General features: G+C 30.4%; 7 protein-coding genes across 7 annotated transcripts; 5 read left to right on the forward strand and 2 right to left on the reverse strand.

The window, feature by feature from the left end:
* The first annotated feature begins 11,345 nt into the window (after nucleotides 1-11,345).
* LOC114167522 (patatin-like protein 3) lies at nucleotides 11,346-14,307 on the forward strand. Its single transcript, XM_028052623.1, has 7 exons — nucleotides 11,346-11,562; nucleotides 11,704-11,882; nucleotides 12,275-12,434; nucleotides 12,536-12,682; nucleotides 12,889-13,143; nucleotides 13,224-13,393; nucleotides 13,951-14,307. The coding sequence occupies exons 1-7, from the start codon at nucleotides 11,386-11,388 to the stop codon at nucleotides 14,069-14,071; spliced, it is 1,209 nt and encodes a 402-aa protein (XP_027908424.1). The 5' UTR covers nucleotides 11,346-11,385; the 3' UTR covers nucleotides 14,072-14,307.
* A 2,668-nt stretch (nucleotides 14,308-16,975) lies between these two features.
* On the reverse strand, nucleotides 16,976-19,065 carry LOC114167290 (patatin-2-Kuras 1-like). The gene is made up of 7 exons (XM_028052337.1): nucleotides 18,839-19,065; nucleotides 18,561-18,745; nucleotides 18,289-18,442; nucleotides 18,056-18,202; nucleotides 17,684-17,932; nucleotides 17,436-17,605; nucleotides 16,976-17,347 (listed from the first exon to the last, which is right to left on the reverse strand). Exons 1-7 carry the CDS (start codon nucleotides 19,016-19,018, stop codon nucleotides 17,200-17,202), a joined length of 1,233 nt encoding a protein of 410 aa, XP_027908138.1. The 5' UTR covers nucleotides 19,019-19,065; the 3' UTR covers nucleotides 16,976-17,199.
* Nucleotides 19,066-26,369: 7,304 nt separating this feature from the next.
* On the forward strand, nucleotides 26,370-28,648 carry LOC114166291 (patatin-17-like). Its single transcript, XM_028051004.1, has 7 exons — nucleotides 26,370-26,589; nucleotides 26,687-26,871; nucleotides 26,984-27,137; nucleotides 27,220-27,390; nucleotides 27,487-27,729; nucleotides 27,857-28,026; nucleotides 28,153-28,648. The coding sequence occupies exons 1-7, from the start codon at nucleotides 26,410-26,412 to the stop codon at nucleotides 28,289-28,291; spliced, it is 1,242 nt and encodes a 413-aa protein (XP_027906805.1). The 5' UTR covers nucleotides 26,370-26,409; the 3' UTR covers nucleotides 28,292-28,648.
* A 6,575-nt stretch (nucleotides 28,649-35,223) lies between these two features.
* Nucleotides 35,224-36,391, forward strand: LOC114166296 (patatin-05-like). Its single transcript, XM_028051011.1, has 4 exons — nucleotides 35,224-35,449; nucleotides 35,545-35,729; nucleotides 35,839-35,992; nucleotides 36,070-36,391. The coding sequence occupies exons 1-4, from the start codon at nucleotides 35,270-35,272 to the stop codon at nucleotides 36,220-36,222; spliced, it is 672 nt and encodes a 223-aa protein (XP_027906812.1). The 5' UTR covers nucleotides 35,224-35,269; the 3' UTR covers nucleotides 36,223-36,391.
* A 2,162-nt stretch (nucleotides 36,392-38,553) lies between these two features.
* On the forward strand, nucleotides 38,554-39,616 carry LOC114166297 (patatin-like protein 3). Its single transcript, XM_028051012.1, has 3 exons — nucleotides 38,554-38,821; nucleotides 38,949-39,118; nucleotides 39,241-39,616. Exons 1-3 carry the CDS (start codon nucleotides 38,687-38,689, stop codon nucleotides 39,377-39,379), a joined length of 444 nt encoding a protein of 147 aa, XP_027906813.1. The 5' UTR covers nucleotides 38,554-38,686; the 3' UTR covers nucleotides 39,380-39,616.
* Nucleotides 39,617-43,477: 3,861 nt separating this feature from the next.
* On the forward strand, nucleotides 43,478-45,887 carry LOC114166912 (patatin-1-Kuras 2-like). Its single transcript, XM_028051786.1, has 7 exons — nucleotides 43,478-43,786; nucleotides 43,882-44,066; nucleotides 44,176-44,329; nucleotides 44,423-44,569; nucleotides 44,698-44,964; nucleotides 45,224-45,393; nucleotides 45,481-45,887. Exons 1-7 carry the CDS (start codon nucleotides 43,478-43,480, stop codon nucleotides 45,626-45,628), a joined length of 1,380 nt encoding a protein of 459 aa, XP_027907587.1. The 3' UTR covers nucleotides 45,629-45,887.
* Nucleotides 45,888-50,007: 4,120 nt separating this feature from the next.
* On the reverse strand, nucleotides 50,008-52,031 carry LOC114166294 (patatin-like protein 2). Its single transcript, XM_028051008.1, has 7 exons — nucleotides 51,812-52,031; nucleotides 51,532-51,716; nucleotides 51,276-51,429; nucleotides 51,043-51,189; nucleotides 50,751-50,951; nucleotides 50,487-50,656; nucleotides 50,008-50,390 (listed from the first exon to the last, which is right to left on the reverse strand). The coding sequence occupies exons 1-7, from the start codon at nucleotides 51,989-51,991 to the stop codon at nucleotides 50,243-50,245; spliced, it is 1,185 nt and encodes a 394-aa protein (XP_027906809.1). The 5' UTR covers nucleotides 51,992-52,031; the 3' UTR covers nucleotides 50,008-50,242.
* Nucleotides 52,032-61,142: the final 9,111 nt, after the last annotated feature.

The following is a 61,142-nucleotide window of genomic DNA, read 5'->3' on the forward strand; positions in this document are numbered from 1 at the left end:
AAAAAAAAGAGTGTTGTCTTTTCCACCCAAAACTCCATACAATAAGTTAAAGTTACATTTTTGAAAGTGGTCTCCCTGGTCTCTATTTTTGGAATGGTATTTGAGTAATCAAATTCTGGTCCAATTTTCTTTCCCATGCATACATCGAGGGCACTGTCGTGTTCCTGTTTTTTTCTTTTTCTTAAATCAAAAAAAAAAAAAAAAAAGGTTTTCTTGAATGTGGGGATGAACCTATCTAACCCTAATAAAAAACACTGAATCGCTTACGAAACTTTGGCTGTGACCTACACAAAGATTTAAGATTCTAATGCTGTCTCTTTCTTCAAATAAAACCATTCACTTAGGTACAAGAACCCTCTAAGCACTTTCACAATCACTCTTTTCACAAAAACACAGTAATAACGACTCAACACAGCTCACTCATGCACGTTACACAGAGCAGAAAAAAATAAATCAATAACAAAATTTATAAATATCAACTTATTCTCTTCCGTTTTCAGTATACAAAACAGACAAAAAAAATATTGTGTCGGCGATAAACACATTTTAACATTTTTTTTTTCTCGTTTAATATACTCATATCATAAATTATTATTCACTTAATGTAAGTGTTAGAAATTTATACATAAAGGAAAACACATAAAATTTTGTTAGAAGTGATGTCATGTTGTTTGTAAGAATTTGTTCGTCATTCATTAATGAATCTTTCGAGGAATATTTATGGAAAACATACAACGATGAGAATGAGTTAAATTCACATTCTTTAATCCAAAATCTTAATGTAATTATCTTTTATGGATGAATTTCTTTTATATTGGTACATTTTCTATCAAGAAGAAACATTTTCAATCAAGAGTATTTCAATGTTTTTTTTTTTTTATCAACAAAATATATATGTACATGTATATTAAAAAACTTGGAATGCTCAAACCTGTAAATAAAAATTAGAACTTTTTTATACTATTATTTTAGAGTTTAGAATATCGATATTTTGACACACATCATATTTATTTGACACACATTGTAGAGGTAAAATACTCATATAAAATACTCATATAAAAAGTGAATTTTTTGTATTTGTAAAGGAAGAGAAAGAGTGAAGGGTAGGGTCAAATAAATGTAAAAAAAAAAAAAAATTGTATGTTAAAAAGTATTATTACTCATTATATTATCACAAGACGAACCAAGTTATGATACCATTTTTTTTTTTGGCAAAAATATGTATAAATATATAATAGAATAATAATAATAATAATGAATTCACTGGAAAAATACAAATATAATAACACATGAGTCCATTTTATATATGAGATTAACATCACTTTTGATCTAAAATTTTAAGACAATAAATTTATGAAGTTTTTTATAAATTATTTAACTTTCTCATTTCTATTAAATATAAAACTCAAAATCACACTTGAATTTCCAAAATACAAATATTTTGTAAATTATTTTACACAATTTTTCTTTTTTAATTTTACTGAGATTTTTTACTGCCTAAGCAGATTCAACGTTGGCGTGTAATGATGAATATCGTATTAAATATTAAATATGGATGAATTGCTAATGACACGGGCATAGAAGTTGCACACTCTACCCAACAATTGACGAAAGTAGTCTATTTACTAGAATTTATCCAAACAACGTTAAGGTGTTATTTATTGTAAAGATTAATGAATCCATTGATGTGTTACAAGTTAAGATATGTCATGTATATAAAATTTTAAGCTCTGAAATTTTTGGATATACTAAAATGAGTTCATTAGTTTATGGTATCTACGATAATTAATTCTAACCATATTTATCTTAATATATTTGAAGCAAAAACAACTTTATTTGTAATTTTAAAAAATGGTTTTATGAGATTTTTTTTTCTTAAATGTGAGAAAAAAGGTATTTCTCAACTAACTTCACCATATTCCGTCACGTGTCTCACATTTTTTCAAAAAGATTCCGTTTTTTTTTTCGTTCACATTATTTATATTTTCCTTTATACATCATTTTAATTGAGACCAATACTAAATGTTCTTACCTTCATCAATCTGGATGTTGACGTTGTCATTTGAATGAAAAAAATCACCGGTAAAAGCATTAGAGCTAAAATATTCATTATCTTACTAAGTAAGGAAAGGGAAGATACTTAACTATGGAAGTGCGAAGATTAGGACGATTATACTGTTAGGAATGTATATAAGAAGTTGTATGAAAGAAGTGGTGGGGAAGAAACGAGTCTATACATATAATTATGGACAGGAAAGGTACTAACATCCTATGATGCTCCGACACACCTCATAAATGTCGTGTTCCGTGTTCGACACGTATCGGACATCGACACTCATACGATACTTCTAGGACACATTATGTCGAATCTGAAAGATATTTTTTTTATCTTTGACATGATTTTGATGATTAAAATAAAGAACAAATCTTATTATATAACTACTTTTCGCATATTGGATATTTGATAGACAGATTGGATTCATTTTTTGTGTTAGTTGACAGTTTCAAACTTAACATGTATATACATGTTGTGTCCTGTGTCCTATGTTTTTTCAATTTAGTCATATCTCCATATCTATGTCCGTGTCGTATCTGTACCCGTATCCGTATCTGGACAACATACCATCAGCTGAATACTTCACATGGAGGATCATGCTAAATAGAATAGCTACTAAAGACGAACTACGACGAAGGGGTGGTAGGCTAGAGAATGATTTGTGTGTTATGTGTGGGGAGAGAGAGGAAACAATCAATTATCTATTTTTAGGATGTAAGATACCAGCTAAAATATGGCACCTATGTGATACTTGGGTAGGTGTTAATAATGCACACCATAACCAAGTAAAAACACACTTTAAAAGTTTTCACCTAATGGAATACAAAAAGGGAAATACCATAGGGAGGGGTTGTGGATAGCTATTATACGAAACATACGAAGGAAGAATCAACCTTAAAAACTGTAATTGAGAGTTGCTGCAAGGAGTATAACAACTGAATTTTTGTATAAGTAAAAAAATATTGCAGACCAATCTTTGTCTGTGTTTTGTATGTTATATGTGCTAAAACCAGCATTGGATGAATGAAGATGGTAGGATCATTGTTATCAATGTATTGATCTTTAAACATGACATAGGAAGACTATACAGAGAACTTTATAAATATTTTTGCATACAGGTCGAGAGGTTAAGACATCCCAAGTACTTAATATATATAAAATTCTTACTTTTGCTAATTAAAAAAAGAAAAAAGAAAAGAAAATGTTAATTTTTTTATCCTATTTTTTTCCCTCTAAACTCACTTATAGAGTTCCAATTTCCACACTAAGTGCCATTACATTTTTATTTCATCTCCTCAAAATTTTTAAAGTATTATTTTGGCCTTTAAAATGTAATAAAGTTTCATTTTAGTGCATTTTTTTTTATGATGTGCATATATTTATTATGATATTAAATATATAATAAAATATTTGTTTAAAATACATAGATATATTTTATTAGATTCTAAATTAGTTGATAATATAATAATAAAGACTAATCCCAAAGTGTTCCTTTAATTTATATATTCCTTTAATTTATATATTTTTTTAATTTATATATTTAAATATTTTTTGATTGATAGTTATTATTAAAGATCAATTTAAATTTTGATTCAAAAATCAATTATAAATTTATATATTTTAATTTATAAAATAATGTTTAATTATTTTTATCTTTTATTAATTTTTATTTAACAATTATTTAATAGTAATTCATACTAAACATTCACATTCAACAAAAACAAAGATAAATTCATCATAACTCATTTTAGTATTCTCACTTGAACTAATAATACTATGAACATGTGAATATAATGCTATCTTTTTCTTTAATATTGTTTTAATATACTATATTAACGTATATATGTAATAAAAGCTTTTGCTTTTGAATTATGAAAATTAAAATAAATTCTTCATTTATTAATTATATATATGTCTTTTGTACTTTGGTACTTTTAATTTATATTTGATAAAAAAATTAGAGATTGATAATGTAAGCCCATTTTTCTGCTCTAAAAAGGTTTGGGCTTGGCTTTTTCGAAGGCCCAAGGTCAGGCCATTAGGGACTCTTAGAAATACTTCACCCAATCCTACTCACTCTCATTCTACTTATTTTCCAAAAATTGTTCTCCTCCTAAAGCAGAGAGCTCTACTAGGGCATAAGCTCTTTTCCCCTTTGAGCTAGTTGGGCTCATTTTGTCCAAGTAAGTTGAGCTCAAACCCCTGTTTGTCTTCTTTTCTCGTCCAGATGTTTTAGCTTCAGTCTTGAGTTCTCTCTAGAACCTCAACCTTATGTTTTGTATACAACTTCTTTAAGTTACATTGTGTTGTGGAGAGCTTCTGTTAGGGCTCTCTTCCACTGCAGTTCTGTTTTTCCAAGTAAAGGAAGATAGGATTTTTGTGTTTTCTTTATATCTGTCTATTTTTAGCTCTGTTTCATGTTTATGATGCTTGTGTGTTGTTGTGGTTGCTTGGAAAAATGTTAAATGTTGTTTGGTTTCGAATGTCTGGCTATTGCAGTGTGAACAATGGAGAAACCTGGTGTTTTCACCCAAGAGAGCGAGTCTTGTCCAAGCGAGAGTATCAGAAACTCTCTCAGGTTTTTGCTCGAGCTGTCGCTTAAGTGACGAACTCCAGTTTTGAGCGAGAAGCGATCTCGCTCAGGCGAGGAGGTCTCGCCTAAGCGAGAATTTGCAAAAACCTCACTATTCCACTACTCAAGCTCTCACCTATGTGAAAAGGGCTCACTTAAGCGAGAGAACCTCTCTCGCATGAGCGAGGACTTCCAGCCTGAGCGAGACTGGTGCAGGGTCATGCTCTAGTTCTGTTTTCTTCTCTGATGTGGTTGTTTGTCTGCATGATAGAGTGTTTTACCGTAAAAGCATGAAGTATGATACCATGTATATTGTATGAGATTAAATGAATGAGATTTAGCTATTTTGAGTATGAAATGGAACATGAATTGGTTGGTTGGTGGTGCTTTGGCATGAGATGATAATGATTGAGATGGCATGTGAAATGTTGTTGATAAAAAAAGTTTCATGGGAAACTCTTGGTGATGGTGTGGTTAGTATATACCTTGATATAGAAGATGTCTAGATAAAGGAAGGTATCCTGAACTCTAATAATCGTTCAAGCTCACATAGAGTAGAATGATTTATGTGGTAAGAGTGGTAGGAGGTCCTAGTCTTAGGACATATTGGGCCTAAGATATTAGAGGATTAACCTTGTGTGTGGTTGGATGATAACCCCTTGCGTCTAGACTCTGCAGAGTTTAGAAACCAACACATGTGCATACTTCCTTTAGAATTCTATATCAAGAGTATAATCCGGATAATTGAGTCAGAGGGTCTTACATTTGGTTGTTATTGTGTGGTTTGGGTGCCTACTATTTTGTATGCTTATAACCTGGTTTAATATTTCTACTCTAGCTTATCCTTTCTGTTTGATTTATGTTTCTCAGTTTGGCTTTTCCTTTTTACAATGATCACCAATTTATTGGTGTGAGCATACGCGGGAACCCCTGATGGTCCTTAGGATGGTGAAGATGGTGCTGCATAGTGTGGTCCCTATGGTCTGGGTTGTGGCTCACTGTTGAGCCCCTTCTAAAGAACTTTTAGTTTACTTTAAATTCCTTGCTCTATGAGCAGTCCATTGTAAAATGATTGTACTTTTATATTCTGTGTATGGCATCGTGGTATGCCTTAACTTTCTTCCTAGTATACTTATGGATGACTGTATCAGTGTATCCTTTATATTATATTTATGTGATGTTTTATTTTAGTAGATTTATTCTATTTAAATGGGATGTCACAGATAATAATAAATGTCTAAAATTTTGATAGCTAATGTTAAAAAATAATTGATTTTTGATTCACAAATTAATTATAATTTTTTACTAATAAACTATTTTAGATATAAATATTTTTTAGTTTATAAAATAGTATTTGACTTTTCAATGACTAATTATTTTGTATTTATAAATTTATTATTGATATTCTTTTTAATTTCCTTGATATTTACACTTATCTATAAAATATTAAGTATGTAACCAAAGACTTACTTTTTTCAATTTTATTAAATAAAACCTAAAATATCTAAAAAGATAATAATAAAAATAAACAAAAGATAAAACATGATAATGTCAACTATCACATATTAGATCGAATATGCGTTGATGTAATATGTCAAAGACATTATGGAACAACAGATCTAATACCTTTTTGAGAATGGATTCTACATAACCTTAACTTGGTTCTGTTAGGCGTTGACACAATGAACATATTGGTGACAAACGCAACACCACCAATGGTAAGGAGATCGACACCAATGGCAAGCAGATCGATCATGGTAACAACCAGAACAACAAAAGCAATGACTGTAGTAACACTGTCGACGTGCAACCTAGAAGCGGCAACGGCCAAAGTAGTAATGACAATTTTGAAAACAACAAAACAGATCAATACAACATAGTTGCAATAGCTATGACCACGACACCGATGATCGTAACAGTTGGGACAAGTAAATCACTATTGGTGGTTAGAGGAACAAAGCGATGACTGCTTGGAGAAAAATAAAAATGTGAAGCTTGTAGCGGGAAAGAAGATGGAGTTGAAGGAAGAAGAGAAAGGGTTGTATTATAAGGGAGAGTTTTTGGGCTTCGAAAATGAGAGAGAAAATAGTTGTTTTGAGGATGGAAAGAAGAGAAGGAATTTTGCGAAAATGAAAAAAAAAAAGGAGAAGAAGGCCTATTAGATTGAATTTTGTAACTGATCTAATATGCACATATTATATCGTTTCCTTTTATAATCGATCTAATATGAACATATTAGATCGATTCCCTCTACAACCAATCTAATGTAGTTTTCAGTATTTACAAAATTACTACCACGCTTTGCATTACATCAATTCATCTACAACCAATTTAATAGTCTGTTCTAGTATGTTTATTTTGTATTAGTGAGTGACGAGTTTTGTAAGATAATGTTAATTTGTTGTTTTTAATGTTGTGATTATAAAAGAAAACTTTTAATGTTTTATGAGTTGTTGCATCAATATTTTGGGTGCATGGTTAAAAATATGGGTTTTGTGAAAAAAATGTGGGTTTTTTAAAAAAGTGTGTGTTTCTATGTAAATATATATTAATTTTAAATAACAAATTTGAGTGTCTCGCTCAAAAGATGGTTAGATAGATCAAGCCAAGACCCATGTAATAGCAAAACAAACAATCAAATTAATTAAATCTAAATCTTAGCATACCAACTCTAATTCAAAAAATAAAATCAATAAACAAGTTAGGAATAGAGTGGAAAGCCAAAAGAACTCAACCCCCGAGTCAACACACAATTTGGTCAATTTGTCTACATACTTATATACAATAAAAATTATTGAAACAAGATTGTAAAATAAAATAAAAGATAAATTTTTTGTACACAATATAACTACTTATATTGAAAAGAAATAGTTAAAATTTTGTTTTTATTCAATTCATCAATACTTATACACAATAAAAATTATTGAAACAAGATTGTAAAATAAAATAAAAGATAAATTTTTTGTACACAATATAACTACTTATATCGAAAAGAAATAGTTAAAATTTTATTTTTATTCAATTCATCAAGAATTTAAAGAAACGAAAGACAATTATTTATACACGTATAATTTATTTAGAGTTATAGATTATATTAAATTATATGCTTATTTATTTTTAATATGAGAGTGATAAATAATTAAATATATTATTTTGGTTTTGTCAAAATTATTGATTATGATTTTACTCGGATAAATTAATTTTAATGTTTATTAAAGGTATAAATTATGATTTTGTACATGTGTGAGTTATTTTTGTTATATTTTTCAAAGGGAATGAATATTAGTAAATGTGTGAGTCATTGAATAAAATTAGTAGCCTCTATTATGCGTAAAATTAACAAATGCGTGACTCACACGGTTCCGAAATAAAAATGTAATAATATTGATTAGGGTCTTAGGCATTTTCATTGCAAAACTCATTTTTTTATAAGTTTTGTTTTCTCTCAATACTTTAATATTTTATTTATAATTTTATTTTTGTTCTATCGTAAAATGTCCATTCTAAAAATATAGTTCTCTAAATTTGTGGGAGAAAAATTATATTTAAAAAAAATATTATTTCTCTATTCTGATAATTTAGAATCTTATTTAAAATTCTAGATTTTGAATTTTAGGTCATAGAAATTTTTTTGTATAATCTTCTTAAAATATTAGTTATCACATTAACTAATAATTTTTCAAGAAAAAATTTAATTTTAGCATAATCATTTTAAAAATTACATGTAATTTTAAGTGAAGAAGTTACGTAATTTATTTTGAGTAAAATAGTTATACAATTAGATCTTTTATTAAATAAAAAGATTATGTTTTATTTGTTTAACGATATAATTGTTTGATTAAATAATAAAATTAAAAATAAGTATAAACGATGTATCCTTATAATATATAGTAAAAATATTAATATGACATAAAATTTAAAATATTGTATAGAGGTTATAGCTTTTTTGATATTTCTAGATAAATATATAATACTATCTTTATTGATAGTTTTTTTTGGAAGTGTTTATCTTAAATAAGAATACACGAGAGATACAAACTAAGAAAATAGTTCTATAATAACATAAACTTTTATTTTTGGTTTAATTAATAATTAATACTTAACTTTTATTCGTTTTTTGTTTTATATTTATTTATAATTAAATTGAGTCATTACACTTGTAAAAAGATTCCATGTAACCTATTTCATAAATTTAAGCTTAACACAAATTTAAAGTCAAAATTTGAGTCCTAATTAATGAAACAATGTAAAAGTGGTTATACTCATAACTACATTAATGAAATAACGTAGAGATAAAAAAGTTGGTAAAGTAAATCCATAACCTAAAAAAATTATTTACTATGAGTGGACACGTGGTTCTTCAGCCACATCCTATGTAGTTAATGAGTTTGGGTCTCTGAAGACACGTGTAGCCATGCCCACACAACATGAGCTGGATCCTTCTATTCTCATTAACTTATTTTGAGAGTTTCAAAAAATTGTATAATTATTTTTTTGTTGCAAGAGATTTTGAAAAACAAAAATTAATTAGAATTATTATAGGAAATTTATAATCATAATTTATATATAGCTATATCTGAAAATAATTTTAGAAAATACAATATTTGTTAAATTGAAATATTTGTATTATATATCATTTTGGTTCGATATGCTATAGAATGGTAATAAATTGGTTGGTCCCTCAATGGTAGGGTGACTTAAAATTTTGATCACTTGTTGAAAAAAATAAACTCACAACTCTTTAGTTTTCTGGAAAAGAATAAAGTAATTTAACATATAATGTTTTTAAATTATCAAATTAGAGATATTAATTAATTAATTACCAATTTTACCATCTAATTAGGGTAGATGAGTTGAATATATCAACTTGATCTACCAAACTTCCTATGTCATTCTTAATACTCATACCTATATATTCAAGGTAAGAATTTATATTTGTTTTTACTTCATATCAAAATTATGTATATGTGTGTACTTTCTAAATATATATTAAATAATTATTTTTATCACATGTAAGTGAAATACGATGATGTTATTAAAAACTTAATAACAAAATAATATATTTTTCCATTTGAATACTAGAAATTCATAAAAAAATATAATTACATAAAGGTTAAATAAAATATCAAATAAATTCAAAAATCTTAATAATTTAAAATAAAGATAAATACAAATATAGGAAAAAAATTGTATATAATCAACGAGACTTCTATATTTATTTTAAAAAGTCAAATGTTATTCATACAGTATAATCAATATGCATATTTTCCTAGGATTAACTCAAAAAATAACTATGAATACTAGTTTATGTATTATTTCGAATAAAAATGTGCTAATAGGGTTAATATGGTTAATATCGGGAAGAAAAATGAACTTGGATTTAATTGGTTATTTCTTTTAAGATTAAATTACACGTTTGGTCTCTATTTTTGTCTAGTTTTAAGAATTTACTTCCAATATTATTTTTTAATCAGGTTGTAATTTTTGTCAATTTTTGTTTAATTTAGGCCTTTTTTGTTAATCTCGTTTAGATGATTAACGGTAATGAACAGTGACCGCAACATGTGACCTCATGTGTTTTTTGGGTTTTTTTTTTAATTTTTTTTTAAAAATGTTCACGTGTCAATCCTGCAACATGCCACGTGTCAGATTAAATGTGTTTTATTCAGTTCGGTTTTTATATTTGTTATTTTTGTTTAATTTATTCACTTTTTTTTTAAATGGAACAATTTTGTTTCTTTCCACATATCAAATTTAATTTCTATATAAATGTTATAATGCTTTTATTAAAATTCACATTTTTATTAAATATTTTTTGTTTAGGGTTACTATTAGTTTAAAATTCGAACCGAAATTTTGATCATGAGGATTAATATCATTGATCTAAAATTTTAAATTAATTGTAACCCTAAACCAAAAATATTAAATTTTAATTTTAATTTTAATAAAAAAATCATTCTAATATTTATATAAAAAATAAATTTGGTTTTAATTTGGAAGGGACAAAATTGTTCCGTTTAAGAAAATTGGGACTTCATCGAACAAAAAGAACAAGTATAGAATCAAATTGAATATAAAACATGGATAGTGATACATGGCATGTTGTTGGATTGACACTTAAACATTGTTTTCAAAAATTAAAAAAATAAAAAATAAAATAAAAAATCACTAAGTAACACGTGTCAGTTACTATTTATTATTATTAATCATCTAAACAAAATTAGTAAAAAATGACTAAATTGAACAGAAATGATAAAAATTAGGACTTTATTAAATAAAATAAAAATTATAACTAAATTGTGAAAACAAAACAAAAATAGGAACTAATAATTTAACCTTCTTTTGATTCATGAATGTAATTCATCAATGTTTTAAAATCTTATTTCAGATTAATTTAATTCGATTAAAAGTTATATATATATATATATATATATATATATATATATATATATATATATATAAAGTTATTTTAAAAGTCATACCTAATGTGATTTTTTACTAGTTCACAATGTAATAACTTTAAAATTATATAATTATACTTTTTAAGTGGTCCTAGTTAATTAGGCATGAACTTCACGTTGAACAAGCAATAAACACCATTATTAATAAATAAAAATGAGACTATTTTACTAATTATTTTAATTGCATGGTGGCAAAAAGAAGTCTATAAATAGCCTCCACATTAGAGATTTGCATTCTCAAGTTCTTCATTCTCCATTTCACACCCTTCTTCAATTCTCTCTTGAACACTTTGATAATGTCTTCATTACTCTTGTTTACTCTGGTGTTTTGCAGCCAAGTCATGGCTGCATTGAACACACCATTGCCACCTCCAAGCTATGGAGATAAAGTTTCCATTCTGAGCATAGATGGTGGTGGCATCAGAGGAATTATTCCTGCCACTGTTCTTATTCACTTGGACAACGCTCTTAAGGTCCAATTTCTATTATATTAATTAATTCCAATTTTTTAAGGTTTAAAAATTGTATATGTATTCTTCCCATCAAATATTTGATTAACTAATAAACCAGTGTTTTAGAAGGTTGTAACATTTGAGGTTGTGTTTTTGTTGCAGGCAAAGGATCCAACAACATCGTTGGCACATTATTTTGATGTGATATCAGGAACAAGCACCGGTGGACTCATGGCTCTTATGTTGGCAGCTCCAAACTCATCTCACTCCCATCGTCCTCTCTTCACTCCATCACAAGTCGTACAATTCTACAAGAAAAATGGCCCTGATATATTTCGTAGGTATAAGTATAAACCTCAAATGGCCCTGCACATTAATATTAATTACTAAAGTTTTAGTTATTAATGAATTAGAGTCTAAAGTTTTAGAAAAAATATTTTTTTTTATAAAATTGATGTAAGTTAATATAATAATTAAATATTTTGGTCTTTAAAATTAGTTGGTGTATTTAATGATTTTCTTATAGTGGGATGTGTTTGATAAAATATCTGTCAAAAGGAGAATTCATGTCTTTGTTGATGTCTAGTGGGATTCTTATGGTATGGTGTTAATATCAGAGTTAACACACTCTTCAAATAAAAGTATTGTTGGATAAAAATTGATTTAAAAGATGAATCTGTTTTAGCATTTTGGTTAAACGTTTTTTTGAGTCTTGCGATACAACAACATGCAGTCATCATCTTTTTCGTTGTCCCAAGTACGATGGAGAGGCCTTAAGACAAAAAACTACTGAGTTATTGAGGGAAACACGACTGAGTGAGACATTGACGAACGTGGTAATACCAACCTTTGACGAGAAGAAAATCCAACCAGTTATATTCTCAAACTACAAGGTTAGCATGATATAATAAATTTGTTATATGTATATATATATATATATGCATGGAAAAGTGTTATAAAATTGAACATTTTTCGTGATTCTTGGATGATGCAGCTGAAGAAAGAAAGTCACTTGAATGCGAAACTCTCAGATATAGGTCTTGGCACTTCGGCTGCACCAACTTTTCTACCATCCCACGAATTTGAGAATGATGGTGTTCAATTTGATTTGATTGATGGTGCTATGGCTGCTAACAACCCAGTAAATATTCATCACTAACTCAAAAAAACAAATATATATATATATATATATATATATAATTTTATATCTTCTTTACGCATAAATATATATATTTTTTACATAGAATTGACAGATGGTAGTGATGAGATTTTGACCTAGTTAAGACTTAGTGATTTTTTTGCAAGAAATATGGAGAAATATGTGAAGAGTTTGATTGAATAATATAGGCCATGGCTGCTGTGAGTGAAGTGATACAAGAACACCATGGGGAAAAGGAAATATTGTTGCTGTCATTAGGAACTGGAATACAAAAATCTAAGGACAAATTAGGTGGGTACTTTGATCTTGGATGCCAAGCTTCATGGCTACCTTGGCACATTAATACTATCGGTGAAGCTATATACAGTACAGACATGACTCATTACTACCTTGCCACAATCTTCCCTGCTCTCTTATCTGCAGATAACTATCTTCGAATTGAGGTACACATAGTTATGTTTTTGTGCATCAATTATAATAGAAAAGAAAAATGAATTGATTGCTGATATATATGTAATTGCAGGAGTATAACCTGGATCCATCCATGGCAGAAATGGATAATGCTAATAAGAAAAACATGGATAACCTTGAAAAGGTGGGAAAGGGCCTTTTGACTCAAAAAGTCAAGAGGATAAATGTGAATACATTTCTCCCATATGAACTCGACCAAACAAATATTCAAGCTCTTGACAGGTACCTGGCAGAAAGTTTTACGAGATTTCTTTATTAGATTAATTATGTAGAATTTCTTTTCAAAAATAATTAATATATAAATAAAAAGAATGAGTCATTAGGAATGTCTATATGCAGACAGTATCAATATATACATGGATGTGTAAATATAGCCTTTGGATTTATACGTAGAATTGTTGGGAATAGTCCAAGTGTAAATTAAAGTTTCACATTGAATATAATAGACAAAGTCAAACACTATATAAGAATAAAGACTCATAATACCATTGTCTTAAAGTTTTGGGTTGAAAGTGATGTTAATGCCTTATGAGGTTAGACTCAAGTCTCATTGGTGTTTATAAACCTAACAAATGATATCAGAGTCGACATAACCGCAACAAGAATATTATTAAAATATGTTTATAATAGTTATGTTAAAAGCTATATATATATATATATATATATATATATATATATATATATATATATATATATATATATATATATACATCTTGTACAGAATTTTATTAGGTGATTATATATGAATGCTAACTTTTGAGAGGATTTCTGTTGTTAAGGTTGGCTGAGAAATTATATGCAGAGAGGCAGTTGCGTCTGAAAAGGAAATCTATGGAAAAAGGAGGAAGAGGTTTCGTAGAAAGTGTTGAAGATCTTTTCGATGGAATAAGAGCAACTTGAGTATTATGCTCTGTTTATCCATGTTTGTTGTAACATATGTGTGTTGTGTTGGAATAAGGTTGAATGGTTTGGAGTAACCATGGATCATGTAATAATGTTCGATGCTTTTCTGTTGATGTAACTTAATTGCTAGAACTGTGTATTATAAAAAGTGATCCCTTGTTTGGTGCTTTTCTTTTTGTGGTTTGTAAGATTTCCTTGTCCAATATTATAAAAGATGTGTTTAGTGGGTATTAGACTAAATTAATTGTTATGAAATTGAACTTTTTTTTATTGATATTTGATATTTATGTGAGGTATTATAAACCCTAATGGAGTAGTTAACAAGAGGTAGGTAGATGAGACACTCATAAATAAGGAAAGATAATGATAGTACGACTATGTATGATTCATGCATTTTTTTTTATATTAATATTTTTAATTTTCTTTGTAGTAGATGACAAACCGAGTGGTGGGATTTTTAGGGCTTTTGATAATATGAGAGATATAAAAGATATATGAGAGATATATGTGATATGTTAGACGGAGGAACATGTTTTTGTATTTTATTAATATATTCTATATATAGAGCAAAATATAACAAATATCAAGTATAAAATATTTAGAATATCTCACTCCTAATCTAAAATAATAACTAATTTCCTAAAACTGAAACATATATTTAAAACTGAAATATTTGCTAAAAACTAATTTAAATAAAAAAGATATTAAGTAATATTCTCAACACCGAGTTATGTCATTCTTATAAATATATTCCTATTAAAATCATGTCTTCATGAAATACACGTATAAATGCATGGAATATAGAATATAGAATAAGTGCGTAAGGTGTACAAATAATTGCTTTTGGCATCACCATCAAAGAATAAAAAAATATAACAATACCAATCATACGTTAAAATCTAGATAAATCCAATAGGGTTCTACAAATAGTAGCATTAGTTTTTTGGGTTTATCTTCAATAGTCTAATCATCTATGTTCGTTTGTTTCTTTGACGAGAAACATTGCATAATTACTTTGTTGCCTCTTCCAAAAATTTAATACAAAACGGATGAAAATGAGCAGCGGACCATGGCCAAGTTAATTAAAATTGATATTATATTAGGAACGACAAAAAAAGTTTATATTTGCTACTATTTGTGGCTCAAATTTGTTATGAATATTTTTAATAAATACTCGTAGATAATTATTGGAGGTTTCAATTATTAATATATAAATCAGTGTAAACCTTATTTTATAAATCAGTTTATAATATTAAGTTAAACAGTGAAGCAATAAACCTAAGAAACAACAATTTATAAGGATAAATTCTAATGAGACTATGATGCCTTATGTTAAAAAGTTAACTTTAAATATAACTCAACTTTATAAAATTAGTTTGTTATGTAAAATATGTACCAATTTATCAGGTATAGATATTAAACTATCCATGTTGATGGATAGTTAATTTAATAAAATTAATTAATAATTCTTAGTTAATTTTATTTAAATATATTTTTTCAAAATTAAGTTATCAAAACAAAATTATTAATGAAAAAATAATAATTATTCAGTAATTATTTAAAATTTAAATTTGTATATTTTTATTTTCTTGAAGTTATTTTTAAAAATATTAAATTTTTTAAAATTTGAATTAATGTGCAATTCAATTAAATTTACTTGTTATAAAGGCCAAATTATTTAGTAATAATGTATTATTGAGTAATTTGATTTAAATTGTATTTCAAATTAATTTTTCATCTAAGTTTATATTTTAAATATTTTTTTTTAAATCATTTTATACAAATTATAAAAATAACATAAAAATATTCATAAATATTTACGAGTACATAAAGTTACAAAAGAAATTTGTGGATATGTTTTCACAAACATCTAACAAGTAACAAGGTGGGTAACATAACAATCTTTTAGACAGGACAGATAGGAAGGGTAGGCATTACCCATATTCAATCCGACCAACTAGTACATTCTTAGTCAAAAGCACGAAGGAGTCACAAGGGTTTGCTGATTTGTTTATCAAAAATTACACTAGAAGGTTTGACAAAAAATTTACATGAGAAGGATTTCCAATTTTCTCCAAAAAAAAAAAAAGTTACAAAATAATTTTGTCAAGAAAATTATTTACAAAGATATACAATTTTTGTTAGAAAAATTACATGATGAATAATAGTATTGATTATTTAGTAGATATGTCATGAGTAAAAAAAATTATTTTCGGTATGATATCCACATGAACATTATATACGACAACGCAACTTGTTATGTTAAAGCAGCAGAGGCTTGTAGTCTAATGGCGGCGAAAATGAAGCACAGAGGGTAATTTGATGAAATTTTAAAGAAAAATAATTTTTTCCTACTAAATTTTAACAACTTTTTCTTGTAATTTTAAGGTGTCATCTTTTCAATGATTTTAGAATATTAAAAATAAGAAAAAGAAAAAATTAAAAATCACTTAAAAATGAAGCGAAAATGAAGGCTAATGTAAAAACAATTATATCTATTGATCTACATATATATATATAATCGAGGTAATACGTATCCCTGGCATATTACGTAAGGCAACGATATTTTAACAAAATTTTATTTGATAAACTTTTGACAAATAATTATTTTTAATAAAAAAAATTTAAAATTTTGTTATTTTATTTTTGTAATTTTCATAAAAATTAAAAAATTATTTTATTTAATAATTTTGTTAATTCTTCGAAAATGTGTTTGTCAAAAGTCATTTTTGATTACATAGCTAACATAAATGTAATATCTTTTTGGAAACTCTATAATTTTGTCTCATTTTTAATTTTACAATGGTTTCCATTCAAATGATGGAATATGTTGATGTCAAAAACAAATTTCACACGATGGTAGTTGTGTTAACCTAGTGTGTTCATCTAAAATCACAAAGGAAAGAGAAACAAAGAGCATAAATATTATACATCGATGCTTATTACATTCACGGTTCTTTCAATAAGAGCTGCATAAAACTCTCATGGAGTGAACCTTTTCTTATACGAAGATGCTTGGTAGCTACAAGAGTTACATAGAACTCACATGCCTTGCTTATTCTAGATACTACAACAAGCGTGAATAAAGAACACAAGAGAGTTAATACAAGTTCATACAATTGACATTAAATTAAAAGGTTTCTTAGGATTGCCCCACTTGCTTGAGTTTTGTCAGAAAGAACCCTAAGAGTTTCAACAAAAGGTCTTCCTCTCTTCTCCATAGATTTCCGTTTCAGACGACGTTGTCTTTCTCCAACCAAAATATCAGCAATCCTTCATAAAAATACACAAAACCCTTCAAAACTAGCAGAAATTAATAGTTGAGTAAATTCAAAGCTAATATTAATTCATTTTTTCTCACCTGTCAAGAGCCTCAGCATTTGTTATCCCAAGTTTTTCTTGATCAAAAGTATCCAAATTCAACTTTACGACATTTTCTTGCAACAGTTGTTTTCCGGTCTCTTCAAGCCCGTTCATGCTTTCTTGTGTAACATTAACTGGGCCGGAGAAATCATGATTCAAGTCGTATTCCTGCCATTGATCACATGATTAATTCATCAATAAATAATCCAATGCTGAGAAAAACAGTAAATAAAAAGAAATATATACCTGAATTCGAAGGTATATATGGCCAGGTTGGAACCCTACGAAGAGTGAAGCAAGGTTGTATTCAGTCATGGCTGCAGATTCACTACCAATGAAACCAAAACCAGGACCTGACCAATTCGCGCTTGACCAACTCGCAGCTTTCTCAGCATCAAAGGTCTCGTTATTTTTTTCTGTTCCAGTTCCCACAGACAACACTAAGATTTCGGAATACTCAACATGTTGTAGCACTTCACTCACTGTTGCCTCTGTCTGAAGAAAACAAACTTCACACTGTTAAACTCGAACATTGTGGTATACATGTATATCCATCCATGCATCGTAATTTCATATGAGTTTTTATCATATTTGTAATCAACTATCAAATTAATTTACCGGATTCCCAGCTTCTATACCACCATCAATCATATTGAACTCAACACCATCGTTCACAAAATAGTAAGGTGGTAGCTGAGTGGGAGCAGCTGAAGTCGATATGCATATATCCGACAACAACGCATTTAAGTACGGAGCATCCCCAAGCTGCATCACCCAAACATTATATTAATTCCTGTTTCCATTTTAACCTACGAAGAAATTAATATATGCATATGCTATATGCTGCTAACCTTGTAGTTTGAGAATATAACCGGTTTTTGTGTCTTCATGTCGAAACTTGGGATGACAACATTGGTCAATGTCTGACTAAGTCGTGTATCCTTCAACAGTTCACGAGTTATGTTATGTAAAAACTCCCCGTCGAACTCGGGACCGTTTCCAGGTCTGCATGTTGGTTGTTTTCATCATCACAAACACAAAGGAAATCATGTTACTATTTGTTGCTGTCAATGGTTAATATTGATGATGTTCTGAGAATATTATATTAATGCTATTATTATACCTAGACTCATTGAATATATGAGGGCCATTTGTTTTGTAGAAATCTACAATTTGTGCAGGAGTAAAGGCACCACGTGTAGGATCATCAGGGCTTGGGGTGGCTAACATAGCTGTTATGAGTCCACCTGTGCTGGTTCCTCCTATCACATCAAAATAATGTGCTAAATCTGCATTTGGTTTCCTAGCCTGCAACTCAACAAAATTCAAGTTAAACTCATGAACATTCATTCATTCATGCAATTTCAATACATATGCATAGTATTAAGCATAAGAATGAACCTTAAGAGCCTTATCTAAGTAATCAAGAACTGTTGCTGGAAGAATACCCTTGATACCACCGCCATCAACACTCAGAACAGTTAATATGTCTCTATTGTTGGGTGGAGGGAGCTTTTGGGTACTGAATCCACCAATCAGTTGCCCAGCAAACACCAGAGCAAAGAACACCAAATGAGCCATGAATTGCTTCACAAGGTACTATAGAATTATTTGAGAGAGAGTTGTGTGTTTTTGTCCCAAAACGTTAAGGGTTTTTATAGAAAAATTTTGCAGGATACGTGCATGAACCATGATTAAAAAAATATTGGGCACAGCTTATTTTATGCATGATAATGGTGCTGCTCATTGCTGACATAAGGTGCAGAGTTTTAAATGGTTCCGGAAGGAAAGGATAATACAATAAAATCCACGTCATATTACATATATTTTAATGAAGAATGCGTAAAACGTTTCCTCTTCATTATATAATAAAAACATGGTTTAAGCATTTATGTTTTAGAATAATATTTTGAAGGAGAGACAAAAGTTCAATTATTTTTTTTTTAATCTAATGACTTCAATAAATAATTAAAATGTAATGTTGGCCAAGAACCATTTATGGTGTGATTTGTTTTTTGAGTAATTGTGGTGTAATTAATTACGTCTTTCAAGCAATTCCTTTCATGTTAATTTCACGGTGAAAACCACCATATTCGGATGCTATTATAATGAAATGTCTTATAGATCAGTTGGAACAATACGCAGAGAATATGAAGATCGAAGACTATTTTTTTGAGTCATTACATGTATGAGTTCTTTAAATATAGATGTAAGGTGGTTTACTAAAATGTATTCAAATGGTTAGGAATTCAAGTGTGAGTTTAACTCCCACATCGGTTAGAAATGAGAAAGTAGAACACTATATAAGAATAAAGACCTATAATTGTTTTAAGGTTTTGGGTTGAGAGTGGTGTCAATGTTCTATTATATTTATTTAACTTTTGTTACTGATAAAAAAAAATAATGAAATATGTTTTAAACCCTAAAGGATTATAGAACATTGTGATCTTTAAAGTTAACTCATAACTATCGACAAAAATTGGTTGCGATAATATTATTTGTGAGTTATGAGATTCATTATGTAAAATTTTTAAGATTATTGAATAATATAATGATGTAAGCTAGATGTTTGAGTCTGATGACACAAAATCTTAAAAAATTTCTAAACAAATTGTTATATCACAATCGAAACAATATATATTATTGTTTTAATACCGTTATTGTTGAGACATTACTCCTGAAAAAAAATTTATATGATTTAACTTTATTAAATAAATATATACCTTTTATTAAATAAAATTTTTGGCAAAAGTATATTAATGAAAAAAGAAGACATATAAAAGTGAGGCAAAAAAAACTTAATTACTAATGGTGGGACTATAAAAATTATTAGACTATAAAGAATTAAATATATATGGAAATTAAAATAAATAAAAAAATTGCAACTTCAGAAAAGAATAAAATTATGAGAAATACTTGTAAATACTCTCGAATTGTCTAACTTATTAATATTATGGGAAGTGGTTACAAGGTTTTTTTTTTTTTAGTCCGTCACAAGATAAGTAAAGGTAGGTAGGGTGGTAATTTAAAAGGAGGGTCAGGTGTCCTATTTAGTTCCCAATATATATTTGTAAGGAAAGATAATGACAATATATATCTTACATGCACTAAATGTTCAATTTTAATACTTCTTTTTAATTCATTATAACTTAATTAGGTCAATCTTACCAATTTGATAATAATTATTTTCCCATTAAATAAACACATCTATCTCCATAGTTATTGAACGAGTTGTTAATAAATAACATTATTAGCACATGCATGCAGGGCGAGCTACAGCCCGTGACTTCACAACAAATATTATATATATGGGTGAAAAAACAGGTATCAGCTTTGTGTTTGTGTACGTTAATTCGTATTTTTTAATTTTCACCGATTATAATATATGTGGGTTAAATAATATTTATTTTTAGAATATATAATTAAAATAATTATTAAATAAAATAACTATTAAAAAGTTAAAGGTAAACTATTTATAAAATAAATAATTTTTTTAAATAATAAGTAAAATCGAAAAATAAAATATATATACAAAAAGAAATTTTTAAAATAATTGTTAAGAAGAGAATTTTAGAATAACGATTAAAGATAAATTATGATGCACCGATATTTCAACTTAGGTTACGTATCTATATCCGATATATATCGTGTTCAATATTTTATGATACTTTAACGATACTTATCAATGAATTATTTAATTTATAAAGTAGTAGTACACTATAATAAAATCTTTGAATAGTGATCAATTTTAGTGACAAAAAATAATTAGTCACTATATAGTGACTAAAGTGACAACTAAAATAGTTCCAAAAAATTATAATCGGTCTCTAAATTGATAATTAAAATAGTTTCAACGGTGAATTGATTTTTAAATTGATCACTAATATTAGCTACAAGGTTTTGACTACCAAAATAATTGGTCTCTAATTAGAAAATTTGGATTCACACATTAACAACCGTATATTTATTATGTTTGTAAGAATTATTGCACATTTTTCATTATTCATATATTTCGTATCTATCACATATCATATCCTATTATTTTAAAAATAAATGTGTCGATGTATCGAATTGGATACACGTATCGTATTTGTACATCATAGAAGATAAATAGTTTTTAAAATAATAAATAAAGGTAAAATTGGAAAAACAAAATATGAACATAAAAAAGGGGAATCCTCTTTATATAACACTTTACCTATTTTCAACAAGTTATCTGGCAATTATTAAGATTAAGATGAATAATTTCAATACAGGAAATTTTTTTGTAAGACATATTGATCTTTTGATCTTTTATATTCTATATATTGTAAAACTATTTATATTTTATATTCTCATCATTTCCTTAAAGATCTGTCACAGACAATAGTATATGAATGATTTATTATGTAATTAACGTAATGTTTTGTTGATATTTAATATTCCGTATGTGATGTATGATTTCTTAGTAAGTATTGTACTTATAAACCTTAATGGATTAGTTAAGTAGAGGTAGGTAGAATGGTATTTTAAAAAGAGTGTTTTCAGGTAAATAGAGACAATTTTTGGCATAAATATATAGATAGTGATGGTATGAGTACATGTAAGATTCATGAACAATATTTTATATTTTTATAGATCTTTTTAGTGCATGACAAAATCACTTATGTCATTCTTATATCAATTTTATATTTCCATCAATATATCTAAATTTATCCCTTTTCAATTATGTCTTCATGAAACACATGTTTAAGGACATGGAAAATAGTGTAAGGTGTAAATATAATTGTTTTTGCATTACATCACCACTGAAGGAAGAAAATATAATAATAACAAACACTTTTTATTAGCATAGAAAGCTCTAGAGATTATTTTTTTCTTGTATTATCTTTTCTTTTATTTGGAACTATAGAAAGCTGTACAGATTATTATATAAACAACATGAAAACAATTATGATGCATTCAATTATTTGAGTCTCACATTTGTTAAATCCTGCTATACTTGCATATATCCTCGAAAAAATGTCCACCAGTGTACTGACAAAATTAGGTGCCACATTTTAGATTTTTTCTTCTTCTCTTATTATTATTATTATTATTATTATTATTATTATTATTATTATTATTATTTTGGGAATACATATTTTTTAACCTAAATATAATTTCATATTTATAACATCTATGCTACAAAATAAATGAAAAATATCACCAAAAATATGTTAGAAGTTTTATATTATCTAAACATAAGACTGGTTTAAGTTTATAATATATAAATGGATACAAATTTTACTATATAAAATTGATCTTTTAGATTTAAGTTAGACTTAAAAAGTTCAATAATCAATATATATTTATTGGGTATATTGTTTCCATCATAATCGAATCGCTATCACATCACCCACTAAGATTTAGTCTCACGAAATATATATATTTTAGCGTGAGAAGATATGTTGAAAGTCTCACATCAACTAAAGAGAGTTTATATAAATGATTACTTATAAATCAGTTTTGTAAGATTAAGTTAGATTTAAAAATTTTCTTCGAATTTTTTAAATAAATAAAAATAAAATTGTCACTATTTATCAAGATAATCATTCTTTTATATATATATATATATATATATTATTGTTAATAATGGATCTATTGCTTTCAATAATGTATGTTGATTGGATTGTTCCAGAAAACTTGTAATAAAATTCCATACAAAATCATGATTATTATGCAAAGTATGCTTAAATTTAGATATAGCTTGTTGTCATATAATACTCTAAAAAAACTTGGTTTGTCCATAAATGAAAGAACATCTTCAATTTATATATATTATTTTATGTACATATCAATCTTATAAATTTGATATCAATTATTTATACGTTAAACTAAATGGTTCCTATTCAATTATATGGTTTGAGTTGTTAATAAATAGCATTATTAGTACATGCACCTAATGTTGTGGCGGCCATGGCTTCATTAAATACATGTAATTTCTGAATTTAAAACTAAGTAACTCATATATATATATATATATATATATATATATATATATATATATATATATATATATATAATCGCTTTGAATTTTTATTTTGTAATTAGGTCGTAGACTCCACCTACATCCTACCAAAACTAGAAATTCAATAAAATGTAATCAACCACACTAACACAATTGACAAAGGCACAAAGACAAGAAAACAAATTAAAGCAAGATAAAACAATTAAGTTTCTAACAAACCTATTTTCTATTATGGATTGGTTGTAGCATAAGTTTTTTCACTATATCAGAATAAATTCTTTAGAATAGGTAGTTATGAAAACAAGAACAACTGCAATGTTTTTTGAGTTTTGTTTTAGCATGAATATATGTTGGATGTGTGCAATCGAAAATCATTTATTGGTTATTAGAGGATAACATAAATATAGTGTAAGTTTGAATTGGAAAAGTTCTTCTTAGTATAGTCTCCAATGATAGCATATGTGAATAACATGCCACATTATTCATTGTCCTTTCTTTGTCATTAGTTCAAATTCTTTATTTTTGAGAAAGCCTCACAAGATTGATTCTATTACGATCTTAAATTCATCTTGGATCTTATACCACACTTATTAATTGTACTAATTCACAGAAAATATCATATTAGCAACCAAACATAGTAACCAAAGTTGTTAGTTATTATAATGACATATTTAGATATCGGTTTACAAAATAAAAAAAAATATTAGTTATTAAAATAGTTATTATTATCAATAAAAAAATATTATTGCTCTCTAAATTGGTTTCTAAAATTTAAATGTCAAGATTTTAGCTATAAAAAATAAGTGGTCACTCAATTTTAGCTACCAAAGTTTTTATTATCAAAAGAATTAATTTCTAAATTAGTTTTTAATTAATTAGTGAACAATTTAGTAATCAATTATAAAATTACAGTGACTATTTTAGTCATTAATAATAGTGACTATTTTAGTAATCAATAATTTTTTAATTTGTAAATTAGTATCTAAATTGGTTACTATAGTGACTAACAACTTTTGGTCATGATGTCATGCCTTTCTATTTTTTCTTTGTCATTGGTTACTAAAATTGATTGTTAATAAAATATTTTTGTATAATGATTGATAATTTCAGAATGTTCTTTTTATTAAATTAGGTCATTTTAATTGAGTTCCGATTATTACTTTTTTATTTTTAAATGCTCAAAATTTTTATATTTTTTAATTGATTATTTTTCATTTAATTTTTATTTGAACGTGAATGTTGTGTTGTCTTATTATTTTATTTATTTTTCTTCACGTATAAAAAAGTAATTGTGAGATTTTGTGATTAATATAATATTATCATTAAAAAAAATGAAAAAGTGACTTTTACTACTTTTATTAAAAACGTATATGATATCTTTCATGAACTTAATTAAGAATATCCAAATTTATGAGGACTTAAAATTTAATTAAATTCTTTGTAAAATAATCATTCGTAACTCTTAAATGCAAGAAAGTGATATCTTTCATCTTCTCTTACACACAAGATTTCAGTTGAAAAATAGTATGATTTTCTCTAAAATTATAATAAAATTCAAATAAATTTCATCTAGACACAGAAAGAAAGCACATATTTAGCGTCGATTTAGCATCGGTACCACTCACATGCAACTCTAAGATTATTGACATTAATTTATCACTATTTTTTAACTTGATACGTTAAAGTAGTTTAGCTTCATCGACACCAATGTGATTTTATTTTTAAAGTAATTTAATTTGTGTTAATTTGACTAATGCTAATGACAATAAATTCAAGAATAATCTCTAACAATATATACATGAACAAGTATAAAGAAAAGAAAAATAAAGTTATAATGTACAAAGGAGATGAGTATCGATGAAAGAGATAAATATAAACTAAAGATACGAGGAAAAGAATGTAGATAAAAAAAAAATGTTGATGAAGGAAATGTGTGTGGATGAGAAAAAAAAAATGTTTAAATGAAAGATATGAATGTAAGTTAAGGATATTAGTGTAGATGAAAGAAAGGAATGTAAAAATATGTAAATAAAAGAAGATAAATGCGATGAAATTTATATAGAAAATAAGAAAAGACAAATGTCAATGACGTAATTTTTCATTTTTAAATTTGTACATTTAGATTAAAAATAATATACATATTATTAAAAAGACATAGCATTCATAATATATAACTATAAGAGTATATAAATTTATTTATTTTAATATTAATTTGTTTTTAAGAAAATCAGTTGTGCGAATCCTTACTAAGAGTTACCTTAAATATGTTTCTTTTATTATTTGCAAACAATTAAAAAAGATTAACTTTTATCATTAAATTAAATTATAAAATATCTTTTTTATATTTTACTAAAATCAGAAAAAAACATTTTTTCTAACAAATGACGTCTAAAATATTTTTCATGTACTATGATATAATCCTTCTACATGTTAATATTTTATAGACTTTTACAAAATATTTAATTAATCCATACATATAATATCAAGTTGTAAAATAGGCAGATCTTTAGATTATACGTATTATCTTATTATATTTGGTAAAATTTAATCGTTACTTTTGAGTTATACTTGAAGTCATTAAATTGAAAACATAACATTTTTCTTATACTAAATAATAAGTTTGTACATCATTGGCGGTTCCCTCTTCAATAATATTCTAAAATATAAACAGAACATAAACGTTTAAACAAGTTTGTATTAAATAATGGACAGAACGTTGTACGCATTCTTGATTAAAATATACGTAATATGATGGAGTGGATTTTATTGTATTATCCTTTCCATTTGAACCATTTAAAACTCTGCAGCTTATGTCAGCAATGAGCAGCACCATTATCATGCATAAAATAAGCTGTGCCAACATTTGTTTAATCATGGTACATGCATGTATCCTGCAAAAACATTTCTATAAATAGCCTCTGCATTTCAGCACAAATCACACAATTCTCTCACTACTTCTATACTATACCTTGTGAAGCAATTAATGGCTCATTTTGTTTTCTTTGTTTTGTTGTTTGCTGGGCAAGTGATTGGTGGATTCAGTACCCAGAAACTGCCTCCATCTGACAATGGAAACACATTAACTATTCTGAGCATTGATGGTGGTGGTATCAGAGGGATTATTCCAGCAACAGTTCTTGATTACTTAGATCAGGCTCTTAAGGTTCATTCTTATTCTTTATATACTCTGCATATATGTATATATTGAAATGACATGAATGAATGTTTATGTGGTTAACTTGAATATGGTTGAGTTGCAGGCTAGGGATCCAAATGCAGATTTAGCACATTTCTTTGATGTGATAGGAGGGAGTGGCACTGGTGCACTCATAACAGCTATGTTAGCCACCCCAAGCCCTCATGATCCTACTCGTGCTGCCTTTACTCCTGCACAAATTGTAGAATTCTACAAACAAAATGGCCCTCATGTATTCAATTCATCTAGGTATAATAACACCACTAATATTCTTAGAACATCTTCAATATTAACATTTAACAGCAACTAATAATAACATGTTTTTCTTTGTGTCTGCGATGATGAAACAACCAACATGCAGACCTGGAAACGGTCCCCAATTCGATGGGAAGTTTTTACATGACATAACTCGTGAACTGTTGAAGGATACACGACTTAGTCAAACATTGACCAATGTTGTCATCCCAACTTTCGACATCAAGACACAAAAGCCGGTTATATTCTCAAACTACAAGGTTAGCAGCATGCATATATTTTATTTTTCTTTACTTGAAAAAAAGAAGAAGAGTAATTAACATAAAAGTTTTGGTGATGTAGCTTGAGAAATATCCCTACTTCAATGCCTTGATGTCTGATATAAGCATATCGGCTTCAGCAGCACCCACTCTTCTTCCACCCTACTATTTTGAGAATGATGGTGTTGACTTCAATTTGATTAGTGGTGCGGACTTGAGTATGATTAGTAATGATCTAGTGAATGGGAATCCGGTAAATTAATTTCGCTGTTGATTACAAATATGATCAAATTAATTAGATGTAAATTATGATGCATGGATACTTATATATACTTATACTGTTGATCAGACTCGAGCAACAGTGAGTGAAGTACTACGACACAACAAGTATTCCAAAATAGTTGTTTTGTCATTGGGAACTGGAACACCAGAAACTCAGCAGATTTTCAATGTTGAAATGGCTGCCACATGGAACAGTCAAACATGGCTTATTCCTTTGATCATTTTTCTTGATCGTGCAACAACCTCCATGAATGAATACTATCATGGTTCACTCTTCCGAAAACCTACCATTAACTACCTTCGAATTCAGGTATACGTTTCCTTTTATTTAACGGTCGTAATAGGTTTTCATCTTTCCGTAACACTTTCTTAAAAATTATTTATTGGTTTGAATTGTTTATCTGTGAATAATTGACTAATCTAGTAATCAATGACAGGAATACGAATTGGATCCTGATCTCACAGACATGATTAATGTTGCAAAAGAAAACATGGAGGGTCTTGAAGAGACTGGGAAAGAACTTTTAGAAGAAAAAGTTAAGAAGATCAATTTGAACACTTTCTGTGTAGAAGAAGGCGTAGGAACAAATGCTGAGGCTCTTGACAGGTGGAATAAACTGAACAATAATCTTTTAATTTACTGAATTATTAATTTTAGTTAGGTTTTCGTGGTTACACGTAATATCTAATTCTATTTTTGATGGGAAATTAATGTTTTTATGTTGTTATGAAGGCTTGCTGATATTTTGTACGGAGAAAGACAGCATCGTCTGAAACAGAAATCTATGGAAAAAGGAGGAAGACCATTTCTTAGGGTTCCTTCAGACAAAAGTGAAGTTAAGTGGGCATTTCTAAAGAACAAAGTTATGTGATTTGATTTGTATTAGTTATCCATGCTTGTTGTACTATCTACAGAATAAGGCTGAAAGCATACATGTGAGTTCTGTGCAACTCTTATAGCCAGCAAGAACCATGAATAATATATCAACCATATCTCCCTATTGTAAAAACAAGATTAACTCTATGTCAGTTCTGATTAAGAAGTTATTACTTTTTGTTTTCCTGTATTCTTAAGAACATAAGATCTTTGTGTGATTATGAATGATGTGTTGTATGTCTACACAATATATAGGTGGGTTCTGTGTGGAAAATTAGTGTCTTGTGGACTTTGCAAGTGTATCTTGTGAGTTGAGATATCTGTTAAGCAATGTCAGAGAGCATTTATGAAAGTTGTATGTGAGTAAGATAGTCCGTGACTCTGTATGAACGAAAGGCTGAAAACTTTTGTGGGAGTGTAACATTTGACGATTTCACACGAGTAAGATATTTGCTAACTTTGTGTTACTTCGTAGAGATTTTGTGTAAGAGTGGTAAAACGGGCCGGCCTAATCTTTTTTTTTTCCACAAAAAATGATCGGATTGGGTTGATTTGTAATCAATAAACGGATTAGATATTATAATGGAAAACGATATTCTAACTTCCACTTTTTGACAACATTTTTACTCCTTGACGTGGTACAGTTGACATGGAAATAAGATTTTATTAAAATTTTCTTTTAAAATACACGGCGACAATTGCAGGTTGAGAAATTGAAAGTGAGGTGGGAGGAGTAAGGCGTTTTCTCTCGCGCAAACCCTTTCGTAATGGGAAAGTTCTTCAATTAGTGAGGTTAATCACATTTTCTCTCGTGCACACCCGTTCCCAATTGTATTCGCTCTTCAATCAATGAGGTGAAGCGCCTCCATCTTCTTCAACCTCGTCCTCATATCAAATCGAGGAGAGGGTGAGCGTAGTGCCCATTTTCCAACTTTTTTCGTTGTTCTTGAACTCTAACGGAAACCCATTCAAGGATTTCTGTTGTTGTTGAAGTGGCATTATGGTTGTGGTTTCCTTCCATTCATTTGATCGAGTCCCGGTGGTTGTATGTGGTGGTGAGGAGCTATTGACATGGGCTTTGAGCCTTAAACGAAAGACGAAATTTCAAAGTTTTAGTGTTATTCTTGAACCCTAAATGGAATCTCAGTCCATTCTAAGATTTTTGTTGTTCTTGGAATGGAGTTAGGGTTCTCGCTGCTTTCCGTTAGTTCGATTTAGCTCGATGGTTGTGCGTGGTGGCAAGTTCATTTTTGTAAAACTCAAACACTTTCTGTAAATAGTTATTTGAATCTTTTAGTTTATATATGTAATTTCTCTTGCCTGGATTGTGAAGTATTTCTCATTGGGAGAGAATTGATCCAAAAAAATCAGTTCACAAAATATATGTAAACTCTGGATTGAATTACTGATGACCATTGATATATTAACTGGTGACCTGCCAAATACTTTTTGAATAACAGTATAATCAATACTCTGTTTTAAGGAAATCCACATGTAAACCATTTTTAGTGTATTATAAGATCTTAGCAACATGTATGAAAGGCATATTCAATCCTAATAAAAATTTGTCTACGATAATTGATCCATAACTCCCACCTCACAAACATGATAACTGTGAAATCATTAACTGGTGACTCTTGACGTATTACATTGTAACCTACCTTTACTTTTTGCACAACAATATGAACTGTGGCCTGTTTTTAAGGACTAAACAGGTAAACCAGTTGTAGTGAATTACATGACCTTCATACCATATGTGGAAGGTATATTGAACATAATAAAAATTGGTGGGAGAGAATTGGTCCACAAAATTCATTTCACATATAGGTAAACTCTGGATTGAATTATTGATGACCACTGACATATTAACTAGTGACCTGCCAAATACTTTTTGAATAACAGTATAATGACTGTTCTGTTTTAAGGAAGTCCACATGTAAACCATTTTTAGTGTATTAGAAGATCTTAACAACATGTATGAAAGGTATATTCAATCCTAATAAAAATTTGTCTAGGATAATTGATCCATAACTCCCACCTCACAGACATGATAACTGTGAAATTATTAACTGGTGACCCTTGACGTATTACATTGTGACCTACCCCTTACTTTTTGCACAACAATATGAACTGTGGCTTGTGGTTAAGGACTAAACATGTAAACCAGTTGTAATGAATTACATGACCTTCATAGCATATGTGGAAGGTATATTGAATATAATAAAAATTGGTGGGAGAGAATTGGTCCATAAAATTTAGTTCATATATATATAAACTCTGGATTGAATTATTGATGACCATTGACATATTAACTGGTGACCTGCCAAATACTTTTTGAATAACAGTATAATGATTGCTCTTTTTTAAGGAAGCCCACATGTAAACTTTTTTTTATGTATTACAAGACCTTAACAACGTGTATGAAAGGTATATTCATTCCTAATAAAAATTGCTCTAGGATAATTGGTCCACAACTCCCACCTCACATACATGATAACTGTGAATTCATTAACTGGTGACCCTTGATGTATTACATGGTGATCTGTCTGTTAATTTTTGCACAACAATATGAACTGTGGCCTGTGGTTAGGGACTGAACATGTAAACCAGTTGCAGTGAATTACATGACCTTCATAACATATGTGGAAGGTATATTGAACGTAATAAAAAATTGATTGGAGAGAATTGGTCCACAAAATTCAGTTCACATATCTAGAAGGAAGCCACAACCCTAACGCCACTCCAACGACAACAGAAATCCTTGAACAAAATGAGTTTCCGTTAGGGTTTAAGAACAACAACAAAAGTTGGAGAAGGGGCAATACGCTCACCCTCTCGTCGATTTGATTTGAGGACGAGGTCAAAGAAGATAAAGTCACCCACCTCATTGCTTGAAGAACAAATACAGTTGGAAAGGGGTGTGCACGAGAGAAAACACGATTAACCTCATTGATTGAAGAACTTTCCCATTTCGAAAGGGTTTGCGCAAGAGAAAACGCATTTCTCCTTCTCTTCACTTTTAATTTCTCACCCTTCAATTGTCACCGTGTATTTTAAAAAAATAATTTAATAAAATCTTATTTCCATGTCAATTGTACCACGTCAGGGAATAAAAATGTTGTCATAAAGAGGGAGTCAGAATATCGTTTTCCTATTATAATTCATTTCATATTAGGGCAAGCTGGCGAGCCGACGGATTGGTACCTCTTTGTTTTTTAACTTTTTTAATTTTTTTATACATCTATTTTGTATATAAAAATTTATTTATATAATATTAAAAAGTATCATTTTTTAATTATTTTTAATTTTAAACATAAAAAAAAGAACGGATTGGAAATTTTGATCCACTAAGCTGACGGACTGGACAAATCAAATTACAATAAATTGATGGGATAGAAATTTCAACCTGACCCATTTTTTCTTGGCGGACTAACGGGCTTACCCACTTTGAAATCTTGGGTTGATACAATGTTTGCTATTGTATGGATTATTGTGTTGGAAACAGAGTGTAAATTAATTATGTTAATAAATTATGATAATAAAGTATATGCTGTAGTTTTAAACTAAAAGTTATGTGCTTTCATGTTAGTTTATCTTTCTTTTGTTATGTTTACGTACGTTTGTATTTTTTTATTATGGATGGATAAAAATTCGGAGAAGCGGAGTCAATCTTTGTCGGACATAAAAAGTTAAATTTTTTTTTTCTGTATTAAGAAAAAAATAAACATTTTAATAAAACACATTTTTTAATATTTAATTAAAAATATCGAATTTCTACTATGAACGTTGTAAAATACTAACATCGTCCTTACACGTAATCAGAACTCAAAATTCAATTTGGTAGAGCATACATTTATCTTTACTATTTATTTATTTGTAGATTTTCAGAATATAAAACAGTGAAAAATCCAAAATCTTATCATTTTAAAATTTTTATATTTTTGTGCATTGTCCAGTTACGATTTGCGTTGCGAAATTTTAGAATGACAAAGTGCAACCCTCAAGAAAAAAAAGTTCTCTTCCATCCCTTTCTTCGATCCGCTTGATTTTATAGTGTTGGCTGAAGTTACCTGTGCGTGCGTATGTCCCACCTTTGCTTTTCTTCCTCCAAACTTGAACCGTTTTATGTTTATGCTTTTCTTTTCTTTTCTTTCGGTGTTGTCACCCTCGTTTTCCTAACATTGTGTTCTTTTTCATTCCTGCGCTATATTTTTGTTCACCATCTATTGCGATTTCGGTTAGGACATCGTAGAACAACATCAATACTTTTTTCTCGAAATCCGATTAATAAAATTATCCAACTGAATTTCGAAATCTGATAAATAAAATTATCAAATTTTGAAATTCACCCAAAAAAATTATCAAATTCCGAAATCCGTAATATGTACTTATAGGATATTAATTATATATATATATAATTTAAATTTAAATTATTTAATTTTATTTAATTTGTTTCAAAATTAATTATTTTTTAACTTTATTTATTTCCTAATTTTATTTATTTTTTAATATATTAAATGAAAAAAATTAACAGAATGGAAGTACAGCTATTAAGATGCAATTGAGTTTGAGTAACATTTAATACTCTAAGGAATCCCGTATTGAACTTATTAAGGAAAACATATGTGTAACTTAGACACTAAGACGGAATACATATAGAAAAAATTTTGAAATTAACTTAGTTTGAGGTTGTTCAAACCGATTGGTCCAAAGTCCATTCGACCTTACTTGGCCCATGGTGGGATCGAACTAACTTGGTCAAAGTGGGTTGAAACTAACTCAACTCAAGGTAGGTTAGACCTAACATAACTCACTTGAGGTAGTCCTAACTTAACTTGGTCAAAGGTGGTCTAAGTTGACTAAGACAAAGGTCGGCTGACTCTATACAACCTAATGTGCGCTTATCACGAATCAGTCAGACGTGGCTCTAACTTGACTTAACTTGACTTTGCCTGATGCGGACCTGACTTGCCTCAACTCGAGGTACACCTAATTCAACGTAGTTAGAGGTGTGCTAGACTTATTTGAGCCAAGCCTCGATTATAGCAAAATCGAAGCCTATAAGCACGCAGTGGCATTTTTGCAATTTTTTGAACTTTTCTGCCTTGGTCAAAAGGCAATCGAAGCCTATATGGGCTTTTCTGTTTCAGTTAAAAGGAAACCAAGCCTATAAGGCATCAAAGTTCCTCAAAATTTGAAAAATGTCATTGGCAGTAGAGTTTTTGGCCTCGAGTAGAACAAGACCGAGGCAATATCCACTTTAGGCCTTGATTATTAATTGAACCGAGACCATATATCTTATTTAGGTCTCCAAATTGCAAATTTCAACACTGTTCCTCTTCGTCCTCAAATTGAACCTCTGATGCGTTATTTAGAACCACCAAAGTGTCTTTGTCGCTCGTTCTTGCTGTAGATTCGTGTTTTCTGACGTTGACGAATGTAGATGTGTAGAGTAGTTTGTGATGACGTCGTGGGTGATTCATGAAGGTGAGAATGACTATACTCAACTTGACCGGGTCTAACATGGGTCCAACTTCACTTATCTTGATTAGACTAGAATGACTATACTCAACTCAATTTGAGATGTGTCCAAGTCACCTCGGCCTAAGGTGCACCCAGCTCAACTTGACCTTTTGTGGGTTCAACTCGGTTATATCCGATGTGAGCTCAATTTAACCCAATTACGAATTCTACCAATCTTCACTTGATCTAAACACAATTTGATCTAGACCCAACCCAGACGATCTACTTGACTTGGGTCTTTCCCAACGCTGTCTATCATGACATGAGACTGACTCAAATAAAATTGACCCATGGGTTGAGTCTCGCCATTTGAGCTTTTGTTGTTATTTTCTTACATGTATTTAAACAACCAAATTAACAAGCTTACATGTATATTTTTAAATGAGAATAGAAATCTATTTTTGATTGTTTATTCTAAACTCACAAGATTGACAAGATTTAACTAATATAACTATTTCAGGTATGGGGACCTAGCACTTATCTTAAACACTCAATTTGCCTATCTTCTTCTCGTAATAGCTTCTACCGTTTGTTCTCCTAGCTTTCTCTCCCGTTCATTCTCATTTTCTCCTTTTCCGCTCGGTTGTCCAGATGATCGGGGTACCTGTCTATAAGGCTTCGATGCTTAAGTCAGTTCAAATCCGTTCAGGTAAGTGCAATTAATGTTGTAATAAATGCGAAGTAAAAGTTCTCACCAACTTACATTGGGGTCCTATTTATAGTTTTTGACATGGGTCTATGATTAAGGTTTTCTTAATCATGGCTCAATTGCTTTTTAAATTTGATTAGTGACTTGTATTACTTTAATTTACTTTTAAGTTACTGATTTGGTTTTGGTGCAGCTACCCGACCGGAGGGTCGTGCATTCTGTCGGAGGCCCCATAATTATGTTGACGACAAAATTCCACTAGAATGAACGGCGGTGGCTGTTCGTGTCATGAGCTCCCTCAAATCACTCCGAAGAAATTGTCACATCAATAACCTAAGGGATCATTCGTCTGTAGCGGGCAGCCTTTCACCGCTTATCCTTAAGCCGCTTGGTCTAGTTAGGATGTCAATAGACCGTAAGGTACTATAACTATTTAATAAAAAGTTACCTCCAGTTTAACTAATTTGTTTTAATGTATATAGTTCACATGGCAAATGTTAGACTTAGCTTGATAGCAAAACATCAGCTTCATCACGGTCCCGGATCCCCAAAAAATCCAGCTCGAGAATAGCCCCAAGCTGGACCATGAGATTTCAGCCTCATCCGTTTGCAGCAGCATTATCACGGGTAGAGTAATCCATGGCCAACGTTATCTGAAAAAACGTGCTATATGCATCTATCTGTAGCTTCTTTCTATTCCAACACTATCCTCCAAATATGTCTTTAAATACCCTTACCATTTCTGCACAAACACACACAACTTTCTCTACCAATTCTATATCCTACCTTGTGAAGCAATTAATGGCTCATTTTCTTTTCTTTTTTTTGCTCTTTGCTGGGCAACTGATGGGTGGATTCAGTACCCCAAAACTACCTCCATCTCACCATGGAGACATATTAACTATTCTGAGCATTGATGGTGGTGGTATCCAGGGGATTCTTCCAGCAACTGTTCTTGAGCACTTAGATAAGGCTCTTAAGGTTCATTCTTACGTTGTTCATACTATGCATATGTATTGAAATGGCATGTATGAATGAAAAATGTTTGAGGTTAATTGAATTTTGTTGAGTTGCAGGCTAAGGATCCAAATGCAGATTTAGCACATTATTTTGATGTGATAGGAGGAAGTGGCACTGGTGCACTCATAACAGCTATGTTAGCGACCGCAAGCCCTGATGATCCTACTCGTGGTGCCTTTACTCCTGCACAAATAGTAGACTTCTACAAACAAAATGGCCCTCATGTATTCAATTCATCTAGGTATAATAACATTAATATTCTCAGAACATCATCAATATGAAATATTAACAGCAACTAATAATAACATGTTTTTCTTTGTGTCTGTGATGATGAAACCACCAACATGCAGACCTGGAAACGGTCCCCAATTCGATGGGGAGTTTTTACATAACATAACTCGTGAAGTGTTGAAGGATACACGACTTAGTCAAACACTGACTAATGTTGTAATCCCAACTTTCGACATCAAGAGACAAAAGCCAGTTATATTCTCAAACTACAAGGTTAGCAGCATATGCATATGGTATAATTTTCTTTACTAAAAGAAAAAATAATTAACATAAAAGTTTTGGTGATGCAGGTAGAGAAGTATCCCTACTTCAATGCCTTGTTGTCGGATATATGCATATCGGCTTCAGCAGCACCCACTCTTCTGCCACCTTACTATTTTAAGAATGATGGTGTTGAGTTCAATATGATTAGTGGTGCATTTCAAAAGAACAAAGTTATGTGATTTCATTTGTATGAGTTTGTATTAGTTATCCATGCTTGTTGTACTATCTACAGAATAAGGTTGAAGCCATATATATGTTATATATGCAAGCAAGAACCACGAATAATATACCAAGCATGTCCCTTTTGTAAAAACAAGGTTAAATCTATTTCAGTTCTAATTAAACCTAGTTGCTTGCTGTTCTGACAAGGGAATTGAAACACCTTTGGTGGATTTGTTCTAAGCATTTGATTTTGGTCATTTTTTTCTTTTATATACATATATATACCCAAAGAAAAAAAATCATATGGGAAGTAGCGTTGCCAAAATAAATGTTTTTCTACCCTAGATTAAAAAATTTCTAAAACCCATATTTGAAGTCATAAGGACACATAATTGAGTTAGATTTATTATGTGAGATCTAACAATAACTATCATAATAAGTGGGATGTAATATGTTAGGTTTAATCACACATAACATAATAAGCCTTACTTATAATAATAAGTCTTACTAAGCCTTACTTATAATAATAAGTCTTACTAATTATGATAAATATCGATGGATTATAATATTTTAATTCATTTTTTATCTTTTTCTAACTCATTATTTTATTATTATTAAATAATCTATTTTAATTTTTTTAATGATGTAATATAATGATCTAATAATAATTAAAATAATGGGTTAAAAATAAGTAAAAAAAAAATTAAAATATCATTGTCTAATATTGATATATTTAACATAATAACATCTAACTTACAATGACAAGTTTGGAAATATTACCTATTATGTCAACATGTCATATAAACTTAGACTTTCTATGTCAAGTGTCTCTATTTCAAGTCTATCAACACATGTCATAAGAGATTATGACACCAAAATTACATTCATTATAAGTCTATAAGAGTTCACATAAAAAATCTTTTATATACCTGTCATAATATTTTTATGTGTTATTTATGTGTTCCTTCTTTTAAATTTTTTTAATAAAATTTTAATGCAAAGACAATGATGTCTAATATCAACTTATTCGAATATTTTTATTTGGATAAATTTACTATAAGAAAACAAAAGCAAAAAGTATATGGGATCAAACCAAACTTAAATTACAGAGAGAAACTCCAAATAAAAATTAAATTAAACAAGTATGAAGGTAATTGATATCTTTATAAAAAAATAAAAATAAATTCTATATGACATAGAAGAATATTATTTATACTATATTTTATCTTATAATTTAAGATAACGATTTTTCTACACAATGATTATCTTCTATATAAATATAAGAGCATTTAAATTCCATAAAAGCTTCATATACTTCCTTCATCTTCCTGTAAGACGTATAATCAACACATAAGCATGCTCAGTAGCCAAAACTTTCACATTAAGTCTTCCTAAAGAAAGTTTTAAATTTCCAAAAAGACCGAAAAACCATAACAACTACTCATTCATTTATGAATTACATGCTTAAGAAATATATAATATCTATAAGTTTAATCTTTATTGTAAAATACAAGTTTGATATTTATAAAATTTGTTACTTATAACTTCTCATATAGTTTCTAATAAATTTTATTTAAAAACCTAGATTTTAAATCTTCACAAGTATTTATTATATATTCTTTAAAATATTCCATTATGAGTATCAATCAAACAAAAAGTAGGTCAATATTCAACTAACGTAGTCTGGGAGTTAACACAATCATGTTGAACTTTTAATTTATTGACAAAAGAAGTTATTTTAATAGTCAACCAAAACAATTTAACTGTTAAAATAATCATATTGAACTTTTGTTGATAAAAGGAAAACAAATTATATTCATATTAAGACCGGTGAATGGTGTTGAATAATATATATCATTCAACGAAGATTTTTTTTTTTTTACTATACATTTTATTGGAGCCATAGAATAATTGGTGATAGTACAGTCTCCACACATGATCTTCAGTGGTTAAGGATCTTCAGAATCTTAAATCTCACAATTTTTTATTAATCTTTTATTAAAATTGTACCATGATTTAAAGGGGTAAGAGAACTGATTAGAGTATTAGAACAGGATTCTAAACTTTTTAAAAATTTAGAGGTTTTAGATCAATATCAAAGTCTTTTAAATTTATAACTAAATATACAAAATACTCTTGGTTTTTAGTGGGTATCCTTCAAAGTCGAGTAATATAAAGAAAATGCACAAAGTTATTATAAACATAAAGAGTTGATTTGAGAGGGATAACTACAACTCAATAAGTTTTTTGGGTGCATAAAAACTTGGATAGTTAGTTGTGTCATTAGAGAATTTGAAATTTGAAACTACAACTCAATAATTAGATGTAAATTATGATGCATGGATACTTATATATACTTATACTGTTGATCAGACTCGAGCAACAGTGAGTGAAGTACTACGACACAATAAGTATTCCAAAATAGTTGTTTTGTCATTGGGAACTGGAACACCAGAAACTCAGCAGATTTTCAATGTTGAAATGGCTGCCACATGGAGCAATCAAACATGGCTTATTCCTTTGATCATTTTTCTTGATCGTGCAACAACCTCCATGAATGAATACTATCATGGTTCACTCTTCCGAAAACCTACCATTAACTACCTTAGAATTCAGGTATACGTTTCTTTTTATTTAATGGTCGTAATAGGTTTTCATCTTTCCGTAACACTTTCTTAAAAATTATTTATTGGTTTGAATTGTTTATCTGTGAATAATTGACTAATCTAGTAATGGATGACAGGAATACGAATTGGATCCTGCTCTCACAGACATGATTAATGTTGCAAAAGAAAACATGGAGGGTCTTGAAGAGGCTGGGAAAGAACTTTTAGAAGAAAAAGTAAAGAAGATCAATTTGGACAGTTTCTGTGTAGAAGAAGGCGTAGGAACAAATGCTGAGGCTCTTGACAGGTGGAAAAAATGAAAAATAATCTTTTAATTTACTCAATTATTAATTTTAGTTAGGTTTCCGTGGTTACACATAAATCTAATTCTATTTTTATGGGAAATTAATGTTATATGTTGTTTTGAAGGCTTGCTGATATTTTGTATGGAGAAAGACAGCATCGTCTGAAACAGAAATCTATGGAAAAAGGAAGAAGACCATTTCTTAGGGTTCCTTCAGACAAAAGTGAAGCTAATTGGGCATTTCTAAAGAAGAAAGTTATGTGATTTGATTAGTATTAGTTATCCATGCTTGTTGTACTATCTACAGAATAAGGCTGAAGGCATATATATGTGAGTTATGTGCAACTCTTATAGCCAGCAAGAACCATGAATAATTAATATACCAACCTATCTATTGTAAAAAGAAGGTTAACTCTATGTCAGTTCTTCTAATTAAGAAGTTATTACTTTTTGTTTTCCTGTATTCTAAAGAATATAAGATGTTTGTGTGATTATGAATGATGCGTTGTGTGTCTTGTGGACTTTGTGGGTTCCAGTGAAGCTCTTCCTGACCCAGAACTCCCCTCCATCCCTTTCTTCGATCCCTTTTGCTTTTCTTCCTCCAAATTTGAACTTGAACCGTTTTATGTTTATGCTTCCTTCGGTGTTGCCCCCCTCCTTTTGCTAACATGGTGTTCTTTTTCATTCCTGCGGTTTTTTTTTTTCACCATCTATTGCGATTTCCGCTATGACATCGTAGAACAACATCAATAGTTTTTCTCGAAATCCGATTAATAAAATTATCCAACTGCATTTCGAAATCTGATAAATTAAATTATCAAATTTTGAAATTCAGCCAAAAAAATTATCAAATACCGAAATCCGTAATATGTACTTATAGGATTTTAAATATATATATATATATATATATATATATATATAATTTTAATTTTTTAATTAATTTAATTTGTTCCAAAATTAATTATTTTTTAATTTTATTTATTTTTAATATATTAAATGAAAAAAATCAGAAAACATAATATATATTAGTATTTCTTTTATTTCAAAAATTATTATTAAAAAATTGAAAACAAATAAATTTTAAAATAATTAACAGAAAAAATAAAAAAAATAAAACAATTTACATGAATATATACTGGAACCGTATCGGATATATAAACTGATTTTGAAATATATATATATATATATATATATATATATATATATATATATATATATATGAACCAATACCGGACCGGTACATATAACACTACAAGAAAATGCTTCATTAGTAACTAATTTTAATGACCAAAAATTGTTAGTTACTATAATTACTAATTTATATACAAGTTTACAAAGTAAAAAAATTATTGGTTACTAAAATAGTTCCTATTATGAAAAAAAAATTATAATTGGTCACTAAATTGGTTTTTAAAATTAGCTACCATAGTTTTAGCTACCAAAGAAAAATGGTCACTAAAAATTAGCTACCTAAGTTTTGGCTACCAAAATAACTTAGTTATTAAATTGCTCTCTAATTAATTAGTGACAAATTTAGTGACCAATTATAATTTTTTATTTATATTAGTGACTATTTTAGTAACCAATAAATTTTAATTTTGTAAATTGGTATCTAAATTGGTCAATATAGTGACTAACAACTTTTAGTCATTAAAATTGGTTACTAATAAGACATTTTCTTGTAGTGTAAATATATATTTTTTCTTTTTAGATTTTGATTTTTTTGATTTATTTTGTTAAAAGATTACTTATTTTTAAATTTATTTCTTTTTATTTTTTTTATCCTTTATTATATTATATGAAAAAAATAGAATATATATATATATATATATATATATATATATATATATATATATATATATATATATATATATTTGTTAGTGGGTTTGACTTAACAACGACTACTTATCACACTATCTAGACGAATACTATAATTTGTAGGAAAATTTGGGAATTGACTTTTAAATGAAATGATCGACCAATTGGACTAAACGTCATCACGGAAGACCGGCTCTTAAGATGCAATTGAGTTGGAATAACCTTTAATACTCTAAGGAATCCCGTATTGAACTTATTAAAAGGAAAACATATGTGTAACTTAGATACTAAGACCGAATACATATAAAAAAAATTTTGAAATTAACTTGGTTTGAGGTTGTTCAAACCGATTGGTCCAAAGTGGATTCGACCTTACTTGGCCCATGGTGGACCGATCTAACTTGGTCGAAGTGGATTGAAACTAACTCAACTCGAGGTAGGTTAGACCTAACTCACTCGAGGTAGTCCTAACTTAACTTGGTCAAAGGTAGTCCAAGTTGACTAAGGCAAACAGTTGACTCTACACAATTTAATGTGCGTCTATCACGAATCACTCTGACGTGGCTCTAACTTGATTTAACTTGTTTTGGCCTGATGCGGACATGACTTATCTCAACTCGAGGTAGGCCTAATGCAACGTAGCTAGAGGTGTGCTAGACTTATTTTGAGCCAAGCACTAGGGCAATTTTGTGGTTTTACATTGCATTATAAGTCTCGATTATAGCGAAACCAAAGCCTATAAGGACGCGATGGTATTTTTGCAATTTTTCAAACTTTTCTGCCTCGGTCAAAAGGCAACCAAAGCCTGTAGGGGCTTTTCTGTTTTAGTTAAAAGGCAACCAAAGCCTATAAGGCATAAAAGTTCCTCAAAATTTTAAAAATGCCATTGGCAGTAGAGTTTTTAGCCTCGGGTAGAACATGGCTGAGGCAATATCCACTTTAGGCCTCGATTATTAATTGAACTGACGCCATACATCTTATTTAGGTACCCAAATTGCAAATTTCAACATTGTTCCTCTTCATCCCCAAATTGAACCTCTGATGCGTGATTCAGAACCACCAAAGCGTCTTTGTCACTCGTTCCTACTATAGCCTCGTGCTTTCTTACTTTGACGTAGATGCGTAGAGTAGTTCGTGATGACATCGTGGTTGATTCATGAAGGTGAGAGGAGCGACACAAGACTCACGGTTGTGCATTTTGCTTCGATGATGCGCCACTGCTTTCTTTTCTCATTGCAAGTGCTTGGTGGCGCGATTAGGGTTTCTATGAGTGTCGAGATTATGTTTCAAGGTGTAAGTGATTCCATGGTGGTTGAATCAACTAGCGCGGGGATGAACTGTAATCAAAATGCAATCACGATGTGAGCTCACGAAGTAGTGGCATTGTCATGGTGGTGCGAGGCTCTGCACAATTCGCAAGGAAGAAGGTGTTGTGCATGGTTCATGTTTGTTGTGCTCCGACGAGGTTGCGGTGGTCAACAAATTTGCATGTGGCGACAGCGTGAAGAAGATTGTGGCTAGGGTTTTAAAAGCTGCAGGTTGTATTTCTGCTTCAGTTTGCACACCTAAGGCCAAATGTTGGCCTTTTATGGCCTCGGCATTAAAAGCCTCGGTTCTAGAACTAGAACAGAATGTTAAAAATAACTGTGGCCAAATCCCCTTCCTGCACTGGTGAAGTGTGGAATTAAGCCTAAGGTGGGCATAAATAGACTTGGGTAGAGATAAACCTGACTCAACAAAACCTAAGGTGAGCCGACTTGACTCAGCCTAACCTAGACTTAACTTGACTCAATCTAATGTGGACCCAACTATATTAGGTTTGATGTGAACACAACTCGGCTGGGTATAACATGGGTCCAACTTGACTTGTTTTGATTGGGCTAGAATGACTATATTCAACTCAATTTGATATGTGTCCAAGTCACCTTAGTCTAAGGGCATCCTACTCAACTTGACCTTTTGTGGGTTCAACTCGACTATATATAATGTGAGCTCAATTTAACCCAACACAATGTGGATTCTATCAATCTTGGCTTGATCTAAACGCAACTTGATCTAGACTCAACCCGAACTATCTACTTGACTTGGGTCTATCCCAATGTTGTTTATCATGACATGAGACTGTCTCACACAAAATTGACCCATGGGTTGAGTCTCTCTATTTGGGCTTTTGTTGCTATTTTCTTACATGTATCTAAACAACCAAATTAACAAGTTTATATGTATATTTATAAATGATAATAGAAATCTATTTGTCATTATTTATACTAAACTCACTAGACCGACAAGATTTAACTAATATAACTATTTAATAAAAAGTTATGTCCAATTTTAATTAATTTGTTGTAATGTATAAATCACATGGCAAATGTTACACTTAGCTTGATAGCAAAACATCAGCTTCATGATGGTCCCGGATCCCCAAAATATCCAGCTCCAGAATAGCCCAAAACTGGACCATGAGATTTCAGCCTCATCCGTTTGCAGCACCATTATCACGGGTAGAGTAATCCATGGCCAACGTTATCTGAAAAAACGTGCTATATGCATCTATCTGTAACTTCTTCTATTCCAACACTATCCTCCAAATATGTCTTTAAATACCCTTACCATTTCTGCACAAAACACATAACTTTCTCTACCAATTCTATATACTACCTTGTGAAGCAATTAAGGGCTCATTTTCTTTTCTTTTTTTTGCTGTTTGCTGGGCAACTGATGGGTGGATTCAGTACCCCAAAACCACCTCCATCTCACCATGGAGACATATTAACTATTCTGAGCATTGATGGTGGTGGTATCAAGGGGATTCTTCCAGCAACTGTTCTTGATTACTTAGATAAGGCTCTTAAGGTTCATTCTTATTCTTCATATTCTCTGCATATGTATTGAAATGGTACGAATGAATGAATGTTTATGAGGGTAACTTGAATTTTGTTGAGTTGCAGGCTAAGGATCCAAATGCAGATTTAGCACATTACTTTGATGTGATAGGAGGAACTAGCACCGGTGGACTCATAACAGCTATGTTAGCCACCGCAAGCCCTGATGATCCTACTCGTGCTGCCTTTACACCTGCACAAATTGTAGACTTCTACAAAGAAAATGGCCCTCATGTATTCAATTCATCTAGGTATAATAACATTAATATTCTCAGAACATCATCAATATGAAATATTAACAGCAACTAATAATAAGATGCTTTCTTTTGTGTTTGGGATTATGAAACAACCAACATGCAGACCTGGAAACGATCCCCAATTCGATGGGGAGTATTTACATAATTTAACTCGTGAAGTGTTGAAGGATACACGACTTAGTCAAACACTGACCAATATTGTCATCCCAACTTTCGACATCAAGAGACAAAAGCCAGTTATATTTTCAAACTACAAGGTTAGCAGCATATAGCATATAGCATAGGCATATATTAATTTCTTCGTACATTAAAATCGAAATAGGAACTAATATAATGTTTGGGTGATGCAGGTTAAGAATGCTCCGTACTTAAATACGTTGTTGTCGGATATATGCATATCCACTTCAGCTGCACCCACTCAGCTACCACCTTACTATTTTGTGAACGATGGTGTTGAGTTCAATATGGTTGATGGTGGTGTAGCAGCTGCAAATCCGGTAAATTAATTTAGTTATTGATGACAAATATGATAAAATTACCTGTCAATTATGATGCATGGATACACACACATGTACATCACACAATGTCTGAAGTTTAAGAAAGTGAAGTTTTGAAATTTGATCAGACACAAGCAAGCGTAAGTGAAGCGCTACAACACAATGAATATTTGAATATCTTGGTGGTGTCTTTGGGGACAGGAACAACAATCGATAGTGCCGGTTTTGATGCTCGATCTGTTGCCTTTTGGCCAGTACAAATTTGGACTGCAGTTGCATTGGATATGCTTAGTCATGCATCTTCATGCCTCGCTGAATTTTTTCTTGCTTCACTCATTTCAGGATTCCAAACCCTAGGATTCCAAACCCCTGGGAGTACTTACCTTCGAATTGAGGTATATATTTTTGTTTTATTTTCAATTTTAATAAATAAAAGTAGAGAATTAAATTCCACACTAATTAAATGAATTAATGGTATATATATAATTTTTAAGAAAGTATGATATTATCTTTAATTTAAAATCTTTAAATAATAGATTCATAAGTTAACTGACATTTGACTCCCATTAATACTTTTAATCCATGTTCATAATGTGCTTAAGAATTATTTCTGAGTTTGGGTTATAAATTGATGAATCATGTGATCAATGGCAGGAATACAACTTGAATCCTGATTTCTCCAATGGATTTGATGTTTCAAAAGAAAACATGGACGGCCTTGAAGAGACCGGAAAACAACTGTTAAAAGAAAATGATGTAAAGATGAATTTGGATACTTTTGATCTAGAACAACTTGGGGAAACAAATGCTCAGGCTCTTGACAGGTGAAAAAAAAAAGAATTAATTACCTTTCAACTATTAATATTTGCTAGTTTTGAGAGGAATTAATGCTTTTATGTACTTTTATAAAGGATTGCTGATATTTTGTATGGAGAAAGACAACATCGTCTGAAACGGAAATCCATGGAAAAGGGAGGAAGACCATTTATTCAAACTCCTAGGGTTCTTTCCCACAAAACTCAAGCAAATGAGGCATTCCAAAGGAACTTTTTTATTTAATGTCAATTGTATGGTCGTGTATTAAGTCTCGTGTTCTCTATTTCACGCTTGTTGTAGTATCTAGAATAAGCAAGGGCATGTTGAGACTATGTTTGATTAAAGTATACATATGCATGGAGGACTTTTTGAATAAATGTTTTTGGTATTGTTATAGAAAACGAACTATAATGTAAAGCTTAGTCTTCAATGGAGTTGTTGTCATGATAATGTTTTTTGCAGCATCATTTAAAGAAGGAATGATATATTGTTGTCATTTGTCTTTCTTTTTGTACATATTATTTTATGCATGGGTCGGGACAACCCAATTGTCCTTATTCAATATATATTTTTTGCTGATTAAAAAAAATGTGAGTTCTACGTAACTCTTATAGCTACCAACCATCTTTGTGTAGAAAAGGTTCACTCCATGAGAGTCCTATGCAACTCTTATTGAAAGAGCTGTGAATGTAATAACGAGATAATTGGGTTACCTCAACCCATATCAATAACATAAAATAAGAGAAAACAAAAAATATTAGTACTTTATGGTTTCGTCTCACATACTAAGCCTACTTTGCATAAATCTAACATTCCCATATATCACAAAATTTAAAAACGTTATGTTTCCATACATACAAAGCAATTCCAGACCCTACCACAGAAAAAAAATGAAAAAACGGATTGAACATCCAATAGCTTAAGTCACTTTTGATCCAATACTCTCGATGATTTCTTTCATGTATCAACCAGTAGATACTTCATTCATACTTGTTTCCTGGATTTGCTACCTAAAAGCCATGTTCCAATACCCTTGGAAGCTACAACATACATATTACACCACCTGCAACCAAACTGCAAACAAATCCACAATACCTCCATTTGAATTGAGCCTAAACGCATAAGTATGTGAACCTAACTTACTTGATTAAACATAACATAACCTTCCACAAACAAATGAACAAGTTTTAGTCTAGCCATGGAGATCTAGAAAACATATTATTAGAATGGTTTACCCCTAGAAGCTACAACATATATAACACACAACATGCAATCAAACTAACAAATCCACAATACCTCCATTCAAATTGAACTTAAACGGAAGTATGTGAGCCCAACTTACTTGATTAAACATAACCTTCCACAAACGTATGAGCAAGTTTTAGCATATATTGTTATAATAGTTTAACCCATAAGACTCGAAACAAGTAATAAGTGCATTGTTTGAAGGCATGTGATCAGGCTAAAACACCAATTGGAGTATGAGAACATTGTTTTTGGATACTTAGTTGTGATCCATGCCCAAACCATTACTTGTGCCAGGGTAAACACTTCCTCCACATCAATTTTACAATGCCTTAATATAGAGTTATTCCTATGATTCCATATATTCCTTATAACCACCACCCACATACATCTCCAAACAATATTTGGTTATTTTGTTTATTGTTCAACCCTATAAAGTGAAACTATGAAAAGCGCTCCTTAGCACAATTATGGTGAACTGAATTTATCCCAAACCAAATGTCACACTTGTTCCAAATTTGACTAGCCACCGAACAACTGAAAAACAGATGTGATATTGATTCTTCTTTAATTCCACACATTATACACATTATGTTTCCTAGTGTCATTCCTCCCCTAATCAAGTTGTCTTTCGTTGCAACTATTGATAAAAACTCGCCAAGAAAAATGTTATGTACTTGGTAATGCTTTGCATTTCAAAAGTCTTGCAAACTGATCATTGTCATTCACTTTATTTTCATTATAAAACCTCCTATAGGCTAACTTTACCGTGTACTTTTTTGATTTATCTGCCTTCCATAACAATTCATCATTCCCATCCCTTTGAGGTGTACACTCTTCTCTTTCATCAATTCTTCCACCATTAATTTCTCCCATTCAAACCATTCTTTTGTCCACACCAAATTCCATATCCATTGGTTTTCGTTCCAAAACACAACCTCCCCCAATGGCGCATCTTTTAAAACTCAGTTAGCAAAGAGTTTAGGGAATCTATCTTTTAGAGATCAATCTTTAGCAAAGAGTTTAGGGAATCTATCTTTTAGAGATCAATCTTTTGGCAACACATCTTCCCAAAACTTTATTTTATTTTTTGATCCTCTATTCCATATTAAATTACACTAGTGTAGAAATTGATTTTTACCTCGCCTTATATGCCTCAGTTGTCCAAGAACCGAAGCATATAATGGCGTGGTGGCATTTTTGTAATTTCAGACAACTTTTATGTTTCGGTTCAGCTTAACCCGAAGCAAAAGAGAGGTATATGCTTCGGTTCGCCAAAAACCGGTGCCAAAGGAGGCTCATATGTTTCGGTTACACAGACCCGAAGCCAAAAACCCACTAGCCATTACCTTTTTGACCTCGGGTGGGTCCGAATCGGTGCCAAATAGGGCTATATGCCTCGGTTCAATTAATAATTGAGACCATATGGTTTAATTAGGGCACCAAATTCGCGAGCCCCCTTTCTCTTCTTCTTCCTTGCGCCCCTTTCTGCAATAGTACCCTTTCTCTTCTCCCTCCGGCATGGTTGTTCCAGGCGCGGTGGTGATGGTTGGATGCGCTGTTGCCGGTGCTTCTTCATCTCCTGTGATGTGGTTGTGCGACGGAGATGGTGGAGTTGCAGTGGCTAATGCAGGTTCCATGGCGTTGATGCTATTGTTGCAAGTTGTGTGTCGCAGCACAATGAAGCTTTGCGTGAGCGTTAATGGTGCAAATCAGTGTTGAAGCGTTACAGAGAATGCATCTTGCTCTTACTGTTGTAATGGAGGTGTTGGTCGCAGTTGCAAATCTGTGCAGCGTTGATGATGGTTTGAATCTGGCTCGTGTGCAGGCAGTGGATCTGTGTTGATGGTGAACGTTGCAGGTGTTGCCTTGGTGGTTGCAGGTTTAGACGGTGTTGCTGCTGTTACAGAACACAGGCTGCTGTTGCGGTGCCAAAACTCACGTTCACGGTGGTGCTGCTGAGCGTGACGCGGTGGCTTCCATGGAGGTTGCCATGGTTATGGTTCGTTATAGGTGGCGCGGTGGCTGACAACGAACATATGCAGATCTGGTTCGCTCATGGCACTTGCTCGAGCATGTTGCATCTCGTGGAAGAAGATGGTGGTGGCTGCTGCGTTTCGCCGGCGAGGATGGTTGGTGTGCGAGGAAGCTTCGCGTTATGGAACACTATGGCTCTGATTCATTTAGAACTGAGGCATAAAAGGAACTCTATGGCTTCGGTAATAACCGAGGCCAAAAGGGATGCCTTTTGGCCTCGCCCCAATATGCTTCGGTTCCAAACCCGAAACAAAATGAGGAAAATAATCGGGACAAAAAGCCCTTACTGCACTAGTGTTATTGTCAAACCAATTACCCCATTGTCTTCTCCCACACACTTTCCTTATATCTCTCCACCACCATGAGTCATGTTCACGTTCTTGTCTCATTTAGGGTTCTCCGATACCTATATTTTGATATTATAATATGTCTCCACATACTTGGTTCTTCATTCACAAGGCTACATTTCCATTTGTCAAGTAAAACAAAATTAAAATATCTCAAATCTTTTAAACCTATTCACCCTCTTCCTTAGGTTTACAAATTGTCTCCCACTTCACCCATGCAATCTTCCTCCCCTCAAACCCTCATCCCCATAGGAAATTCCTTTGCATTTTAACAATTGCATTCAACATGATATGTGACATTTTAAAGATTAAGATGAAGTACAGAGGAATATCGAATATTACAAATTTAATTAAAGTGACCCTTCCTGCAAATGATATGAGTCTTCCTTTCCATGTAGCTAAACGTTTTCTCATTTTACTTAGCATTGTTGGCCAAAAGTCTACTTTTCCATGATTTCCCCCAACAGGTACTCTAAATAAGTAAATAGTATGGTCATAGTACTACAATTTAAAATGAGTGAAAACCTTTATATGTCACTTAAATACACTCCTATACCTCCTATTTGACTTTTATGAAATTATTTAAAAATTTTCTTGTAGTATACAAAATCTTGTAACTTTTTTATTTAAATGAAATACATTTATTTAATTCTTAATAGTGTAGTAGTTTTTTTATACTTTTAACCGTTAAGAATTTAAATATACTTATATTTTTTAGATTGCAAATATACTAAAATAATTATATTTTAAAAACTGGATAAAAGTTAACATAAACAAAATTCTACAAAGATTCCTTACTCATAACTATAAACATGTATAAAAAGTATACATCACATCATCAACCATGGCATTGCATTCATGGTGATGCCATGTACATATTCTATATACCTCACATTTATTCTATTTACCATATTCCATGCCCTTATACATATCTTGATGTCAAAAACGAATTTCACACTATGGTATTGTGTTCTTGTAAAATCACAAAGAAAAAAGAAACAAAGAACTCACATACGTTGAACACAATATTATACATTGATGCTTATTACATTCACGGTTCTTTCAGTAAGAGTTGCATAGAACTCTCATGGAGTGAACCTTTTCTTATACAGAGATAGTTGGTAGCTATAACAGTTACATAGAACTCACATGTTTTGCTTATTCTAGATAGTACAACATGCGTGAGTAAAGGACAGAAGAGAGTTAATACAAGGCCATACAATTGACATTAAATTAAAAGGTTTCTTAGAATTGCCGCACTTGCTTGAGTTTTGTCAGAAAGAACCCTAAGAGTTTCAACAAATGGTCTTCCTCTTTTCTCCATAGATTTCCGTTTCAGACGACGTTGTCTTTCTCCATGCAAAATATCAGCAATCCTTCATAAAAGTACATAAAAGCATTAATTCCTCTCAAAACTAGCAAATATTAACAGTTGAGTAAATTGAAAGGTAATTGATTCTTTTTTTTTTCACCTGTCAAGAGCCTGAGCATTTGTTTCCCCAAGATGTTCTAGGTCAAAAGTATCCAAATTCAACTTTACAACATTTTTTTTTAAAAGTTTTTTCCCGATCTCCTCAAGGGCGTCCAAGTTTTCTTTTGTAACATTAACCATGTTGTTGGAATCAGGATTCAAGTTGTATTCCTGCCATTGATGACATGATTGGTCAATATATAATCCAATGCTGTAAGTAACTCTTGAGAAAAATGAAAACCTATTACCACCAATAAATATATACCTCAATTCGAAGGTACGTTTTGCCAACTTTGAAGCCTACAAAGAGTGAGGCAAGGTAGTATTCAGTCATGGCTGCAGAAGCAGCATTAATTAAATCTATTCCAGAAATGTCTGACGAATTAACTGTTCCAGTTCCCAAAGATAACACTAAGATTTCGGAATCCTCATTTTGTTGCAGTACCTCGCTCACTGTTACTCGTGTCTGATGAAAATAACATTGACATTGTTAAACTCGCAACATAATGCACATGAGATTTTATCATATTTTGTAATCAATAATTAAATTAATTTACCGGATTCCCAGCTGCTACAGCACCATCAATCATATTGAACTCAACACCATCGTTCACAAAATAGTAAGGTGGTAGAACAGTGGGTGCAGCTGAAGTGGATATACCTATATCCGACAACAATGCATTTAAGTACGGAGCATTCTCAAGCTGCATCACCCAAACATTATATTAACTCCTGTTTCCATTTTAATGTACGAAGAAATTAATTTATGCCTATGCTATATGCTGCTAACCTTGTAGTTTGAGAATATAACCGGTTTTTGTGTCTTCATGTCGAAACTTGGGATGACAACATTGGTCAATGTTTGACTAAGTCGTGTATCCTTCAACAGTTCACGAGTTATGTTGTGTAAAAACTCCCCGTCGAATTGGGGACCGTTTCCAGGTCTGCATGTTGGTTGTTTACATCATCAAAAACACAAAGGAAATCATGTTATATTATTAGTTAATATTAATGATGTTCTGAGAATATTCATGCTATTGTTATACCTAGATTCATTGAATATATGAGGGCCATTTTTTTTGTAGAACTCAACAATTTTTGCAGGAGTAAAGGCACCACGAGTAGGATCATCAGGGCTTGGTGCGGCTAACATAGCTGTTATGAGTCCACCAGTGCTGGTTCCTCCTATCACATCAAAGTAATGTGCTAAATCTGCATTTGGATCCTTAGCCTGTAACTCAACAAAATTCAAGTTAAACTCATAAACATTCATTCATATTCATGCCATTTCAATACATAAACATAGTATTCACAATAAGAATGAACCTTGAGAGCCTTATCTAAGTGTATAAGAACTGTTGCTGGAATAATCCCCTTGATGCCACCTCCATCAACGCTCAGAATAGTTATCAGGTTTCCATTGTTTGATGGAGGGAGCCTTTGGGTACTGAATCCACCAATCACTTGCCCAGCAAACAGCAAAACAAACAAAACAAAATGAGCCATTAATTGCTTCACAAGGTAGTAGAGAAGTAGTTGAGAGAATTGTGTGATTTGTGCTAAAATGTTAAGGCTATTTATAGAATTGTTTTGCAGGATACATGCAAGTAGCATCATTAAACAAATGTTGAGCAAATGTTATTTTATGCATGATAATGGTGCTGCTCATTGCTTACATAAGCTGCAGAGTTTTAAATGGTTCCAAAAGGAAAGGATTATACAATAAAATCTACTCCATCATATTACATATTTTTTAATGAAGAATGCTTAAAACGTTTACTCTCCATCATAAAATACAAACTATTTTAAACATTTTATGTTCGTTTATGTTTTAGAAATATGAAAAAAAAAATAAAAGTTAAAATATATACAAAGTTATCAAGTTTAGTGGAAGAAAAACAGTTCATTTTTTTGTTAATTTAATGACTTTAATAATTCAAATGTAACAGTGATATTTTTTAAATTAAAAATATAGTAGATAATATGTATGAGAATGAGAAGTTTTTTTTTTTATCAGAAAAAAATATATAAATATAATAATAAAATTAATGTATGAGAGGTACTTTAAAGATTTAGTTATTACATTCATGTTATATTATATATAATAATAATAATAATAATAATAATAATAATAATAATAATAATAATAATTATTATTATTATTATTATTATTATGAAGAGTGTAATCAAGGATCAACAGGGCAAGTAGGATATAATGGTAGCTCTCCTCGTATCTTACCTTTGGGTAATTATTCATCGTGTATCAATTTTTATATTTATACTGGTATCCGTTATGTAGGTAGTTCATATCTTTTTTTAATATCTACGAATATATGTGAATACACACGAATATTATAAAAAAATTAAAAATACTTAACAACATATCGTAATAATAAATTCAAATAAAATACGGTGTATCATTATTAAAGAGAGTTAAATAAGATGAAGCGAAAATGTGAATTTGTATAGTGGAAGGATCTAAAGTAAGTACGTTGTATATGATCTAACAATAATTACTCTTAAATACTACATGACATCTAGGAAATAGGACCACAAATCAAATCTTAAGAAAGGTGGAATGATGAAATATCACCTGCTAAAAAAATTCTTTTGGTTATATAAAAACTTCGTAAGAGTTCGACACTCTTATTGACAATTTGAATATAAAATGATTGTTTGGTAGATTTAGAATGGAGGGTGGGTAAAGTTGTAGGTTTAATTTTTCCGACTAAGTAACAATTAATATTTGTCGACAAAAAAATAACATAATAACACTTACCTGTTAAAAATAAAGACTTATTTATAATCAATAACAATAAGTAACTTGGTAGTTTTAGAGACCATTTACGATCTAATTCACAACTCAATTGTAAATTTTTATTTTATTAACAATGAAGAATATTTTATATATTAATAATTTCTAATTTATAAAATAGTCTCTAATTTAGTTAATATAATGACTAATTATTTTTGTCTATTTGTTATTTAATGTTTTCTTTTAATAGAGTGTTTTTCATGTAATAACTAGAGTTTTCCAGTTCCTTCACATATTTGTCCGGAATGATGTTGTAACTTTCTTAAAGTAGAACAAATTTTATAATTTACTTTAGGAACAAAATACAATTTTTTTATTACAATTTAAAATTCAAAAATATATTTAATCCTTAAAAAACTTTATAACTTAAAAAAGGAGTAAAATTTTGAGAAATATACTTGTAAAACCATCTTCCACAACTTACCTTTTCTAAAATACACTCCATTATTAATTAAACTATGGAGGTAGTTGCAAGGTTTTGTATTTAATCCCTTAGAAGGTAACTAGAGGCAGGTAGGGTTCTAATTTAAAAGGAAGGTCAAGTGTCCTACTTAGTTCTGGAATATATAAAGAAAGATAATTACAATATATATCATACATGCACAAAATGTTACATTTCTGTACTTTTTTTTAATTGATTATACTTGGTTAGGTCCTTCTTATCACTTTGATACTAATTATTTTTTCATTAAACACAATCTATCTCTATAATTATGGAATGAGTTGTTAATAAATAACATTATTAGCATATACTAACATTAGTAGAGAGCGCGTGTGTGTATATATATATATATATATATATATATATATATATATATATATATATATATATATATATATATATATATATATATTAACACTTAAAAATGTATTCTTTCGCAACACTTTATCTAGAGCTGTCAAAATAGGTTGGAATTCACGAGCCAATCCGGCTCACCACGGGTTCAAACCGGGTTGGGTTGAAATTTTTTTACAAATTTCAATACGGGTTGATTTTTGATCCGACTCATCTAGAACCTGACTCACCGGGTTGAACCCATGGTGAGCTGGGTTGGTTTACCAACTCGCAGATAAAAGGGTCACACAAGTGTTTTTTTATTAAGTTGAACTTTATATTTGGATCATGTTAGATTGTTTTTTTTAGCCAACACATAAATAATTTGTATTCTTTTGATTTTGATTTGTATTTGGATTGTATTAATGTAACACCCCAATTAATTAATAAAGCTAATTAAGGGAAATGTCACACAATATAATAAAAGAAGCAAGGTCCAAGGAGTATAATGTCACTCCTACAGCTAACCCAAGTACTTAAATGACGATAACAGAGGCACACCACGATGCCGGATACAAGGTAAGGTAAGAGAGTAATAACCACTTAAATAAATCTTAAGAGAAAATAATACATGGGCCTTAGCCCTAAATGATAAGCCCAAAATAGTAAGATCCAACCCAGATGGCTAAGCAGCGAAACCATCGCCTCCCTGTTGGCTACGAGTGTTCCTCGCATATGCTCACATCAACAAGTTGATGATCATCGCAAAAGAGAGAACCACACATACAAAGCACACAACAAACAACAGAAGGGTAAGCTAGAGCAAAAAGATTTTTATCATACAATCCAATATACTTCCACAGTCAAATATAAGCACATCATCCAAGCATGTTATGACTTTCAAATCAATACATTAGGACTCGACTCAACTCATCCGGATATGTATAATTAGGTCGGATTCAGCGGATGCTTGCACTTGTGGTGGATATCTCTGCTCACCCCCGAGCTAAGTGTTACAAGTGTTACAATATATCCAATCCCCCACACACAAGTTTCAGGCCTCCTGCTACTCTCACCACAAGAGTCAGTCCGCTCTAAGTGAGACTAACTGATTCCTTAGAGTGTTAGGATGCAACCTTACCTTGAATCCCTACCAAATTATATAGATGGGGCACCACCATGAACACCCACTAACAGGGGTCATGGAATTACGTCCCGACCACTGAAGCACGACCCTGAAACCTCACCTAGAGATTCCAAGGAATTACACACTGACACAGACCAATCATACCTAAACAATCAAGAAAGATTTATCATGCATGTACATATATTTCACATACCGGCTCTTTATTATTCACCTCTTACTTTTTTCCCAATGAATCCATACCAACCCATTATTCTCAAACCATAGTTGTGGAACTTCATCTCATGCCAATACTATGCCACTTTAATTACTAACTTCCTCACACTCAATTCATGCCAAACTCATGTTGACTCAACATTCCAACCCATACAAACAAGTCTTATAAGCATATTCATACAGTTCATACTCAAGGTAAAGCATACCAAGCCAAGCATACAATGAATAGCCCAAAAAAATGAAAGGAACAGTTCTGTAGTGAAGTCCCGTGCCAGTCTCGCCCAAGCCATAAGTTCTCGCTTAGGCGAGACTGTCAACGGAGGACCCTGCGAGATTCACGGGTTCTCGCTTAGGCGAGCCGCTACTCGCTTGGGCGAGAGTACCCCTCGCTCAAAAGCGAGGTTCCTCGACTGAGCTACTCATGCAGCAACGTGCCTCAAACCCCTCACTCGTCCTCACTTAGGCGAGCCTCTCTCGCCTGAGCAAGATTGTGTCTCGCTCAAACAAAAGCTCTCCGCCTGAGCGAGAGCTCGAGCACGAGTTCGAATCAGTTCCTGCAAGTCTTGCCTAGGCATCACTTGGGCGAGAACGTCGGGTCTCGCCACTGTTCATCCTGCAACAGCAATACAATCACATCCCAACAGCAGCACACGCTCATCCAATATTTTATAGTAGCACCACAACCACAAAATCATAACAAAACAGCGAAAAGTGTGCAAGAATCAATTTTAAACAAGGGACTCTAGCTTCCTTTACCTGGAATGAGCTAGTTTAAGACCTTGACACCGAACAGCGGAGCACCACAGCTCTAGGAAAAGATTATGGAGCTGGAAGAAAAAGGACAACAGTGGATTTATTACAGGAACCCTAACATTGACCATGGAATAAGACTAGAGATTGAAAACTATGCGTTGGGGAACACTTACGTGAGCAGAACGAGGTTGAGCTAGGCTTGAATCTGATTAAATGTCGAAACCCTAACAGAGTGACGACTGTAGCTCTAAGCACCAAGGGAACAAATTTCTGAAAGTGTAGAATGAGTGATTTAGGGTAGACTTAGGGGTGGGTTTTATCCTTTGGGTCAGCCCTTAAGCCCAATAGTTTAAAGGCAGCCCTTAAAACATTAAGACAGAAAACTGGCCTTACAATTAAAGTTTATTTAGATTTTAATTAGAATTATAATTTAGTTTTGACTAAAAAAAATAAAAAAATTTGTATTTTTTTAATTAAGTAAATCCATGAGCCAACCCGTTTAACCCGTCAACCCGTGGTAGATCGGGTCGGATTCGAATTTTTTTGACTCGCTAAAAAGTGAGCCAGGTTGGGTTGACTCACTAAATGATCAATCCGTGATGGATCGAGTTGGGTCGGACCGAATTACCCATTTTGACATCTCTAACTTTACTTATTTTTTTGCAAATTATCTGAGGAAATTATTAAGACATATTAATCTTTTGTATTGTATTTATCGTAAAACTAGGTATATGATGTGTATGTACAGTTTCAACCCTCCTCGTAATTTCCTTGAAAATATGCATGATTTATTATGTGATTCACGTAAACTTTTGTGATATATTTAATGTTGTATGCGACGTATGATTTATTACTAGGTTCTGTACTTATAAACCCTAACGGAGTAGTTAAGTAGAGGTAGGTAGAATGCTATTTTAAAAAGAGAGAGTGTTGTTAGGTAAATAGAGACAATTTTTTGGCATAAATATAGATAGTGATGGTATGAGTATGTAAGATTCATGCACAACATTTTCTAATTTTATATATCTTTTTTGTACATGACAAACTCACTTATGTCATTCTTATATAAATTTTATATTTCCATCAATCTATCTAAATTTAAATTTTCAATTAGGTCTTCATGAAACACATGTTTTAGGACATGGAATATAGAATAGTGTAAGGTGTAAATATGATATAATTGTTTTTGCATCACATCAGCATTGAAGGAAGAAAAATATAATAATAACAAATACATTTTGTAAACATAGAAAGCTCTAGAGATTATTATCTTTTTTTTTTGTATTATCTTTTCTTTTATTTGTAACCATAGAAAGCTCTAGAGATTATTATATAAACAATGAAGATAATTATGATGCATTCAATTATTTGAGTCTGACATTTGTTAAATCCTGGTATACTAGCATATTTCGTCGAAACAAATGTCCACTAATATTTACAAAATTATGTGCCAAATGTAGAGAAATATTTTATATTATATATTAGTAAGTTTTTTTAATAATAATAATCATTTTTTTTAGTTTTTAATGTAATTTTCATTTTATTTAAAACGAATTAATATAGTTAATTAGATTTAAATTGATGTTACTATAAAGAGCTGTTATTTTTGTCAATAAGAATATATATATATATATATATATATATATATATATATATATATATATATATATATATATATATTGTTTATAATGGATCTATAATAATGTATATGTTGGCAAGATTATTCCAGAAAACTTTTAATAAAATTCTATAAAAATCATGGTTATTGTGCAAAGTATGCCTATATTTAGGTAAAAATTGCCATATAATACTCTAAAAAACTTGGTTTCTCTATAAATGAAAGAAAATCTTCATTATATATATATATATATATATATATATATATATATATATATATATATATATATATATATATTATTTTGTGTACCTATTAATGTTATCAATTAATTTGATATCAATTATTTATATATTAAACTAAATGGTTCTATTCGATTATGGTTTGAGTTGTTAATAAATAGCATTATTAACATATCCACGTAATGTTATGGCGGCCAAGGCTTCACTAAATACATGTAATTGATGAATTTAAATATATATATATATATATATATATATATATATATATATATATATATGTTTTTTTTTTAATTTGGTGGTAGACTCCATCTGCGTTCTACCAAAGATAGAAATTCTATAAAATATAATCAACCACATCAACACAATTTATCACACCAAATCCCATACATACATATACAAAATTGACAAAAGCACAATGACAAGGAAAAAAAAGTTTAAAGCAAGATAAAACAATTAAGTTTCTAACAAACCATTTTTTTATATACAATATGAATTGCTTTTACATATGTTTTTTCACTATATCAGAAAAAATTCTTTAGAATAGGTACTTATTAAAACAAGCACAACTGCAATGCTTTTTGAGTTATTTTTTTAGCATGAATATATGTTGGATGTGTGTAACTTTTAATGGTTATTAGAGGATAGCAGAAATATGTTGTAAGTTTGAATTGGAAAAGTTCTTATAGTAACATCAATATATGTTCAACATACAAAATATTGTAAGTTTGAATTGGAAAAGTTCAACATACAAAATCCAGTAATAACAACTATCTGTTGTTCTTTAGTTGTGACGTGACTTCACACATGTCGAAGATGTGCGACTTTTGGTTAGGAAGATCATTGGTAAATAATATGAGTGCTTAAATTCATTTTAGTCCATTCAAATACTTAGACTTTTTGTATACCAAATGTAGTAACGTGTAAGGTTGTATGTGGATGAGTATTATTTTAGAATATTTGGTCACATAAATATGGTGTTATCTTTAAAAATACAATAATAGGCATGGAGGAAGTTTTTATGTTGGCTCAAACTAAAGCATGGACTTCGATCACCATTAAGTATCCATTAGCAACATTCTCTTATTCTGACCGGTGTTTGAGTCCAATTACATGCTTCCTCTTAATCTAAAAGTTTCAATTTTGGGGTGGTTTATCACTTTTTGACTAACCATGATATAACTTTTGTGCTTGTTGTATGTCTGCCACTGGTTAGAAGTGGTATTATTTGTACACTCTGGTATTCATGTTTATAGACTTCACTCACTGTTGTTTGTAGTCTTGGTTTGGTTTATATAAAAATTCTTGTGAAATTAGCTCTTTGCATTGTCTTTGCTAATCTTTGTGCCTTCCTCTTTTGAAGATAAATGATGCTATTGGGGGAGAATGTGAAACTTTGTATTCAACTCATAATCATGAAGGGTATGCTTCTTGCTTAGATGTATATATCATTATAATCTTTATTTATATACTCAGTTTGTAATGATGATGAGATACTACTCTATGTGAGTAACGGTGAAGAAAAGTCGTAGTATTTTTTTGTTGTTGTAAGTTGGTTGAGATAACCCAATTGCCTCTATTAATATATTTGTTTTTGCTGATAAAAAACAAAACCCACTAACAACAACCAAACACCCTACAAGCAAATTAAATCAATTTGTGTCAACATCTCCATGAACAAACATAAACGAAAAAAACAAAAAATATTATAATGAATAAGGGAGATGAGTGTAGATGAATGTCACTACAACAAAAATTACTTTAGGCTATAGCATAAAACCATAGTCTAAAGCATGAAACCCGTGGTCTAATCTTTAGGCTACGATTTTTCAGGTGTGGACTAGGTTGGCGTGACCGCAGGTAATAAGCCACGGTTTTTTATATGACCACACTTTCAAAACTATAGATTAACATCTTAAGAATGACCACAATTTTTAACATGTGGTTTTAAACATGTTTTAGACCACATTTATTACTTTGTTGTTTTATGCTTTAGACCACACTAATATATGTATTGTCTTTGAGTTTATGCCATATTTATTAAACTGTTGTTTTATGTAAAATATTTTTTTTAATTTTTAAATTTTTTTATAAATTGCTTATGCAAGACATAAAGATGGATATTTGTAATACATATAATTTTTTTTTTATATCCTCAAATCACAACATTAGACAACAATAACTTAAATGATCGTAGGCAAAATATATATAATTAAAACATAAACTTAAGAATTATAAGAATTCAAAGTACATGGCTAAAATAATTGTCATGAATTCATTACTAATTAAGGATCAAGTTATCAAAGTTAAAACTAAAAAGTCAAAAAACTACATATATAAAAGTATTTCTTTACTACATGATTATAACTTCATTAATCTAAAATATTGTCTTCATCTTCATCATCTTCATGCTCTTGAAACTACAAAAAATATTAAAATATGGTGTCAAATTTTCTCAACATGTTATATAGTTATATATAAGAAGAATAAAGACGCCTCAATGCCAGGTTACTAAAACAACTAAAAATCACAATATCCTAATAAATCATGTTCTCCTATCATTGAATATCTTTTTAAAATCTAAACACAAGCAAACACCACTTTTTAGCTACATATATTTGGAAATCCACTAGACAATATTCAATCACATATACCTGATCATTGAAAGGATCATGGGTTGATGAAGAAGAATATGGCCCTGCATGATTGATTCAATCTCATGATTGATTCATCTTTAAACAATTAATTTAATACTAAGAGAATAAATATCTTTTTAAAAGAAGAAAATAGGTTCCTTCTTTATTCCATCTATATGCCAATCCCCTTTCGTTTAGTCAGACCTCTCTTTTCTAACATGCAGCTTAAAATTTTTTAAAGTTAGCTAACATTCCAAGGTTTCGAGAAGATCGCTTAATTTTGTGGTTGATTTTCAACTTCAGTTTTATATTGCTTCGACATATTCAAACACAAATAAATGTTAGAAGTTCAAAAGTTCAAAACCAATGCAAAAATAGACATGATTTGGTAGCCTTTTAATTAAAAGGCAAATGCAGATTTCCAACTGCAAATGGAAATAAATAGTCAAATACAAAAGGTCATA

Source organism: Vigna unguiculata, chromosome 10 (genome assembly GCF_004118075.2).
Source record: "Vigna unguiculata cultivar IT97K-499-35 chromosome 10, ASM411807v1, whole genome shotgun sequence".
Classification (NCBI taxonomy): Eukaryota; Viridiplantae; Streptophyta; class Magnoliopsida; order Fabales; family Fabaceae; genus Vigna; species Vigna unguiculata.

Coding starts and splice junctions, on each gene's coding strand:
- LOC114166294 (XM_028051008.1), bottom strand. CDS start 51,991: ATGGCTCATTTTGTTTTGTTTGTTTTGCTGTTTGCTGGGCAAGTGATT. Junction 51,717..51,811: donor ACTTAGATAAGGCTCTCAAG/GTTCATTCTTAT, acceptor GTTGAGTTACAG/GCTAAGGATCCAAATGCAGA. Junction 51,190..51,275: donor TTATATTCTCAAACTACAAG/GTTAGCAGCATA, acceptor TGGGTGATGCAG/CTTGAGAATGCTCCGTACTT.
- LOC114166912 (XM_028051786.1), top strand. CDS start 43,478: ATGCATCTATCTGTAACTTCTTCTATTCCAACACTATCCTCCAAATAT. Junction 43,787..43,881: donor ACTTAGATAAGGCTCTTAAG/GTTCATTCTTAT, acceptor GTTGAGTTGCAG/GCTAAGGATCCAAATGCAGA. Junction 44,570..44,697: donor GTGTAGCAGCTGCAAATCCG/GTAAATTAATTT, acceptor AAATTTGATCAG/ACACAAGCAAGCGTAAGTGA.
- LOC114166297 (XM_028051012.1), top strand. CDS start 38,687: ATGGCTGCCACATGGAGCAATCAAACATGGCTTATTCCTTTGATCATT. Junction 38,822..38,948: donor TTAACTACCTTAGAATTCAG/GTATACGTTTCT, acceptor AATGGATGACAG/GAATACGAATTGGATCCTGC. Junction 39,119..39,240: donor AATGCTGAGGCTCTTGACAG/GTGGAAAAAATG, acceptor GTTGTTTTGAAG/GCTTGCTGATATTTTGTATG.
- LOC114167522 (XM_028052623.1), top strand. CDS start 11,386: ATGTCTTCATTACTCTTGTTTACTCTGGTGTTTTGCAGCCAAGTCATG. Junction 13,144..13,223: donor ATAACTATCTTCGAATTGAG/GTACACATAGTT, acceptor ATGTAATTGCAG/GAGTATAACCTGGATCCATC. Junction 13,394..13,950: donor AATATTCAAGCTCTTGACAG/GTACCTGGCAGA, acceptor TCTGTTGTTAAG/GTTGGCTGAGAAATTATATG.
- LOC114167290 (XM_028052337.1), bottom strand. CDS start 19,018: ATGGCTCATTTGGTGTTCTTTGCTCTGGTGTTTGCTGGGCAACTGATT. Junction 18,203..18,288: donor TTATATTCTCAAACTACAAG/GTTAGCAGCATA, acceptor TGGGTGATGCAG/CTTGGGGATGCTCCGTACTT. Junction 17,606..17,683: donor ATATATACCTTCGAATTCAG/GTATATATTTCT, acceptor GATCAATGGCAG/GAATACGACTTGAATCATGA.
- LOC114166296 (XM_028051011.1), top strand. CDS start 35,270: ATGGCTCATTTTCTTTTCTTTTTTTTGCTCTTTGCTGGGCAACTGATG. Junction 35,730..35,838: donor CATGTATTCAATTCATCTAG/GTATAATAACAT, acceptor ACCAACATGCAG/ACCTGGAAACGGTCCCCAAT. Junction 35,993..36,069: donor TTATATTCTCAAACTACAAG/GTTAGCAGCATA, acceptor TTGGTGATGCAG/GTAGAGAAGTATCCCTACTT.
- LOC114166291 (XM_028051004.1), top strand. CDS start 26,410: ATGGCTCATTTTGTTTTCTTTGTTTTGTTGTTTGCTGGGCAAGTGATT. Junction 26,590..26,686: donor ACTTAGATCAGGCTCTTAAG/GTTCATTCTTAT, acceptor GTTGAGTTGCAG/GCTAGGGATCCAAATGCAGA. Junction 28,027..28,152: donor AATGCTGAGGCTCTTGACAG/GTGGAATAAACT, acceptor GTTGTTATGAAG/GCTTGCTGATATTTTGTACG.